The following is a 72,089-nucleotide window of genomic DNA, read 5'->3' on the forward strand; positions in this document are numbered from 1 at the left end:
GGTGGACTAGATAGTTGTTGCTTACAATTCTCTAATGCTTTTATTACGATTGCAAATCAACAACAGACTACATCAACTTGTATTTGAGTGTATTTATCAAACCACGGTAAAAAGCTTGCTATCGACTATAAGCCTTGTTTGTAGTTGTTTCTTTTTAAGAAGGACATGGTGTCATAATACGTGTAACGAAAACCGCAGTAAAGAAATGAAACATACAGTGAAGAGAATGCAACTTAAATCATGTAAATAACAATACAAAAGAAAATGTCAACAAGAAATACATCAGCGAGAGAAAAAAAAAGTCACTTAGTACAAAAAGCACAGAACAAAATCGCATGAAAATTCTAAACGTCATACGTGACCGTGCACCTCAAAACGAACAAAAAGTCGCACACACTGATTTTGCGTGAAATGGGTCAACCTAGCTGATCTTGACTTTTTCATATATTCTGAAAGAGCAAGTCTTCTTTTACATCATGCTGAAATTTGGGATCATAAAACGGGCGGGAAAGTGTGTTTTTTAGCAGTTTATCTCCAACATTTTTGGTAGAATAGTGTCATTAGTTGTGTCTCAATTTAGAGTCCCTTTTTCATTTCTGAAAAACCTTGTACAGACTCTTCACTTTCAACTCTAATAACGTTTGAAAGGATAGGGCTACTGCCTTGAAAGTTGGCATTAATTATGGACAGAATGTGTTAATGAGACATGCTTAATTTCAGCTTAATTTGACAATCCCTTCATTGTTGTTACTCAGGTAGTTTACTTCCTGTTTTTTGTCCCATTCATCGCACAGCTAGCACAGCTTGGTAAAGATTAAGCGCTTGAATGTACACTGTACTTCAGAGCCTCTTTTCTCAGTTCACACTTTTCCAGAGTGTGCGCTTTCTTTCCAGTATTTAGATAGGTTAGGAGAGTCCATTTAAATTGAGTTATACATCAACATTAAAGTTTAGAGTCTGCTCTTTCAGAATCTGCCCTTAACTAAAAATCAATGTCTGGCGACTTTTTGTTTGTTTTGAGGTGCAGGGTCACATATGACAAGTGAGAGACGGTTAACTACCGACATTGTGGAATAAGATAAATTAATATCATCGGTTGATATCAGATCGAATTATTTACAGAGAAAATGTACGAGAAATGGCTTTTGAAAATAAGCTAACTGCAGTTGTTGATCTTGTTTCTGTTGGTATACATCCTTATACATCCTTACATACATACGCCGTGCACCTCAAAACGAACATAAAGTCGCACACACTGATTTTGCGTGAGGACTGAAAATAAGTGAAATGGGTCAACCTAGCCGAATTTGACTTTATCATATTTTCTGAAAGAGCGGGTCTTCTTTTACATAATGCTAAAATTTGGTATAATAAAACGTGCAGGAAAGTGTGTTTTTTTAGCAGTTTATCTCGAACATTTTTGGTAGAATAGTGTGATTAGGTGTGTCTTTAGAATCCCTTTTTCAGTTCTGAAAAACCTTGTCCACACTCTTCACTTTCAACTCTAATAACTTTTGAAAAGATAGTGCTACTCCTTTGAAAGTTGGCATTAATTATGGAAAGAATATCTTAAAGAGGCATGCTTAATTTCAGTTTAATCTGATAATCCCTTCATTATTGTTGCTCTGGTGGTTTACTTCCTGTTTTTGTCCCATTCATCGCACAGCCAGCACGGTTTGGTAAAGATTAAGCGCTTGAATAGGCACTGTACTTCAGAGCCTCTTTTCTCAGTTCACACTTTTCCTGAGTTTGTGCTTTCTTTCCAATATTTAGATAGGTTAGGAGAGTCAATTTGATTTGAGTTATACATCATTTTAAAGGTTAAAGTCTGCTCTTTCAGAATATGGTCTTAACTAAAAATTCATTTCTGGGGACTTTTTGTTTGTTTTGAGGTGCAGAGTCACATATATAGATGAAATACATTTGATGCTGAATATAAAATGTTATTTTTAAGAAAGGTGCATTTGGGCCTAGGTAGATTAAAGACATTTTTAGAGATGAATTATATTATTTTTGATCTCGAGACGTTTACACAGACTTTTTGGCTCTATTGAAACACCAAGTGATTTTAGAAAAGAATTATGAAGAATTCTTTTGCAATAATATAGAATGCTTTTTTACAATCCGTAAAAAAAAAAATCAGAATCATCTTCCTCCCAAACAAGAGCCTAGAATCAGATTTTGGCAATCACAGTCCGGCAGAGCTTTCAATTGGGTAGCCAAGTTATACACAATATATTGTATGGTGTTAAACACAGGTATTGGGGTGGCTTAGAGTTACTGTACCCTTTTAGGAACTTCGTCCATTGGCAATGTTGATTGGGAGAGCATATTCGCATACGTTCATGAAAAAAAAAATGAAAGGGTACCGAGAGTTGCCTGTTTGATTAGAGTTTGAGCAACTACTATTGGATGAAACGTCTTTTAGAGGTTTAGATCTAATGATGAAACCATTTCAGAGTCTGAGCACTTCCCAACTCTGGAACAAGTATGTTATAGAAGCAGGTGTCGGAAAGCGGAATGACATACGCTCTTTTAGTTTGTGTCCCCCCCCCCCCCCTCCCCTTCGAAAATAAGCAACAGCACAAGAAGGAATCAGTCGCAGAGATGGATGATGCAGATAACAAACAATATTTGCTTCTATTTTCGGTTTCTATTAATAGGATTGAAAACACGAGATCCCTGCTCCACACTCCTATGTAGATAATACTCCATAATCATCCTATTGTACTGTGTCTGCCTGGCGCAGGTTGTCATCCTCCAGATGCACCTGTTGCCCAGGTAAGCATGTCATAGAGTGAGAGAGGACACTGGATAAGAAGAGAAAGGTGGGATGGCGGAGAGAACGCATTTCCATGGAAACACTGTCAAAAGTTCTCTCATCGAATGCGCAACTCCCCACATACACCATTTCGAAAATGGATAACAATATAGTTATTAATAATTGAATAAATTTGTGTAAATGGAAGTGAGTTTACGGTGTTTGTGCTGTAGAGCGTTTGTGTTTTCGTGGAGAGTAGGTACCTCAGGTCATGCATATCGTATGCCCTCAATGCCCCTTGTTTCCGAGTATTGTAAGAGAAGGAGAGGATGAGAGAGAAAGAGAAAGAGAAAAAGACAGCTAGAGACGGGAGGAGAGGGGCACTTGAAACACGTTGCCATGGAAACTCTGGTGCATGTTTCCGCTCTGGTTCTCTCATGGATTATACTCATAAACCCGAATGGCATACATTTGCATTGCGATTGGGATGGTTGCCAGGACATAGCAGACGAAACAGTGTTCGGATTCTGTTACACAAAGATTACCCTCCTGCCCGCCTATGTTGTCTTGAAATCTGACTGATTTTTTTTTTTCAATTATGTCGATTGTTTGCAGGCTGCTTGACAACCAATATCAAACAAAATTCTAACTTGTATTTCAGGTAATACATGTCATAAAAAAGCTAAGCCATCTTCAACAATGAAGGGATTCACTTTTGGTACAGGGTAAAAATCGTCTTCGAAAGATCCCTTTTAAAACGCACAACAAACACACACACATACACACAGACACACACACAAGCAAGGAAATGTTTATTTCTATGTGACTGGGTTTTCCTTAATACTTGTTAAGATAGCTTCCATAAACTTTTATCTATAGTGATGCTTTGCTCGTCTGCGACATTTTTTCTTTAATTCTTACTATCAATATATCTTATTTAACTCTTTTGAAAACCCAGATTGAAAAAAAAAAATAGAATGAAACTATGTGAAGGGAAGAGACGGAACATACAGAAAGTGACTGTAGGAGACATTAGAATTGCCCTTCAACTTTAGAATGGCCTTAACGCGTCTTTCAAACAAACATCGAATAAATTCGTACACATATTTTAAAGGTAAATTCCATGCTCTCGGAACGACATGAAGATTGGAATAAATTCAAGTCAAAAGCCAGTGGATTCTTCTCTTCATCATGCTTTTTCCCCCACATAATTTTAGATTTTTAACAAGGATCAGGCAACTATGTTGATGTCATTATTTGTTCCATCATGAGTGGGAAAACGGCTCCGTTATAATCAAGATATGTGAAACATAATGATTTATAGAAAAATGTCAAATTAATGCAATTATCGGTAAAGATACTTTCTTCTTTGGAAGTTATATTATATATCTATAGTAGTTGCGGCTAAGGAGATCTTTCCTGTTTAGCCTCTGCTTACTCCACACAAAAAAAAACAACAACAAAACTAACAGATCATCACATAAATGTTAAACGATGAATAATACTGGAATAATTAATTTGGCACTCTCTATTTCCATCTCCGATATCGGCTCCCGAAACTTAACGTTAACCTGCGATATATTATGACCAATACACTAAATTGACGTGCATTACTTTACTATCCTGTATTTGACAAGGAGCATCCATTATTTCACTTCCATGCCCACAAATCTCAATAACGCCACAATTTCCCACTATCTCCATTCGACGATATTTGCTGGGAATCGAAGACAGCCAATAAAGTGTTATCCGGGATCTGGGGGAAAATTCATGACTTGCCATTTCCGGTTTCGAGGTGCGCGCGGCTAACTGTCGATGACATGGATGATATTGATACGGGCTGGAGTCTTTGGAACCAGAGCCGTGTCCTCTTTTATAAAGTCATGCATTTGTCCAATCATACCCTGTTGTGAACGGTTGTATATCCCTCCCCCATAGGTATGGTGAGAGGATATATATATATATATATATATATATATATATATATATATATATATACATACATATATATATATATATATATATATATATATATATATATATACATGAAGGGTTTGTTTGCAAAAACCGATAAATCCATTTTTGAAGATTTTGAAGTACGATCTCTGTCATAAAGTACAAAATAATACCTTTTAAATGATATTTTGGTTACTACATATAAAGGTATATTTGACCTAGAACCTCGAGTATAATCACTGCTAAATAAAGCATCCATCAATCTGTTATTCATCATCTACCCATTTGAATAAATATATGGAATATATTTAGATGTAATTATACAGAGAGACAGGAGAGGGGGATGTGATGGGGATGATTAATGCAGATGACATTCTCATCTTGAATTAAAATCTAAGCCTGTCTAAGCCTGTTTAAACTATATAGACATTAGGAATATTATTTATAGTATAAGCATGATAGGGTGATCTGAACACATGCAAACCGCCTATAGTACTGTTTGGAAATCATCGTTGTTTATCGCTTCAGCATTCATTGACTACAATTATGTTGAGAGTGTTGATGGTATTCATAATTTCTAAATTTTCCGGGTTGTTCTACAATTGTTTGTCCATTCTTGTTTGTCGGGATTTTAAAAATGATTATTGTTTATGAGGTGTCTTCACTTCTACTAGAATCTCCTCTCATTTGTTTTACTAAAACTTGTTGATATGTTTGTGTGTGTTCTTCGCAACTGGAATCTTTTTTTTTTTTTTTGGTCTTAAAACGGCTTAAACTTTGAAATATGAATTAACAGCATAAAACTATAGCAAACTAAATTATCCTATATACCAACGTGAAATAATGTTTTGGCAAACACACGTCATAAGCCGTGAACCAATCAGAGCGCTGCATATGTGAACAAGATGGGGGCACCCACAGGTGCATACTAAGTTAGATGGCTATTCTACACAAAGCAGTTTCTCTATTAATGGAGCTGCTTTCATGTATATCATATTTAGAGAGTGCATGTGTGCAAGCGAGTGAGTTTGTTTGTTTGTTTTTTTGTTTGTTTGTATGTTTATTTCCATCTGAGAAGACGGCTGGATAGCCCATATTCAGCTTCACTATAAGCTGGTCTTCCATGGGGTCCAGTTGGATGTGAGGTGGGACCACTTCACCGGGTTAAACACCCTGCTCTTTGCGATGAATGAATGAAGCGGGATCTTTTATGCGCACTAGTTATGACTCTCTCATACACGAGACCTCCATTGTATGTCCTATCCGGGGGACAGAGTGTTCTGCCTCTTGCTAGTCTAGAGGGGACGGTATGATTACATACAACATTGCTCAGTCCAGACTTGGGTTCGAACTCGGGTCCCTAGGATCGTGAGGTAGACGCGCTACCAACTGAGCCAACTCACCGCCCTGAGTGTGCAATCACGTTGTGCAATTGTGAGGGTGCAAGGCCGTTCTTGCCGATTAAAAACAAAAATCTTATTTGTACGATATTATTTGTTTAAAAACAAGAAATGTGTGTTTTAACATCCATTGACAAAAACAGAGAGGTTTTAACCAATTAGTATGTATGGATACAGGGTACTTCAAGGACCTATCAGCTGCATTAACTTTGTACCTATAATTCACCGCTGTGACAATATCGGCTACATTATTATCTTTCTCTCTCTCTCTCTCTCTCTCTCTTTCCCTGAGATATTTTCTGCTGTCTCCTATTATCTTCTTCATCTCTTAAACTCCTCTCAATCTTCATTTTTTACTCCTGCTCTGTCCTACAAAGAAACCTTGTTTCACTGTATATATGACTCTTCTCTTTTGTTCCGACACCGTCCTCTCTCGCCACCTCCTACTATCCATTTCGGTCTCTTTGAATAATCACTCTTCATTAGAATACACTTAACACTCCCCACTTGAAGTGTTTCGCGACACATTACTGTCCGCCCACTCCAGTTCACGAGGACACAGAACTGTTTATCTGTATACGGCAATGAGAATGAATGCGTGAACACGCACATTGATAGAGGCAAAACACGATCTGCCTATACGAACATGACAAATCAAAAATATGCACGGGAGCGATAAAGTGATCAGGGAGATACAACGAGGGATTGTTAATCCAATCTTTTCCAAGAATCATTTATTCTGTTGACATGATAAATAATCACAGGATATTTGATACTAATCCTCCGATAATAATCCTTTGAATATTTAGATAAGAAATTGTGTGAAATTATAATAATTTTCAGCAGCCGTTATCATTGTGTACATCTTGCATGTCGTCATGTTCACCTCCAATACCAATGCATCCTGGAGATGTGTCCTGAAACCATAATACAGTTAGAGCCTAACACCATTGTGGTGACTACAAAGGCTTGCGCACACTTTTGACTCGTTCCAGCAGGGAGGTGAGAGGAAACTCACCTCCCTGGTTCCAGGTAGCACCAGTCCATCAAGGCTGCGACGATCTTAATGGCCGCATGAGGGCGCTATGACGCCATGACGGACGACGGACAGAGCCTTCTATATTGAGGCTCTGATGACGGACAATAACGGTCATGCTTGATCACTGGTGCACGTGTAGGTCTGGTGGAGGGAGAATCTCGGAAACGAGTTGCCGTGGTAGGTCATGCAAAATGTATTCCGGGAGAAAAGTCTCTTTTGTTGGTACTCCTAAAACGAATGTCCACGGAATGAAAGACTGTAAAGGGATCTCAAGTTAAAAGGAGACAATAGGTAAGAGGTATAACAGGAATCGCCTAAGAGGTTTCTTGGTATATATCTTGATTATGACGTCACTTTTGAAAAAAAAGGGTCACATCTAGACATTTTCCATACTGATGCTACTGCTGCAGGATTCTTTAAAAAAAAAAACCCCAAAGGCCAAATTTCCATTCTGAAGTATGAGATAAACAATAGATCGTAACATTTGGTTTTGTTCTAGTTCAAGACTTTTACTTGTGAAACAGAAATAATATTTGTTTGCAATTGAAAATCATTAATCATTTTAATGGATCCTTCCACTTTATAGTTATCGCAGATGCAATACAGAACGGAGAAATAGCAAACGTTCAAATGTTAAGATCAACACGTTTAGAGTCGAAAATGGTAATATATAATGTATAAATTATATTGTCATGTATATGCAATTTGTGCAAAGTGGGTGTGGCCTGTCCGGCACACGTTGGAAAAAGATGGATCGAGACTGGAACGATGCCGTGTGAGGCGAGGAAAGGGTAAGGTTTTTGTTACTTAAAGTTTGATATCATTGGTGGAGGTGATTTGTTTTGTTGTTGTTGGGCAACCAGTAGTTCCCTCCCTTCCATGATAATAACAACAATAATAATAATGATCATGACAATGATAATAATAATAATAATAATAATAGTAATAATAATAATAATAACAATAATAATGATAATACTACTACAACTACTGCTACTACAACTACTACTACTAATATATTATATATATATATATATATATATATATATATATATATATACACATAATAATACATAATAATAGGAAAAATCAAGTTTGAGGTGGACGTTGCTCTCTATACTTTTTCCCTTTAATCAAGCTTTCGGCTTGTCATGGCATTCTTCAATATCTACCTAAGACAAAGGGAACACAGTACAATGTTTTTTCTAGATGACATAATGTGCTATGATCAGGGAGGTGGCCCACCTCCCTACTATGATGCAGTAAGTACAATAATACACAGTGCAATAGCGTATGATTTAATACTAATATAAATCTTCTGAAATATAATTTTTGCACAGATCAATCAAGTGCCTCATCACAAAGATGCAATCTAACATTATCTCATCGACAGAAACGTGTTGTGTTTTATTTTTAAAGAATGGAACATCGGAACTCTATATAACCTTACATACTAACAAAGGGAGGATGCAGATCTCAAAGAGCCCCTTTGAACTCACGTTTGCAAACATGATTTAGTTTAGATTTGGGTGGTTTTTTTTAGCAGTCTCACAACAAACTTGAATCAACTTCTTCTGAAACACGTTTCATTAATTCCTGCGTCGAAACTTGGGGTGACTGTGTTTCTCTGATTGAGATTTGCCCCAATTCGTTTGAAAGTTATAAGATAAGTATTCGTGGTTTACTTTCCTAGAACACACATTAGGCGTATTATGAGATGAGATTTAGTTTCATTCGTTGTCTTCAAGTCGTAAATGGTGCGTTCGCATACGTAGGTATTCTGGTAAGTAAATCAAAAGATGCACGCCGAGCCGCCATGCTATGAACTTTGTGCCACGGCATACATACATAACATTAGTTAGCAGTTTGCGGGAGGATTGGTGCAGTGTATACGCATGTATCCTACATAATTAGGGAAGCATGTTTTCGAAACTTGATTGCATTCAAGTTATCTTGTTTCCTGATATTCATCCACTTCCTTCTGTTACTTGGCGTATGAAAAGTCGTTCGATGCATTTTTAACGCTGTCTTTCTCAGATGCCTTTGGCCACACATCTCCAGATTTTCAACGGCATCAGTCTCCATGGATCAAATTCCATTTGCCAACCTTGGGCGGCGGTTATTACTGCGACTCCATTGGTTTCCCATTTCAAATTCGCCCGCTTCTGATTATTACGCGATGAGATTACGATGAAGTCAAACCTTAATTGACAGATTCGTGACGGATGCTTCAATAATGCAGACTTTCGCACTGCATGTGTTTGATAAGGACGTCAATATTCGGTATAGCAACTCCCCCCCCCCCCTTCCACCTTCTCAATATAAGAACAGACGAAAAACACCTCCGAACAGAGCATAGGTCTAGTTCAAAACATTGCAAAGATTTGAACATTGATTTTTACCGATGGAAATCGATCTTAACTTTTAGGGACAATTTCTGGCGATGCAATCTATTGAAATATTAGGTGCGGAATTGATTGTTTGAAGTAATATTTACATTTCAATTATAATTCAAATCTAAATCTGAATTTTTCATTAAATCTGCTTCCTCATTTTGCTACAAAGAGTGTATACATTGTTATATTACTACTGACAATATCACTGTAGACGGTACATTCTATGCTTCAGATTTAAATTCAAATTCGAAATTATTATTTTTTTTAATTTTTTTTTTTTGGTTTTGGTGATCTTGATGAAGGCCCATACGACTAAAAGCTCGAACTAAATGAAAGAAAAAGAAAGCAGCTACTTCGGGATCCGTGGGATAAAAAAAAATATATATATATATGTCTATGCAATGTCTCCACTACCCCATAGTAGTTTAAATTTAGCAGAATATTATCTCGCATGTCTCTCTCTCTCTCCCTCGCTTTCTCTCTCTGTATGATTATATGATGTATATGTACATGTACATGTACAGTGAAACCCCGTTATAACGAGTTCGGTTATAACGAGGAACCGCTTTTAACGAGGTGATCGCGTCGGTCCCGTTTTCCTTTGCATGCAAACCTATGGCAGAACGAATCGGTTATAACGAGTTCGGTTATAACGAGATTCCGGTTATAACGAGGACAATTTTGGTGCATCATGATAAAGAAAAACATAAGCAATTTGATCGGATATAACGAGGTTCCATTTCTTGACTAAATTGTCGCTTTCAAACACGCGACAAACGAAACATTGAAAACCGAATTCACGCTATCCACGTCTCTTTCCCGTTTTGCAGAGAACCGTTCCTTCCATTTTTTTTTCTTCGAAACCACGCAATAAGACACAAGAATGCCTTCCGATGTTCCTACTGAATTATTAAACATAATCATTCGATTTTCTTTTTCGCGAGATACGCGTGCGTGACGAGGCGAAAGAAAAGATAACGCATTCAAAAACTTTTCATGTAGCGACACTTGTGGCAAAAAATGGACAATTAGAATGCGTGTGCAACTCATCATTATATCCTTTCCGTTTTTAGTTCCGAATTCCAGTTCTTTTGCTGGTTAGCAAATATGAGTGTGTATGATTAAAGCCGAAATAGTTAATGAAATCATCGCGATCCCGCCGAGTGACAGTAGCGTAAAATTACTAAAATTTTTTGAATAACGCATGTTAACCTACTTAATCGGTGTTCAGAAAAAGAAACAAACTCATTTATTTAGTATTTATCTGATAATTTAAATATGAGTGTGTATATGATTGAAGCCGAAATAACTGGTGAAATCATCGCAATCTCGCCGGGTGACCGTACCGTAAAAGATAGTTGAATAACTTAATCGGTGTTCGGAAATAGAAACAAACGCATTTAAGAGTTTACGAACGGAATCGATCGATGTCGATGTACAAATCGCGAAGAGATTTTCGGAAAAAAATAAAGAACGCATTTTTAATCCATTCGGGCGCAACGATCATACATTGTATAAAATTACAGCCGAAATGATTCATGAAATTATCGCATTCCCGCTGGGCACTAACAGCGTAAAATACCTCGGAAGTTAACGGTCAACAACGCATGTATGTTACCCTGAAATCATCGCGATCTCGCCAGGTGAAAGTAGCGTAAAAAGGTTGAATGACGCATGTTAACCTAAATCAGAAAAAGAAACCAACGCATTTATTAGTTTGAATAGATCTGGGTTTGTTCATTATTACAATTTTAACACTGCACTTCACAAAGAAGATTTTTCTTTCTTTCAGAAAGGTCTACCAGGTAAAGATTTGCGTAAAAAGGATCACAACCTTCCACATTCAATCCTGTCGCATATTTTTCAAGAACGGATGTACAAAACGCGAAGAGATTTTTGGGAAGAAAGTAAAGAACGCATTCTTAATCCCTTCGGGCGCAACGATCATTACGTTGTACAAGATAACAGCCGAAATGATTCATTAAATCATCGCATTCCCGCTGGGCACTATAAGCGTAAAAATACCTCGCAAGTTACGGTAAACAAGGCCTGTATGTTACTTTATCTGCGCTGGTGAAAAACTTCACAAACTAGAATTATTACAATAAAGATTTAACTCATTTCAGCCCCTACTTTTTCGTCTAATTCACTAATGATTTCCCTTTATTCTCTCAATAATAATGATCCATAATTGTGTAATAACAACGCAAAGGATGTCCTTAGGTTTCATTTATGGGTATATGATGTCGTGCTTATGTTTTTCTTTGTTTTTGATGCGTACGGATATAACGAGGTACCGGTTATAACGAGGTAATATCGCCGGTCCCACGGACCTCGTTATAACGGGGTTTCACTGTATATATATATATATATATATATATATATATATATATATTATATATATATATATTATATAATACAGTTATATAGACAATGCACACCAATGTATATAATGATAATAATAATAATGATAATAATAATAATAATAATAATAATAATAATAATAATAATAGTTGTCTTATTTATCCAGGGTATCCTCTTCAGTGTTGCCACTGCTCTACCAGAGGGCCCTGCCATTATTATTACCACAGAGTTGCCAGGTACCCATTTGTACACCTGGATGGAGAGGGACATAGTGGGTAAAACATCTTGTCCAAGGACATAAGCACTGGGCGGGAATCGAACTCGGGTCCTCCAATCGGGAGTCTGGAGTCTTATCCACTATCATTCCACAGCGCCCCCACCTATATGATATATATAATTATGTACAATTATATATATTGTATATATAGATAGGTATAGATACATAATGTGATACTGTGCATTATCTCATATTTTCTTCGACTCTTCTTGGAGGGAATGATCTCCTTCATTATATGAGCTAATGAATATAATGACAAGAAGTGTATTTTGAGTCTATGTTCCCTAAATATCAAAATTATTGCAGGTTTATTGGAAGCATTCAATAACACATCTACACTCCGATACTTCACTATTTATCTATTGATTCTCATGTATGCAAGTCTCTAAGATCACCGGCTGAGTAATTCATACGTTCATTTCTCTGCAAAACAGTACTGTGGTAAAGAAAGAAAAAAAATAGATTCTCTATCCCGAAGGAGGTTTTTTAGTGGTGTGGTGTGGTGTGGTACGACGTGGTGTATGCAAGCTTCCGACATATGGCCGGTATATAGGTGTCGTTGCTTCGCTAATCAGCCACCAGATTGTCAGCTGTATAGGACACAGTCTCGCGATGCTTCCTTGGTTATTGGACTGTGAAACTCTGCTCCTAACTTTTAACGTCAACGCCCTTTCCTCCTTTGTCTTTAGGCACCATGTCTTCGGCAGTTCAACGTCATCAGGCTCGCAGTATCGCATTTCATCCGTCGAGCTCGGAGGACGGTTATTACTCGGTATCCGGTGGTGTTGAATTACAGGTCGGAAAGTCTCTGATTATTTCGCGATGAAATCACTACAGGGCTTTTTACACTTGTAAAATTTTGCTTAGCCCCGGACCAACGGTGGGGCTAAGGGGGGGCCTTAGCCCCACCGTTGGTACGGGACTATCCTTAGCCCACTTTCTGTTTACACTCGTTTTTGCCAAAGTGGGCTAGCCCCACCGATAGTACGGTACTATCTGGCCCTGCAAAATAGCAGGGGTTAGCACCGCAATTGCGGTGCTAGCACCGCAATTGCGGTGCCAAGCAAGTAAGTGTAAACAGAACGGAAAAATAATCCTGGGCTAAGCGACGGAGACGAAGTCCGACCCTCACTGACCAATCAGAAACGAGGTAATCAAGTGCTGCCGGTGCGTGCGTGTACGTGTACAGTACACAGCGTAATTATGAATATTCATGTGGTTTGGAAAGTCCGGGGCTAAGAAATACGAGTGTAAAAAGGTCAGTTTTCTCCTTAGCCCCGGACAAGAGATAGTACGGGACTAACTGGCGAGTGTAAAAAGCTGAAAAAATTGGTACGGGACTAACGATAGTCCTGGGTCAGAGAAAGTCCGGGGTTAAGAAACACAAGTGTAAAAAGCCCTTACATGTAGAGCTTAATCATGATGGCCATATTGTTTTAATTACATGATTTGGCAAGGCGCGCCCCTCATAATGAGAAATATCGCTGTTCAGCATGATGAATATAGCACCGAGCAGTAACAGTGTTAAAAGTACTGTTCATACATAGACAAACATTCATATTTGTTATGTAGTATTTGATAGGAAAACAGAATAAGTTGGAAAATTCCCAAGGTTTTTTTAATGCATCTTCTTTTCATTTTCCGATTAACGAACGTAGCCTCGCCATGTATGTTCATATACATACACACACACACACACACACACACACACACACACACACACATGTATATATGCATATGTGACCCTGCACCACAAAACAAACAAAAAGTCGCCAGACGTGGATTTTTAGTTAAGAGCAGATTCTGAAAGAGCAGACTCTAAGCTTTAAAATGATGTATAACTCAAATCAAATGGACTCTCTTAACCTACCTAAATATTGGAAAGAAAGCACACTCACCAGAAAAGTGTGAACTGAGAAAAGAGGCTCTAAGGCACAGAGTGTATTCAAGCGTTTAACCTTCACTAAGCCGTGCTATCTGTGCAATGAATGGGATACAAAACAGGATAAAAAGCACTGGTTTAACCCCAATGAAGGGATTATCAGATTAAGCTGAAATTTAATATGTTCTTTAAACACATTCTGTTCATGATAAATGCCAACTTTCAAAGCAGTAGAATCATTCTGTCTAAAGTTATTAGAGTTGAAAGTGAAGAGTGTGTACAGGTTTTTTTTTTAAAGAAATGAAAGGGGGACTTTAAAGACACACCTAATCACACCATTCTAAAAAAAGTGTTCGAGATAAACTGCTAAAAAACACACTTTCCTGTTCATTTTATGACATCAAATTTTAGCATAATGTAGTTGAAGACTTGTTCTTTCAGAAAATATAAAAAAGTCAAGATTGACCTAATTGACCCTTTTCACTTATTTTCAGTCCTCACACAAAATCAGTGTGTGCGACTTTTTGTTTGTTTGTGATGCACGGTCATATATATATATATATATATATATATATATATATACACATATTATAAAATATGTCGCCATGTCGACTGAAATGCATCCGCCTTGTTGCATTGTTCTTCCATAGGTCTGTTGTTCATCTTGACAGTGTGAGACTACAGTTTTACATGAGTGGCAAAAAAATAAAAAAAATTAAATGGCATTTTTGAAATGTTGATTGCACAGCCCCAAATGTGTATAAAGGAGTTTTTGCCATTGGGAGCAGTGATTTAAGAAATGTTCTAGTTAACACATTTTGGATGCATATCTTTAGGTCAAGCATATCATAAAGCACGCTACAAACATTTTGCAATAAAGCATAAAATAAAAGGAAATATCACTACTTTACCCACTAAACCATAACTGTAGACGGTTTAGTTTAGAAACAATTTTATTATAACTATTGTTCACATTCTTGTATTTGTAACAATACTTAACAATGATTATACTGAATGAATTCTTTACACTGGTTGTTCCTATCCCTAACTCACTTTTTGTAATTATTTTGAAGCACCAAAGCTGGCGTTTTGTTTTCATCTGCAAATGGTAAACAATGCCTTTATTAGACGAACAAGAGGTATTGGGGGATTCCTCTTATCTTTCTCTTTATTCAGTCAGCACGGGGAGGATAAAACTTGACAATGGGAGAAAATAACGGGTACTTCCCCAATTCCCCTATTTGTTAGTCTGTGTGTTAATACATTCCTTGAACCAGGTTTCGTTTGGTTGACTAAATTGATTGATTGATTGATTGATTGATTGATTGATTGATTGATTGATTGATTGATTGATTGATTGATTAAAAGGTCTTTATTCAAATATAAATCTGAGTCGGCGACTACAAGTCGAAGTACACAGATATACAAAGATTATACGGCAAAATAGACAGGATAATAACATAATCATAACAAATACAAAGAATTACATTACATTCAAACATTCTGTTTACACAACTAATACGGTTTTATCGCTACAAATTGTCATATAAATAAAAAAATAAAAAATAAAAAATGGTAAAGAGAGGAAGTATTTGGGAATTTGAACATTTTTACTTGATATTTGATTCTTGCCCAATGACATCATGGTTCACATCTTTTGTAAATATTCAATATCTTTTTATGACAATCTTGAGCTTTTTTTTTCAAAATACGGGAAAATGCAACATTTTAACATTATCACCTAATCTCTGACCCTACGGACAATATCTTCCTCACAAAATCATAATAATTTATCATACTTATTTACATTAAGTGTGCGCGCTGAGTAATTTTGAAGTTATTGATAAAAGAGTGTATTTTCAGCATCAAATGAAGAGTTTGTTCGCAAAAAACCGATAAGGGCATTTTTGAAGACTTTGAAGTATGGTCTCTGTCATAAAGTACAAAATAATACCTGTAAATGATATATTGGTCTATAAATATAAAGGTACATTTTTGAAGTTATGGTCAAAAGAAGCAAAAAAAAAATCTTATTATTCTCTTTATTTTTCTCGACCTTTAATCGCAAATATCTCCATTTGGCAAATATGGAATTATCAGGGGTTTTTTTGCGAGCAAACTCTTCAAATGGTTCATTTTTAGATTTTCACCTGACCTTTGACTCTTGATCTTTGACCTCATGACAGAAAAATTCTCAAAAGACTCACTGTCAAGCAGTATATTATGCAAATGCACTGTATACTAACTTCATCCATATGGAGAAATGGAGGAAAGGAGTGAACTTCTGGTATTTTCACTTGACATTTCACCTTTGAACTTTGACCCCATTGCCAAAAACTTTCCCTAGAGAATCTCTATCTAGTAATTTGATTGTAAACTATGCTTCATGAAAATACCTTCAGGCATTGCGAATATATGGGACAAATTTTGAAATCATAAGAATATGACAACGACCTTTGACCTTTTTGTGCACTCAAAAGTTGATATGCACAACTTCGTCCACGTACACATACAATGTACTTACGTCAAGTTTCATTTGGATATCACTACCGTTCTTAAAGGGTGGGTCCAATTTCGGTTGAGATGGGGCGTGAGGTTTCCAACATTTTTTCATCAAGTTCTTTTTTCAGATAATGAGAAACTTGTTATGAAATATGAAAGAGCAAACTCTGGTAAGAGAACTTCAAAGTTTATCTTATGAAAATTAGTTTTGAAATGGCTGAGATATCCAAAACAAAAGGATCCTTATAAAAGGGTAACCCACCTTTTATTAAAAGACTTTAGTTTTGAATATCTCAGCCATTTAAAACCGATTTTCATCAAATAAAGTTGAATTTCTCTCAGAATTGGAGGTTTCTTAACATCCATAAAGTTTTTTTTTTGTTTGGTTTATTCCTTCCCATTTTCAAGTCACACATAACAAGAGAATATTTACACTAAGAAAATACACACGACGCATAAGCCTAGCAACTGTCTTACAAATTAATTCAAAGTACATGCATACATTATGAACATGACAACATTCGATGTATAAGACGTATAGCATAATATCATCAAATATAAATTTCAGAAAGAAATCATAAATATAACAATTGTTAATTCAACTAATTAGTGATGATTATTGATTCAAAATGTGTTATGTCTTTACGATAAACACAATTTATCCAAAAATGAAAAATAAAACGGGGGATTTTAAATGAATTGATTTTAAGATTGTGCATTTCGAGACATTGTAATGACAGAAAAGTAGGAGACCGCGATCATAAGCCGCTGCTTGACATGGATCGGGCCTTAGAGTAAAATTCGAACTTAAATTCACTTTACATAACTGTACAACGGACGTGTCTACAAAATAGAATCAATAATCAACTCCTGAATATCGTAGTAATTTGTATGGTAAAACAGGATAGAGGGGGAAACCCAATTTTTTTTTTCAAGAGGCATTTTTAACTTTACAAAGTGGATAAGGTGTCGTAGTCTTCCCATTTAGCATTAGCAATAGTTGAACCAAAGCTTTAAACATTCATAACTTTTGAACGATTTGTCCGATTTTTCTCAAGCTTCACTGATGTGTTGTGTAAAATTGCCTCAATGATGCACATTTGGTCTCTATGTACTGTTCTCCCCCTTATTGTAAATAATCAGTACATTGTACTCTGAAACGATTGCCCTCTTTTCAATTTGGAATCTCATTGGCACTATAAATTTACCAGTAATTGTGTTCACATTGTTCAACAATTGTTACCATCTTTCTGTCCCGACCTCCATGTATGCAGATCTACACTGCGAAAACATATGTGTTAGATTTAACACCATGGGTCTTAAATCTAACACCGATCAAATGTCAATAGAGGACCACACCCACAGGTGTAGAAAGTATGTTGTGACGGTGTGGAAAAGTGTTCACCTGGCACTTCGTGGTGTTAATTTGACACTGCAGCTGGTGATATTTTGACACTGCGCTGGTGTTAATTCAACAATGACACCGCATGGTGTTGATTTGATATTGCTGGTGTTAATGCAATGGTACAATACCCATCCAGCTTCAGTATGTGACCACACCATCTGGTGTTACTATGGTGTAAATGTGTTCCCACTTTTTTTTCAAAAGGAAGTACAGTACTTTACACTCTAAATCCATGGAGTAAAATTTTGCTAAAGTAAACTCAAGAGTGCTCAATATTGAGCAAGATTGAACATTTAACAGCGGTAAATTCGCCTTTATTGAGCAAACTCGTTCTTTTTACCCCTCTTTACTCAATATTTACATACTTTCATTTTGCTCTTCTTCGTGAGTAAGGTTTGCTCCATTATCTTACTCAACTCGGAGTAAACTGCATTTTACACTCTCGCTGTTTACACTGTACCAGGCGAGCCCAGTCGCGATATTGCTATGTTAGGTGTAAAAAGGACACACGCGGATGACTGGTGGGTCATTTTTACACTTGCGCGCGCACGTGCATGCATACCAACTACATAAAGTAGTAGTCTGTACTGTACTTCGACGCGACATCGACAGAGCACGAAGCATGGCGGACAGCGAAGTTGCTTTTTTGCTGCGTCAATGGGGTCTTGTTGACCAAATCCCCAACTTTAAAAGTAAGTATAAATTACCAGTATATTTGTTTCCAATAATGTAGATGCTTCAAGTTAGTTGATGGTACCGTTCGGAAGTGGTACCTACGACTAGTTGACCTTGCCTGCGCCGCACAGCAGCTGGCTTTGCACTTCAAGCGTATGTACTCGGCGGCCGGCGCCGGCCCTCGGCGGCTGGCTCTTCAAAGGCCGGCCGCTTGGCCCATGTTCGACCTAGTCACTGACACAGGTCCAATACTCGGCATAATCGTGATAAGCATGTGTGCAAGAACTTGGTACAGTACCGTACTTTAGATTAGGGTTTTTGATAGGCCTAACGTTTACTTGTTAAATGTTAGACAAGGCTGCACACTGGCACTGGTCCGACGGTCCCTGACCAGTAAAAATCACTGTCGGACCAGTAACTTTTTCAGGAATGGACCAGTAAAAAATGGAAAGACTGGGTACTTACTGGTCCGATGGACAGGCCGGACCAGTAGAAAAAATGGGTTAGTGTGCAGCCCTGTGTTAGATCTACTTTTGTCAGACTAAGCCTTCATAGGCTATAGTCAAGTATAGAGTAGGACAAGTTGATAGAAATCTATAGTCTATGCTATAGGCCTAGTCTAGATACTACTGTCTACTGACAGTATGGTATTTCTACTGTCTTCTGGTTTGCTTGAAGCCTTGGCTTGCCTTTGATTTGTGTGAGGTCTGGATGCACAGATTACAACATTTTGTAACACAATGTCAAAGAGGTGAAATAATGCAGTAGAGTCTAGGCCTACATCATTTTCATATTAGTTCAAAGGCTTCAAACTGTGTCTGTTCTGTGGAATTTGACATTTTGGGAATCTGTCTAGATTTACCTCAAGACACATTTCCAAAATGTCAAAAATCTGCCGAACAGACACAGTTTGAAACCTTCCAACTAAATACATGTAATGATGTAGACCAAGAATATAACTCTAACTTAGAGTTACAATTGTACTAGTAAGTTACATCCTGTAGACCCTATTGTCTAGCTGTCTGCTATCTTTTCCTTCAGACTCAGTAGACTATTGTGCAACAACTTAAGTCTTATCCAGCTTATAATTTTCAAAGATAATTACCTAATCAGCCTTTACAACAACAACAAAAAAAAATGGGTGGCTGTTCAACATGTATACATTCATTTACCACTCTCTTTTTGGAAGAAGTTACTGGAGTTACACTATGGTCATAAACCCTTATCGTTCTTCACTTTCCTCAAATAATATGTTAGTACATGATCTGAAATAGATATGAACACAGCAAGGTTGAACTTGACATCAACTATGCAGTTTCGTGACTTACATGATTGACATCCTCTTACATGTATTACGATCAGTGAGTTAATGAGCAGTTGATAGCTGTAGGGGTTTACCAACATGTAACTTGAATCCATCCATAAAAGTAAAGGGTATATTGTCAAATATTGCTATTATATATTACCCCTTTAATACACATGTTTGCTTTCTCTCTTTTTTGTTGTTGAGATTTTTAAGTTTTGAGAATCGTGATAGAGGGAGCTTTTCAAAGGATGTTATGTGCTATTAGGAGACAGGGTTAAAAAAAAAAATCTGGTACCAATTAATTTTTTTATGTTTTAAAGTTTAAAAAGTGTGTTTTCTTCAACCAAATATTCATATCTATCCTGAAATAAATCATGTGCTTGTATCCATGACATGTCCTTGACTGTACCATTGACGTGGGGGGGGGGGGGGAATTGGGCTTGCATGATACCCTGAATTCCACTAGAAATACAAACTACCCAGACTTTAAACACTTAAAAAATCCCTTTAAAGAAAATCTAATCGCACACAATTTGTTTTTCCTATCCAGATTAAAAGAGCTATAAAATGGCTATAAAGGAAGGGGAAAGCGGCTAGTTGCATATTGTATGTACTGTATATTGTCTTCATTGAAGTGTGTTTCTTTGTGTGTTTAGTGTGTACGGTATGTGTGCTTTTACAGTGCCTTGACATTTCAATTTTTTTATTCAAATCATGCATTACTCCAAAAAATGTACAAAATTGTAGGCCTACCTCGACAATTAAAAACAAAAATACATGATACATTTCATGAGGTTATATCAACCAAGAAAATTGTTGATGTAATATTTTGAGGGGGGCAGGGGGAGACCACAAATCAATTTTGAAAAAACAGCATCATAATTCATATGATTTTTGAAATGACAAGGATGTCAAAAAGGCAATTTTGAGTATTTTTAATGGTAACAAACTTGAACAGTAATGCTTTTTGCTGTTTATGATAATCTACAGTATGGATTGTATAAAAGCACGCAAATCAACTTATCATTCATTTCTCTTTTTTTTCCTAAATAGAATTTACCATATTTTTTCTTTTGTTTTAGATTGTGGCATTGACCTGTCAGCATTCAAGCTGCTGGATGCAAGTCTTGTGAAGGATGTGATCTCCCAATTGGGCCCAAGGCTTAAATTTGTTCACCATTTCGAAAAATGGAAGAAACAGGCAAGTGTGTGACCAAGGACATCTCAAAAATCATTCCTGCAAAAATGTTTGCATGTTGCAAATGTGTGAAATCCTTTGAAAGAAGTGTGGACCTGTGGAACCACCTAAAGATCCACAACATAAACTCAAAGACCAAAACAAAACTTGTGTGTCATGTGCAAGAATGTTTTAAAACATTCTATCATGGTTATAGCTACAAGCGGCACTTGGAACAAGATCATGATTCCATTGTAGAAAATGTCAGTGATGGAGATTCTGTTGGAAACACAGTTTTTAGTGATGAAAGTGCATCAGAGCAGTCAGAAGTGCTTCCAAATGAAAAACCCACAGAGGAAATTTCATCAGCAATCAAACAGTCTGTTTCTGAATATGTAGCAAAACTTAAAAGCTCATCCCTGCCATCCTCCACAGTGCAAAGTATAATTTGTGACACACAAGAGCTGCTCACTAATGTAATTGAAGCAGTTCAACAAGTGTCAGCCCCCATCATCGAGGACGTATCTCAGGATATCAAACCCTCAGTTGATAAAATTGACACTCTACAGTCAGTCCTTGACATGGTGAAAGATCCTTTTGAGCATTTCAGTTTATCTACTCAGCATAAACAAAACCAATTTGCCCGCAACTGTAATGTTCTTATTGAGCCAGAAGAAATTGTTTTTGGCAATGTATACAAAGAATGTCTGAATACACATACTGGAAGGACTGAGCAGAAACAAGTTGAAGAAACTTTTCAGTACGTGCCAGTCGGTGAAAATCTGAAAGTATTCTTGGAACAACCAGGCTATATGTCAGTCATCATTCAGGAAAAAGACACTGCTGGCGAAAAAGATGTGCTTCAGACTTACAGAGATGGATCATATTACAAAGCTTGTGAAGGAAACCAAGACTGTGTGGATATAGAATTGTTGCTGTATAATGATGACTTTGAGACAGCGAACCCCCTAGGTTCAAAGAAAGGGAAACACAAACTTCTTGGTATCTATGTTACTGTTGCTTCTTTGCCCAAGAAATACCAAGCTAAACTGGAAAATGTCCTTTTAGTTGCTCTAGCAAAATCTTCTTTGGTATCCAAATATGGTGTAAATGTTGTTCTTCAGCGTATTTCGGATGACCTTGAAGTTCTCTTCACAGAAGGTCTTCATATTAATAGTCCAGATGGATTCACTGGCCGTGTACGTCCCCGACTCTTCCAGGCAGTCGGTGATAACTTAGCTCTCAATACCATGCTCGGCTTTGCTGGAAGTTTTAGTGCCAACTATTTTTGCCGGTTCTGCAAAGCACTCAAGGCAATATGCAGAAAACAGGTAGCTGTTGATCAAAGGTTACTCCGTACTGAAGAAAACATTGATTATGATATCAGTGTAAATGATGTTTCTCAAACGGGACTTCGGAGGTCGTGTGCTCTCAATACACTGAGCTATTACCATGTGTCGCAAAACTATGCTCCTGACCTGATGCATGATTTCCTAGAAGGGTTACTTCCAATCGAGATGAAACTTGTACTTTCAGAACTCATAAATCAGGGCAGATTTAGCCTTGATGAACTGAACTGTCGTATTCAGTCATTCAGCTATGGTATAACAGAAAAAGCAAACAAGCCCAGCCCCATCCTTCAAAGTCACCTTAGCAATCCATTTGGACCAAGTGGTCAAAAGGCTTCACAGATGAGTTGTCTTGCTGAGTTCTTACCCCTGATTGTGGGAGATAAAGTTGAAGAAGGATGTGAGTACTGGAGGTTGTTCACAGTTCTTCTGAAGATATACCAACTGGTCTTAGCACCAAACATTAGTACTGCTGTCACCTACTACTTGCAGTCAAGGATTAATGAGCATCATCAGTTATATTTGCAACTGTTTCCTGATAAGCATCTCCTCCCCAAGCATCACAACCTCCTCCACTATCCCAAGGCAATCAGACAGCTGGGCCCTTTGTCACAGTATGCTTGTATGAGGCAAGAAGGAAAGCACAAGCCTTTGAAAAAGTGGGCGAAAACTTGTAATAATTACAAGAACATCGCCAAGACAGTTGCACGTAAACACCAGGAAGCACAGGCATTCAGAATGCTCAAGAAAGAACACATCAACAGCGAATGTGTATACATCCACACATCAGAATTTGTCAAAGTTTGTGATCTTGAGAGCGAGGTAGAAGTATGTCGGCTGTTGAGCTGTGAACCTGATACCTTACTAGAATTGTGTGATAAAGTAACATTCTATGGATACACATACAGACCCAATGTCATGTTACTGACTGACTGGTGTGGTGAACTACCATCTTTCTCAAGGATTGATTATATTATGAGAAAGCAAGATGGACTGTATCTAATGATCCAGCCATGGAAAACAAAGTACTTTCATGATCACTTTCAAGCCTTTGTTGCATCAGAAGAGGAGTTGGATTCTCTACAGTTGCTTAATCCTGAAGACCTGTTTGAACACAGACCTGTCCATGCAGTGAAGAGTCATGATAGTGCAGATCATCAGTGGTACATTCCTACCAGATACATGCTGTCATAACTGCAACAAAGATCACTAGACCAAAGTAATAAACTTCAAAAATAACTTACAGGTACATGCTCACTTCAGTTTCAATTTTTCAATTTAACCATTTCAAACTTCTGTGCTTTCTTTCTACACAAAGTTATACATGAATGTACTGGTATATCAAATGAAAGGAAAGTAAGTACCGTGGTACAATTTTTCATTTTTTTTTTTGTTTGTAAACTAATGACCATTATACAGGATAAACCTATTGAAATGGAACAGAAGATACATTCAGTTTTTATGATTTCTCACTGACTAGCATTTATTTTCATTAAGGGCAAGTCCAAGATAAGGTCCCCTCAGAAGGCAAAATTTCATCTTTGCTCAATATTGACATGTTTGGTATCATTTTGAAGCTTATGAGTTGAAGTTTTGATTTCCATGGACAAAAAAATTATATTACGTAAATTTATGCAAATTTCAAGGGCTTCATTTGCATAAATGTGAAACACAGCGTTACGTATGGGACATTTATAAAAATTCATATTAATTCAAAGGAAAGCAAATGATATTTGATTAATATGTGGACATAAGAAGTTCATCAAATAGTTTAACTTGGTATGAAAATTTAGGGATTATGCAAATGATTATGCAAATTAGCTCGTGTCCTATCATGAGATGTCCCATACGTAACAAATTGAGGTCATTTTTTTAGGTTTATTCTGAAATTGCTAAGGTTATATTAATGCCCTTTTGGAAAGTTCTAATTTATTGTTTAGAGAAATTAAATACCATAGAAAAAAGAAAAAACAGTAAAAGGAGTATTTTTTATCAGGCACTGAAATAATATTACGTATGGGACAAATGCGTTACGTATGGGACATCCTCATACATAATGCATGTGAATGCATGTAGCTAGCTGGGAAGGTCTCTCAGTACACAAATGGTCAATCATCCTGCAGAAAGCATCCCAACATTGTAGCTACTTTTTGAGTTATAGACACTTTAGACAATACATGTATTTGACTGAACAATTTTCAGAAAGGGGGAGGGGAAAATGGCAAAATACACAATGAAAAATCAGCATTAAAGGGATGGTATAGTTTTTTGTAGAAATGGGGATTCAGTTTTCAACATTTAATGAGATGATTGGAAACCAATTATATGAATTACTAAAGAGCATACAATCCTAAGACTAGAGGAATTCAAAGTTTAGTGATTGAGATCCAATTTGAAATGGTTGTGATATAAATATTAGAAAAAAATATAAAGTAAAATGATTTTTTTTTTAAATTGCAAGTGATACACAAATTGTCCTTATTCAGGTTTCAATAATAGCCACGACAAAATTCATGGGTATACATACTAAGGTGTGACTCGTATCAATGACCTGACTGCTAGACAGACATCATATATCTACTCGATCACTGGGGTTCCACGCAGCAGGTATTGCTTATTTATAAAAATTAATATTTCTTGTGTCAAGTTGTTTTTTATTGAAACAAAATGGCAAACTACCCTTCATCAATGGAAGTAAACACTTTAAACTATTCAATTTTTCAGTAGTAACTATCCTGATAAAAATATGGCATACATACTCAGGTTGGTCTTAAAAGTATAGAATATGATTAGATATGATTATGATGGTAAATATTTGGGGAATATTGTTCCCTTGTCTATCTGGATCAGTATTTGAGTAGTTTTAACTGATTCCATTTCAATAGAAAATATGCAAAAATTTGTTTATGGGTATTGTGCACAATTATTTTGCGAAATACCCATAAACATGTCTCTCCACACACTAAACGAATGGGGGACAAAGGGCATGCATACTCAGGTTGGTCATAAAAATATAAAAATATGATTGAATATGATTAGGATGGTGAATATTTGGGGAATATTGTTTCCTTGACAATCTGGATCAGTATTTGAGTAGTTTCAACTGATTTTACTTCAATAATTATGCAAAATACCCATAAACATGGTTCTTCACACACTAAATGAATGGGGGACAAACTGTCCCATACGTAACTGTCCCATACGTAACACGTCATGTCTGTCTTTAATTAGAACCTGTAATTAGAGCTTTTTACCTAATGACACGAAACTTACCTGTGATAATCTTGAGTGTTGTGACTTTCATCACAGTGAGTTACAAGTTGAAGAATGAAATACTCTCAGAGAGTTTTGAGGTTGAAAAAAATGTTCAAAAAAACAAAATTTTCTGGTCCCATACGTAACGGCACATATTTTCTCTTCTAGAATATAATTGTGAAGGTCATTTTTCTCCATTTTTTGCATGATTATACTTCTCCTAGATATCAATCACCATGATAAAGTTCAATATGATCAAAAGCCATTAACACTATTTTTCAGGTCATAAAAGTCTCTGAATGTCCCATACGTAACGCGCGTGTTATCTTGGACTTGCCCTTAAGCTGGCTGGAAAGAACATCTTTTTTCTTATTAAGAGGACACCAAGATCATAACATTTGGTTGTGAGCAGGGCTTGCACCCTTCTTCCAGGCATACAAGTTATGCACTTCAGTTTTGATTTCATGCTGTACATCTCTCTGTTTATTGCATTGTTTACATCAATTAAAATGTCAGTTCATTTCCCTTTTTAATGATACTGAAATCATGGAATGTGTACAACATTTTTGTGTGTGACCATGTACAAAATTTTTGCATAATGGATTGGCATTGTTATCAGATCAATGATCATGAGTATGGAGGGGAAACAGTTCTCTGTGAATCACTTTCCACAATGCACAAATCTGTAATTCAACCCAAAAATTACTGTCTTGATTTGATTTTGCACTATAACTCAAAAGTGTGTATGTATCAGTAAAAATAATGTGCATGAGGATACAGTGCTGGCAACTGTACACTCATTCCAATAATTTTAATGTCAAGTAAGATTTATTAAAAAGGAATGATTATAAGCTCATTGCTGTTGAATTGCTAAACCCTTTTTGAGTGGTGTATTTTCATCCTTATAGGACAAAGCAAATAATGCTGCAGAATCTGTACTCAAAGACATGCAGATGGGCTGGGAGTCATCTGAAGTTTCTGATGATCTGATGCTGTCAGATATGGAATCAGTTACTTTTGACCTTTCCCAGGCTTCAACTATCCCAGTAGATGTAGAAGAACCATCATGCTCATCAGCTGTAGTTCAGGATCTGAACAGCAGCAGTGACACACCGCCACCACTCAAACGTCAGAAAGCAGTAAGATACGTAAGTTCACATTTCATATGTAATTCATTCAGTCATATTGATATACATGTACTCATGTTATTACATACAGTGTATGTGCATGTATATAGTGTCTCATCTGTACTTTGTGAAAATAATTTTTTTTTTTTTTTGTCATCATGCACAGTATAGATATGAGCAAATTTTTCTAAGATTCAGCCTTTCTTATGTTGTGTGTAGAGGAGGAATATATAAGCATTGGAATTTCAAATCACACCAGAATTCAGAGGTGTCATGATATTGACTCTGTTTTTTTTTTTTTTATTGTCAAAGTCTCTTGAAAATAGTCCTTCACTGCTGGGAAGCCCATTCTTGGTGCTAATTACTTATTATTTTGAGCCCTGATCATGCTACTGATTATAGTACTTGTACGCAGAACCAATTGAAATTACATGTACTGTATAATTTTTAGATTCTCTTCTAGCTAATATTTCGAAAGAAGTTGAAATATGCCAGAAAAAATGAATTGCCTCCTGTATCATGATGTTTACACACACACACACACACACACCATTTTTTAAACTCATGCAATCTTGAATATTTTACAGGATGTGGGTGAAATTCTGAAGAAATCTTTGGAAGGGAGGAAAACGTTAGAGGAAGTAACTCGAATGAAAGTCTGCACGCCACACAACACTCGTGTCATCTGCAATATGTGTACAGAGCATCTAGTAGACTTGCATGGCCTCAGGTAATGACATTTTACCATTTGCAATGGCATCCTAATATTACCTTGCTTCTGTCTGTGTTGATTTTGCATTCCTATTCTTTTTGTTTCTCTTCTCATTTCTTCTAACAAATAATCACATTCACTTTACAAGACCTTTTTTTTTTTAACCTAAAGTTGTATCTTCACGTAGGTGAATTTCTCATGTCCAATTCATTTCCAAACCCTCTTCTCCCTCTTCAGGAATCTTATTATTTATAAACCCTAGACTGGGAAATGTGTAAGATCTTCCATATTTTGATAACCCTAAAAGTCATTTTATCCAAGGATAGTATCATTATGACTCATATTTTTTTTTTTTATTTAGGCCTATACCCATAATTGGATATGCAGGTTCTCCACTGTTCCTAGTGCTTGAATACAATCTGTTCTTCCATTTTCATGAACAGAGAATCATGTTTAATGTCTGGTTTTTAATACCCTTAAGTGGTAAATTTATTCAAGGATTACATAATCATTCATCTCAATTTGATACCCTTTCCCCCAGATTTTTCCTGTTTTTGATACCCTTGTAGGGATTCCCTGTAGGTTCCTGGTCTGGTGCTGAGAAAACTAGCCTCTTTTTGTTAATGCAGATGATGTACAAGCTTTATAGGATATACTTTATGGGGGAGGGGGGAATGCTCAACTACACCACAGTGCTTTGTGTGGGAATTGTATCACATGTGCATTTGCAATGATTTATGTACATTTCACTACAATTCTCATATTTTTTGTCATCAGACCTGGCCCTGACATGAAGGGGGCAATGGCCTCCTCCATCATTGCAGAGTTCCCCTTCCTTAAAGATCCAGCTGGCAATGGAGACGTGAGTAGACAGTTTAAAAATTACTGACTTAGCAGTCATTTGATTTTTCGTAAGACACAACCCAAGTTGACAGATAACTATTGACAAATGATATCTTTGGAATAAAATCAATGAATAACATGTAGAAATATGTATATAAATATATATATATATATATATAATTTAATGCTGATCTTACTACAGGCTTCAGAAATATAATGAAAATGTTTGTGGATGCCTAGCTGTACATGCATGTACAGTGCAGACATTTCATTCTTTGCTAGGAGCAATTTTAACAACATCTGTCCATAAGTGCATGTGTACAGGTACTACAGGATTATGATAAATTGCTAAAATTTACCATGTTTGTGGGCAAAGTATTAAGTGGCTTATTGGTTCAAGGTTCATGTTTCATCTAAAACAGGGTTTAGTTATTAAAAGATACTGGGTACAGGTGTTCCCTTGCACTATACTACAAGGAGAAAGAATCAATTGTACATCAGTTTACTTGTTTCTCTATGAAGAGCAATTAGTGAAAATAACCCAAATGGACTTAGTTGAGATATAAACAAAAATAGAAACAAAGAATGTCAAAAGAATTCTGAATTTAGAGATGTTATGATTAACGATCTCGCACCATTACCATAAATAGTTAGCTTCCTTCTGTCACTGATTCTGAAAAAGCTTTGTCAGCATTTGGGTTTTGATGATGCTATTCTTGTTACCATGCTTTACCATGAGATTTCTGTGTCAATGACCTTTTAACCTCACAACATAGCACTGTTGCATTTTTAGCTTTGTACACTCTTACCATGCTTACCCAGTACTTTTAAACCTGGTGTTGTGTCTTTTTAGTTGATAATACATACAGTATTGTGTTAGCATGTTTGAAGTCTCTGAAACACTACTAACCAATTTCCTATGTCAAGTTCGTGACCATTTCATCTTACAATGTTAATATGTGTATTACAACAATGATTGCCTTGGAGATTGAATTCTTGCAAATATTTACAAATGTATTTACCAATCTGAGTATCATTACACTCAAACAGCTGTAAATTTGAAACCCATGTGCATTCTCAAACAGCTCTGTAATGCATGCTGAACAATATATCATGCACATGTATCATGGTATTTTAGATAAATTTTATGATACATGAGTTACAAGTGTACTTCTTCATATTTTGCATACTCATATTTTTCAAGGTTTTGCTTGTAGTTCAAGCTCTGGAACAAAAAATCCATAACTTTGACATTTTTAGTTATAATTCAGTCTAAATATATATCAAAACACATTCAGAAATTTTGACCCTGTCAGAACAAAAAATTACTCCCTTTACTGTGAAAATAACCATATAAACTCTTTTAATTGTGACATTCTTCTTGCTCATTAATATTATTTCATTTCTTTTTTAAAGGAGGAGTGGTACTTGAAAGGGAGTACCAAACTTCCAGCAGGTGGTAGGCTGGAAAACCGGCTGAAGTACCTGAGAAGGAAAACAGCAGAGCAAGACAGGAAGCAAGACAAAGCCAAGGTTGGCAGTCCTAAGGATACCACTTCAAGTTCTTCCAATGAGGATTCAACCTCATCATTGCAGATGAATTATGGTATGTGCTTACAAATGTAGCCAATTATCTCCAAAGTAAAGTGAAGCAGGCTTGAGAAATACTTGCCCTGTATAAAAAATTTGTTTCTGTGCATCAAGCAGTAAACAATTGAGTTAAATGTAGATTTACCTACAACAATCTATTCATTTGCATAATTTTTCCACCTTGGGTCTGTTAGCAAGGCTTGAAAAAAGTGACTTCATTGCATTTTGGGGTTAAATATAAATTTGTATTGATTGAATGTTAGTACTAACTTTTTAAACCCATTTAAAGAGTAATTTTTGACTGGGTCTAAGGGGAAGTGCAAGTTATAGAAAAATCAGCGTGACTTGGGTAAAATGTGGCAATATTTCTATATGCACTATAATTATGATATGCTTTGTTCTTATACTTTGTTTACTTTTAGGAGAATTAGCAGCCCAAGCAATATTGTTAATGATGTCTGATAATGCATACAGCCTAACACAAAAATATTGGGCTATTTCAGAGGTTTATAGGTCAGAGATGGGTGGGATGGCTATATCCCCCCCCCCCCCCCTTTTCAGGGTTAAAGCTAGAAAATGCTAGGATGAACATTAAGGCTATGCATTTGTTCTCAGGCTTGATTCAATAATGATTGTTATTATGAGTTTCCATAATTTGTATCAGATTTGGCAGACATGAAAGCTACGACCGAATGGTTGAAGAGTCATGACACCCCTCACAAAGACGTTGTGGCCAAGATGGAGCAGACAGCAGCTTATAGAAGGGACTTTGTACATTCCAACCTGCCGAGAAGTTCAAAGAACAAGCCGTGTGTGACTGAAGTGCTGGCTGAGTTTCCACACCTTCTTTCTCCTGGAATGGTAGGTGCATGTTACGTCCCCATTGTGAATGGCAGGTGCATGTTATATCCTCATTGTAAGCTGTCACAGGGGTTTTATTATCATGTCCAATATCTACCAAAATCTAGATGAACAAAATTATTGCAGTCAGTGTTTGCCATATTTGCATGTACACACAAATGCCTGATTTTTGTTGTTAAATCACAGCGTGCAAAATTAAAAAAAATAAATAAATCTGTACATATTCTATAGATAACATTGTATGAAGTATGTTTTGCCTTCCTACCCATAGAATAGTATGAAATATATATATATATTTTTTAATGTAAGAAATCATCTAATATGAAATATACATGTATATTGATATCATCAATGCTTGTCTGAATATCCATTTCTGTTTCTCTTCAAAAGCAATTTATTTATTTATTTTTTTTGGGGGGGATGGGGTATAGATGAGGTTTCTTGTGCATCATCTTTATTATGCATGTAGCTTCTTACGGTAAGATTTGATGGGGGTTAAAGGTCTCTTGCTGATGTGTGAGTAAGGAGACAATTTGACTGCATGCTGTAGATAAAATTTTTTCCCCCATGTTAGGAGGGGGGGGGGGGGCTAATTAAGCTCCCCCTCCCCTCTGGAATACATAGGGTTAAGGCACAGTGTGTGTTGGGAACATACACAATGGACTAAGATGGTGAGAATTCAAGATCTAACAGGCAAATTAACAGACAAAAAACAAAATAACTGCAAAAACATGTTTTGTTGTTGTTGTTTCTTGTTTCTTTGCAGATTGAGCAGGATTACAACAAGCTATTTGATGGAAAGGGGGACCTTCTCTTCACAAAGTGGCCAGTAGTATCATCTTGCATTCTGGACTATGGGAATAGAATTTCTCCAGGGTGGAAGGTGAAATTCGGAGTACAAGAAAGACGTGATGAGGACTTCACTCAAGGTGTGTAATTATTGATAGATACTGTAGACTTAGGGGACATTTGACAGGCGGGTGACTTTGGACAGTTTAGACAATTTCACTTACATTATTTTGCTGCTTGCAATATACAAGAGAAGTGCAGTAATTCAAATATTCACATATCCCCCTTTCATAACCTACAAAAATATTTGCAGAAAAACCAACAGCAAAAAAAAAAATGTAAGTAAAACAATTCCTGTCCAAAGTCACCCAACTGTCCCGTCCCCTAGTTCATGGTAACACATTATATTTGATTTTAAAATGATGTGATATACACTTCATCATCCCTCATAATGTAGATGTAATAGGATTTATAGAAGTGTTTTACTCCATTGCATTCTTCCAAATGGTGTATTTAGTAAAAACAGCACCAAGGGTCGTTTGTGCCCTTTCCAACATCTGACACCGAGGCAAGTGCTGGAATCAAGCTACTTCCAACTACTGCTGCTCGTGGCTTCTATTGTTGCTCATCATATTAACCTTTTTGTAATCTTTGTTGTAGCCCCCACCTACATTTGGGCACCTTCCCCAAATACACAGCACACAGCACACCACCAATTCTTCCATAAAAGAGCAGTGTGCATGTCTGCAAATCTGCATAATAATCTTAAGTCATCACTGGCCGATCCAGGATTCTTAAAAGGGGATGGGGGGGGGGGGGGGGAGGCGGGCAAAAATTTTGCCGCATTTTCTTGTGATTACTACAAAAAATAGCAGCATAAAAAGGGTCGAGGGGCTGTGGTTGAATTTTTTTTTTTTGCGTGTGATGACTAAAAATGTGTTATCAACCAAATAAGGGGTGGCAGTGGCTTATTTGCCCCCAATCGCCCACTGGTTATAAAATAAGCCCTGAATTTGAAGAGATATAAAGCTGATATGTGAATTGAAAATATGCCAGGATTGATTTATGGTGTGAAGACATATGTAGCGTAAAATCTTTCATATTCTAATAAAGACTCTTTGTGTACTCCACTAACAGAGGAAAAGGCAAATCTGGCTTTTCTTATGCTGTCACATCTGTTCCCGGGCAAGAAGTCATCAAAAGGGGGAAGAGCCTCTTCCCAAGAGTCATTGGAGTGTTTCATCGACTGCCAAAAGGTATGTCAAATGTTTGTAGCAAAAGCAGTATTAGTGAAGAAAATTGAAAAATTTTGTGTTAGCATGGGTCACATCTCCGTACAGCAAGATCAACTCCACGTATCAAGTCAAGACATGAACACTTTGATGCTTCATCAAAAAGGAATGTGTATTGAATAAAAAGTTCCAGTAACTGTTATGTGCTACTAAAATGTTTACATCTGTTTGCCTGAGAGCTTAGTTGTCAAAGTTATATTTCACGTATTACTGATGTCAAGTTTTATGTAATAGGGTCCTGGCATGTGAACTTGAATCGCGCTTATGATGGTAAGAAATGTAACCATTTGAATTTTACACGTACCAGAACTCGCTGGCCCTAATTTTAAACTATATATAGGATTAACAGGGGAAGGAAAATGCATAGAGTATTAATCACAAAGATTTGTGTGATGTGTTGCAGAGTTTTAACCTAAAGCAATATTGACTGAAATCAGTCATTTAAAAATATCACCACGGGAATGAAATGTTTCATATCACTATTGATGGTAGTCGTTTCTTGCAGATTTTTATTCTTTGATTGAAACTATTTCTTTCCAGTATAGTGGAGGAAACAGCAAACTTCGTTTTCAGACTTTGTGAGCCATAAGATAAGATGTACTTTTTATGCCTCTGCCACGAAGTGGTGCTGGAGGCATTATGTTTTCGGGTTGTCCGTCCGTCCGTCCTTCCGTCCGTCCGTAATGAATTTTGTAGACAGCGTAACTTAAAAACCTCTTGAGGTATCCTAATCAAACTTGGCATGTATGTGTATTAGGGGGTGAAGTTGTGCCTATCAACTTTTGGGTGCACATGCTCCAGGTCAAAGGTCAAAAGGTCAAGGTCAAATATGTAAAATTTCTCTATTTCCACCATATCTATGCAATGCCTGAAGATATTTTCTTGAAACTTAGTGTATACATGTATTACCCAATTTAGATTCTCTAGTGAAAGTTTGGGGTCATGAGGTCAAAGGTCAAAAGGTCAAGTAAAAATATTAAAACTTCACTTTTTTCTCCGTACCTTGGAAATTGTTCAAGGTATCTTCATGGAACATAGTATATTTACATGTACTGACTGGCAGTGATTATCTAGAGAATTTAGGGTTCATGGGGTCAAAGGTCACGGGTCAAAGGTCAAAGGCAACACTTCAAAATTTTACTATTTCCCTCATATTTATGCAATGCCAGCAGGATTATTTTTTTTTTTAAACACTTGGTGTATGCAAATATAACCCAATAGAGATTCTCTGGAAAGTTTCTGTTTTTTTTGCTTTTTTTTTTTGCCTCAAAGGTCAAAGATCAAGTGAAAGTGCTGAATTAGCTTTTTCCTCCATATCTCGGAAGTGGCTCGAGTTATCTTGAAACTTACTACATATTTATGCATGTCCTGCCTGACAGTGATTATCGTATGAATCTTAGGGTCAAAGGCCAGATGAAAATGGTAACAATTTACTGTTCAATACAGAAATTGCACTTTTTCTCCCTACCTTGAAAATTACTTAATGCATAAACTTATGAATGGGTCAAAGTCAAGTTAAAGTCCTTAAATCCCCAAATACATGCTCTCCTATTCATCCAATCAAACCTAGGTTAAAGGAAGGTGAACATTCAACACATTTGTGACAAACGTCATTTTAATTTTTGCCAATTTTGTGAAAATGTAATCACACATTGTCCACATGTACTATAGACCTATTAGGAGAATCATGCATTATGGCGGAGGTATACTAGTCGCCATAGCGACATTTGTAGTTTAATATTTATCATTTGCAGGAAGGAACCAGTCTCGAGGCCTACCGAAAAGACCATGGGAGGAACCAGCCTTTCGTCCTGGCTGTAGGGAACAATGTCTGCCAGCCAATCCAGTGCTTCGTCATTCTGGAGAGCCAAGTGTTTGAGAGAAAGAGCCTCGTATCTGCTGTTGACCTGTGCTATAAGATATTTCAGATCTTTGATCTGGAGTATCCAGCACAGGCTCGAGCCATGTGGGTGATCTTGGACACTGTGGTGTATGGGGTGGAAGCAGGTGCCCAAGAAACGGGGGCAGTAAAGGCCTTCAGAGCCTACTACCATTTTAATAAGAAGTAGAGAAAATGTTCAGCTGAAGACTGGTATTAACTTCTTGGTTAGGGGAAGACATATCTGTAAGTTGAAAAAAAGATTATATTAATCATGTGTTAGTGGATTCCCATACCTTTCCTACCCACTGTATCATCTGGAGTTCAGTTAGCGTGAGCTGGATGGTGTTTCTGCTTGTAATTCTCTTGTGATAGATTCCCCCAGAATGGCAAAATGGTAAACACTCGATTACAAGCACATACATGTACTACTGTGGTGTCTTTGGAGAGCATGCTCTTACATAAAATATTTAAGCAGAGTAAAGATTGATTGAACTGTTGTGATAACAAAAAAGAAATATATCTTCTTAGTATGAATACATATCCATAATCCAAGAAATATAAAAGATGCAATTCTTAAAGTCAGTATGTGCTGCTAATCAAGAATTTACGGTACATCAATTTTGAAACAATCACTGTTTCGTCATTCTTGTGAAGCAAGCGTTTTAGCAGAAGAGTTTTGTATCTGCTGTTCACCTGTGATATAAAATCTCTTTTAGATTTTCAATTCATAGTATCCCACACAGGCATGAGCCCTGTGGGTCATTTTAAATCTTTTGGAAGCAAGTACGATGAAAAAGGGGCAGTAAAAGCCTTTAGAGCCTTCTACCAGTTTAATAAGAGGTAGAATGTTCACTTAAAGGTAAAAATTAACTTAATGATAAGGGGAAGACAAATAGCTGTATGTTGTTTTAAAAAAATTATTATTATTATTATTATTATGTTTTAAGTGGGTTCCATTTCAGGATCATATATGCTACATCATTTTTATACCAATTTATTTTACATGTTCATATTGTTTGTCCCCGCCGAACGAGTTCGAGCAGGGGACTATGAAACGGGCTCCGTACGTGTGTGTGTCCGTGTGTCCGTCCGTCCGTGTGTCCGTCCGTCCGTGTGTCCGTGTGTCCGTGTGTGCGTCCGTGTGTGATCAAAATCTTCAATTTGCTACTTCTCTGTCATTTATGAGCCAATTTTGATTCTGTTTGCTTTATATGATAGCACTACATGGGAGCTTTGAAACTTCTACACAGAATTTCAGTCGTGACCTTTGACCTTGACCTTTGACCTATATTGTACATTTTGCTACAAAATGCTACTCCTTCGCCATTTCTAACCCGATTTCGATTCCGTTTGCTTTATGTGATGGCACTAGGTGAGGGCTTCAAAACTTCTACACAGAATTTTGACCTTTGACTTCTTTGACCTTTGACCTTGATTTTTTGACCTATATTGTACATTTTGCTACAAAATGCTACTCCTTCGCCATTTCTAACCCGATTTCAATTCCGTTTGCTTTATGTGATGGCACTAGGTGAGGGCTTCAAAACTTCTACACAGAATTTTGACCTTTGACTTCTTTGACCTTTGACCTTGATTTTTTGACCTATATTGTACATTTTGCTACAAAATGCTACTCCTTCGCCATTTCTAACCCGATTTCGATTCCGTTTGCTTTATGTGATGGCACTAGGTGAGGGCTTCAAAACTTCTACACAGAATTTTGACCTTTGACTTCTTTGACCTTTGACCTTGATTTTTGACCTATATTGTACATTTTGCTACGAAATGCTACTCCTTCGCCATTTCTAACCCAATTTCGATTCCATTTGCTTTATGTGATGGCACTAGGTGAGGGCTTCAAAACTTCTACACAGAATTTTGACCTTTGACTTCTTTGACCTTTGACCTTGATTTTTTTACCTATATTGCACATTTTGTTACAAAATGCTACTTCCGGCGGGGACATATGTTACGCACCGCGTAATTTCTACTTTTCCTTGTTTTATTTGGAGTTTGCTTAATAGGGTGAGCTGCATTACATTTATGAGTTTGTTCTCGTTCTTGTGAAAGATTTCTCCAATATGGCAAATACCGTAAACTCTGAATTACAAGCACGTACATGATCTCTTTGAGTAGCATTGTTTTTGCATACAAATTTTAGCAGAGTAAAAATTGACCTGTCTTTAATAGTAACAGTGAAACACATATATCTTCTCAGAAATAATGAATACATATCAATAATCCTTCAAGGTGGTAAGCTTTATTTTTTAAGGGAAAGTTTATGATACATCAAATCTGAAACAGTAGTGAAATGCAAAATATGTAGCACCTATGTCTTTCTGGTTTTCTTTTGCTGGAGGATTTTTTTTTTCCAACTGCAGAAAAGGCACCGAATTATTTGGCTTGTAGCCCAGTGTTTCATTATTCTTGTAAAATGAAGTGTTTGAGCGGAAGCTCTTAGTCTCATACATGTATCTGATGTTGACTTGTGCTATAAGAAATTTCAGATCTTTGATCTGGAGTATCCAGCACAGGCTCGAGCCATGTGGGTGATCTTGGACACTGTGGTTTACGGGGTTGAAGCAGGTGCCCAAGAAACAGGGGCAGTAAAGGCCTTCAGAGCCTACTACCATTTTGATAAGAAGTAGACAAAATGTTCAGCTGAAGACTGGTATTAACTTCATGGTTAGGGGCAGACACCTCAGTATGTTGTAAAAGAAATCATAATCGTGTATTCGTGGAGTCCATTTCAGGTTCTTATATAGTATGTCAGCATTATACCTCTGTATTTACATGTGAATGTTGTGTTTTTTAAGTTGAGTTCAAGTTCAAGTTCAAGTTCGAGCTAGGATGAGCTGAATGCTATATCTAAGTGTAATATATTCTGGTGATGTACTTCCCCAAATGGCAAATTTACTTCAAATCTGAAACAGACAAAAATATATCTTTGAGGCCCTCTGCTGGAGGTGCTTATTCCACATTATAATTTTCGTTAATTTTCAGTGTTAAGGCTCATTTACATGGCATCACGGCACAGCATTTACAAGATATCTAGTCTGTGATTGGTCAGTGCGCGCAGAGTGTTAATCAATCACGGTTTAGATATCGCGTTAATGCTGCGCCATGATACCGTGCCAGATACGATATAAATGCACCTTTATACTTGTTATGCCTGTGCCCATTGAAGACATGTTTCTGGTTCCTTTATGTAAAGAATTAATCATCATGTACCAACTTATTGATTATTTTGTCCTTTGAGAAGGTCTACAGCTAGTTTACATTACTGGTTAAGAAAATTATGACTTGAAGTGTCATCATTCCACTGCATGCTTTATTTTCCTATCATGTAAAGTTTTACATGTGTACAAGCTCTGCATGCATAAAGACAGTCTATTTCAGTGTATAAAGGAAGTTTGAAGTAACAACTCAATTTCATGTGGTTTATTTCATATGGCCATATATTTTGCAAAGGGTGTTCTATAAAACCAAGGTTTACAATTTATGTGATGTAAGACTTTGCTGGAATATAAATGTAGAGCAACCAAAATATTGACCTTGCTATAATCTTGTTAAAATACTTGTGCCTTCACATGGGAAGGATATTGACCATATGTTAGGAAAGAAACACTTGCACTTTGTGCGGTATCCTTGTTTTGATTTTTGTGTTTAGAAATGTTTAGATTGGACCAACATCGAGAAATGAGTTTTAAATGTTGTGACTGAAGCTTTGAGAAGACCTAGAATCAGAGTGTCGTTCCATTTGGTTCCAAACTTTAATCCTATACCAGAGACTGGAAAGGAAGTGATGTATAGCACAAGATGCTTTTCATAAATCACAGTTTATTTTAGTTTTACATGGAAAAGAAAGGTTGTGACAAGTTGATTGCAAGCTTTATTTTTTCTACCATCAATGACCATGTAAAGTTCTGCATGCGTGTTACATGCTCTGCATGTAAGCACAGTCTAATCCAATGTTCCAGAAAAAGAGAAGTTGCAAGTTTATTCCAATGTTACAGAGAAAAAGAAGTTGTAAGTAACAACTCAATTCCCCGTTGTTTTCCTTATTTCATGTAGTTTAAAGTATAACATACTACCAGCTTTTCGTGTATGTTTGTTATGTTTTATTTCTGAGAAGATGAATAGTTCAGCTCAAAAAAAAAAATTGTTTACCTTCACAATAAAGGTAATAACGATATATATTTTTTGTCATGTGTTACTTATTTGGGTTTTATGTCGCAAACTATTTTGGTCTGTAGCATGCACTTGCTAGCTTGCCTTGTCAACTTCAAATGTACCATGAGAATGTGCAAGTCACATTTCACGTGTTTGTTATGTCATGTATATCATACTGTACTTTTAAAATGAATTGTACATTGCAAATACGTAAGCAGGCCGACCAAAATTGTTTTGCCACAAAAGTAAAAACGAATTTACACTTTCCTCGTGTTCTCCAGAATGGTCAATTGGGAGTAAAATTGAACTTACACATAACCCCGATCAAAATGGACACATGGCCAAAGATGGTTAAAAATCAGAATAGTCATCTGGGATTAAAATCAAATTTACACATAACCCCGATCAAAATGGACACATGGTCAAAAATGAGTAAAAATAAAATTACTCAATAATAAAGCAAAACAAATTTTACTCTTCATTGGGTAAAAGAGGAGCTCAAATATGATCAAACCTTTACTCAACTAGGAGTGGTTAAAACTTTACTCAATTCTGACCATGTGGCCGTTTTACTCAATTTTTAGTGAAATTTTTCTTAGAGTGTATTGGACAAATCTTCATCGTCTTGTTGAAGTTCAAAATCAACAAGAAGAATAGTAACTAAGAAACTATTCAAAAAACAATTTTATATTTTTGTGTTCAAATAGTCTAACACCATAAATGACCGCAAGAAATTTAACACCAGCTTGATGTTTCATAACACCGGTTTTTGTTTGTTTGTTTGTTTGTTTTTTTGCAGCGTAACATCGCAGTCTATACTGCTTGGTATTTTAATCCATACTGCGCGCACTTATTTTTTCTGAGTGGTACAATGAGATGCGCACCCTTCTTGTTCATCAATTATTGTATTGACAACAATGAAGGACGCAAGCGGGTAACAATTATCGGCATTCTGTAAGAAAATGCATTAACATAAATTTGGTTTGGGTTAGTATTCCTCAAGTTGAAGTTCATATAAAAGGTAATTTCATCGTGTTTTCCACGTTTTCTCGTCTCTTCGTAAATTCTCGTGTTGATCGATCCGTGCTGTGGAATGCCTATTTTGCATTGTGTGCACACAAACCGTACCGTTCGGTAGGGCGGCATGGTGCTTTAAAATTTGTACCAGTCCTGCTGTACGTGTGTTTACAGATGAAAGGTCGGCAGGTGGGGGGGGGGGGGGGGGGGGGGGGGGAGGGGGGAGGGGTGTACCGAGCCTGCTCAGTTTAGCGTCTGTGAGTTGAAGTAATTGAAGCTAGCTTCAGTTCATTAAGTCGGTGGTTAAGCGTCTAAACTACAGACTTGATGAACTGAAGCTAGCAAAAAGAAAGAAAGAAAATTATGGATTATCATGGATTATCTAGTCCGTCGTTCCTGAAATGCTCAGTGGTTTATATTTAGACTAGTCCATGTTCAATACTCCACAGACTAAATCTAAGCGACGTTTGGGGATTCGGGCCACATAGTGTTTGACATGTTGGGAAAACCCGCTTCTAAAGATATAACGACCGGGGTGAAATGTCATGAAATGCAAACACTCCTGTGAAAGCTGGTTGCATCTCCATGTTGTGCCTGCAACGGAATATATATATCTGTCCTCATTGAAACTAAGTCTTAAGTATTTTGCTGAGGTCTTCAAAGTAAGACCACATGCAATCTAGTATGTGTTCACTCCTTCCTACAGGCTGAAAAGACAACCGATTGTGATCTCGTGACTAATGTTCTTCGGAGCCAGACAGAAATCAGCAATACTGAACCCGGAAGTGCAGCCCACTTGGTAAGCATACAAAACGATATCTACACACTTCGCGAGTGTTACTGAATATTGTGCCTGTCACGTATTTTTACAATTAATAATATTCTGATCGGAACTTATTACTGCTTGTTTGTTTGTTTGTTTGTTAACATTTCTGCTCTGAGTTCGCTGGTTTTGTCTTAACATGTTGAACCCCACAACTTATGTTTTTATTTGTCGTGTTTGTAATATAGAGTATAGTTAATAGTATGCCAAGCGGAAAAGCTGGCATAGCCCGTCACGATAACAGCTGTTTGCATAGATGTATCAATCATTGTTTCCCCTGGAAATGATTCCATGTCTAATGATTTTATCATAAATTGGGGCAAAGAGAAAGGAGTTTAGGGGATCTGGATACATGAGGAGAACTTGACACTGGTCAGACCTCTTCACGACTTCCTGTTTTTACTGTATTTGCAATTATGTTGTTTTCATAATCTAATAGGGTTTTTTGTGGTAGATAAATGCATGTTTGACGCAATAAAGCTACGTTTGTCAACATGACATCTAAATAATCACAAATAATCAAGACTGGTAACACTTTGTGCACTGCTTAGTCACAGCTATATAGATAGCGTGTAGATACGGTTGTAAACATCTTGATTGAATTACAACACCTTACAATGTTTACATGCGTAAATAGTTATGATGATGTCCATCTCCTCTTCCATGTCTTTATGATTCCATGTCTTTTAGGACAATTTCCTTCGGGACATTATGTACTTTTCTCTTGGTATAAAGAATTTAGTTGTTTAAGTTCTCAAAGAAGCAGTGGTGGAGATTTAATGACCTGAAGGGCGTTCGCTTTTGAAAGAAGATTAAGGAGTGATGTTGGAAGATAGCACCTTCTGTCTTTTTCCCCTTTATTTGTTTTATTTTTGTTTATTTAACATTTTGTCGTGTTTCTTTTTGTTTTCTTTTATTTGTTTTTTTGGGGGGGGGGGGTGTCATCCAAAATTGAGGTGAGTATTCTATTCAACAATGAAAGAGTGCTATCAAGATGATATACATAATACTGAAAACAGTTCACCAAATTTCTCACAAGATGGCACTGAATGCTCAAATAAAGATGAGGTTATTTACACACAAATGCAGACCTGTTAAGGTGTGTGAAGAAAGCCAGTAATGACAGTCAATTTATTCCCGCAGTCTTCAGAAATATTTCTCTGGACGCCGATATCATTGCATGTGATCGAACCAAGAAATGATATCATGTCCGTAGTGACTGTAGATCACGACTGTCTGACTTCAGTCACACATGGGCTGAAGAATCCTTCTTCAATTTAGGGTACTTCCATTACACCATTTACATTAAAAAAAAGTCTTCAACATCGAAGTCTGTTACAGTTTCCTAGAATATTGCTCCCGGCTATGTTTTTCCATGAAGGTTGGCATAGCACATTATAACTCCGGGAAGAAGCATTATCTTTGCGCCTAACTCTGCTATTGACGTAAAGTGAATAAACACAGTTCCCACATGTCCACCAAGACAAAGGGAGGCAGTATCTTCATGCAAATAAAAGTACAATAAGGGAATTTATATTTTGTATTACCTGTAAGGACTCCTTGTTACAAGGCATACCAAGGAGGTTTTACACATGGAGTTCCAGCTGGCTGTATTATTGAAACAGTTGTCAGATTTCTATTGATGTACAAAAGAATTCCACAAGTGCACTTGTGCCTTTGATGATCGATGTTCTAAGCCGCCGTCTTGCTAAGCAATCTGAAGATTCATTTTGAACGTTATCATAATGTATGCCATATTTTGCTTATTTATTTATTAAATGAAATGAAATTTCAATTAATGATAAAGCATGTAAAACAAAAGTTAATTCCGTCCAGAAATTTGGGCTAAAATGTAAATGAGAGATGTATCATGTGAAAGTGTTTAAAACTGTACCATCCTAGAAAGCTAGTTTTATCACTTTCCGCTTAATTTCCACAAGTGAAAATAACATAGAATAATTAATAAGTATAACTCTTTATTGATATATATATCAGATTAGTGCCCGGGTATGCCCAGTCGAGTAATTTTCATCTTTATTTCAACATGATTTGCTCGATTTCTATTCGCGCGTCCTCGTGTCTGTACCACCTACCATATATCTTCCTTTGAAAGTGGCTGGTGATTATACAAGAGACACGAGTCAATTGTCTTCGTATCTGCGCGGCAGATCCTGTTTGACACATGCTTCAAATATTTTTGAGTGGCGGCTTCGAGCATGGGATCAAAGCGAATAAGACGGTTGTGACTCCATTCTCCAGAACCTCCTTGGGCATACGGACAAACAGACGTAGGCCTAAGTTACAAGATAATGATTTCTGTCATTTCTCTCACATTTTCATTGATATTCTCTTTTCACATTACAACTTTTGTATACGATGTCACTTGTGGATATTCTCGCTACCGTAAATATACACGGTCATGATTTAAAGCGTCATCCCTCCTTTACAGCTGCTCGCATCACCTCAGTATATTCTGAAAAGTGTGTGTGTGTGTGTGTGTGTGTATGTGTGTGTGTTTGTGTGTGTGTGTTGTGCTATGAACAAGAATCTAATTCTATTCTAAGTCGACCCATCCCATGAAATTCTCACCAGACATCTAGTTAGTCTGATCTCCTCCAATCAAATATCATCATAAATCCCGGATAAAACCCGGATATAAAAGATATTCACACACGTCTTTTACATTGTGCTTCATTTATTACTTCGTTCTATCTTAAGAATGCATTAATTTTAACACCATGCCTCGACTAAATATTCCCTTTTCTATGCCTTTAGTAAATGCTTTAGGGAATGTTTCATATTTCTGCTAGTATTCGTCGATGTGTTTACCGCTATGGGATTCTTTTGCTATTACAGGACAGATAGACACCATGGCAACGTTTCATCAAATCAGCAGCCAGAATCTGGAGTGTCCTATCTGCCTGACACTTTTCAACCAACCTAAATCACTGACGTGTTCTCACATCTTCTGCAAAGACTGTCTGCAACAAATCTTCCAAACTCAGCCCAGCAAACAATTATCCATAACATGCCCCGTATGCAGAAAAGAAACGCCCCTTAACAGTGGAGATGTTAGTAAGTTACAAACAATCGTACCACTGAGTTCTCTCGTGGACGAAGTGAAAACCAAGAATCCAACATGCACAGTTTGTGAGATGGACGAAAATCCGCCAGCTGTGTCCTACTGTCTGGACTGTGGGAAATATATGTGTGGTTCGTGTGAAAAAGGCCACTCTAACTGGAAACTGGTCTCCAACCACGAAGTGGTGGCCATGAGTGAGGTGCTCTCTGGAAAAGTTCCTCTTGAGAGGCGACGGAAGTGTAAGAAACATCCTAACGATGATGAGGAGTATTTCTGTACCGTATGTCGGGAGTACAGTTGCAGCAAGTGCGGGATGGTAAGGCACTTACAAGCAGGGCATCGTATCGAAGAGGCGACTATCCATGAGGAAAAATTGAAGGAAAATATCAAGGAGTTACAGAAAGGGGCACAATTAAAGAAAACAGCACTTGAAAATCATATCGCTTTTATAAAGACACAGCGCAGTGAAATAACAAACTTAATGAAAAAACTCAATAATAACATCGACAAGACATACGAGGAATACATGCAGCGATTGTCAGCCAAAAGAGAGGCCCTGAAAGGTCAAGTGAAACGATGTTCTGACAAATTCGAGAAGGAATTACAAGTCATGGAAGAAGAGAGTCGACGAACACTCGGTCACATGACCGCCTTGGAAGAGCTGGTAACTAACGGCGTGAAGGTTCCGCTAGAGAAAGATGCCTTGTTTGCACACGACACGCTGTGCCAAGATTTGAAGAGCTTTCTTGAACGAGATGATCCTGACGACCAATCACCGAGATTTGTAGCAGAACGAGCTAAAAAGATTTCATTCTGTAAAGAAGCGAAGGTCAATGAACTTTGTCTTGGAGCTCTGGAAGGATACACGTGGGATGTCAAAGCTGAGGTAGAGCTCCCAGGCAAAGACAACATGACCTGTATCACTCTCGCACCAGATGGCAAGATGGCAGTGGGTTCGTGGAAAGGAGGGATTTATCTCTACTCCGCTGATGGCGACTTAAAGCAGATTGTGCTAAAGGATGTCAGCGTCTGTAATATCGGATACCTGTCTGATGGTCTGAGTGTTGTACGAGACGGAGAAAACAAGCTGTCACTCTACACTAAACAATGGGAGAAGCTCGACGTCACGTTCGAGGCTATAAGCTTTGATAAAGGAGGGTTTGGTGGTCTCACTGTGGATAAAGATGATAGTATTTATGTGGGTTATAGGAAATCCAAGATGATTCAGGTATTTACCCCAAGGGGCGGTTTTAAGGCAGTCAGGGAAATCATGTGTAGTGGATATATTATGCCTTGTCAATTATTTTATTGTCACACCACGAGGAACCTGATACTGACAGATACAGCAGCTGTCGTGTGCCTTGATGGTGTGGGGAAGAATGAGAATGTCATGCTTAAGGAGGGTATGTATGCCTGGCCAGCTGTTTGTCGAGATGATTCGGTCATTGTAGCCTGGGTGATACACGAAGACGGTCTCGTCAGTATCGATCGATATACGAAAGATTTGGAGCACGTCTGCAATATCGTCACTAATGTCAAAATACAAAAATCAGGAAGAGGTTGGTATTATCTACAAGAGTTTGAGAGTGGTGAGATAGCTTTCTGCACTACAGATAGACTCTACATATTTGAAGAGCTCAGCTGCAAAAGGTGCTACTTTCACTTTTCATCAGGATTAACTTTTTTATCTAAATTGACTCATTGTTAGGACCTCTTAAAGCTGAATTTCCACCAGAAAGTGTTTAGAATTACATTGAAAATTCTGTTCGGTTTCAAAATGTACCACATCCATTTTTGTTCGGTTTCAAAAAGTACTACATCCATTCCAATGACATCATGTGGAAATTGACCAATCAAAGAGCAGTACTGACTTGACCCCTCTACCATTGTCTAATGGCCTAATCTGTAAACAATAAAAGTTGGTGTTTGGCTTCCTATTAAAATCACCACGTAGATCTGACAAATATCTTGTAAAACATAATTATTGAAAACTTTTGCCCTACTTCACGCAGAACATCCGAACGGATGCTCTAGAAAGTGAATGCATGTGGGACGCTTGGCAAGTCGACACGTTGCCATGGGGTTGGCAACGCGATACGTGGATGGACAGAGTGTTACCATAATTTCCCACCTAGTGTGATGTGTGTGTAGGCAACGTAATCGGGTTAAATCTGCACTTGTGATGTAGTCTAGGATCCTATCATTACTTTACAACATTGTTTTATCACTATCAATCATTTGATTACTTGTGTATAACACGTGTGTACAAGCGCGCGACTGCAGACAGCAGGTGGCAAGCGCCCGTTGCAACCATTTTTATCATTACCACGTACGAAGGAAATGCGGCAGTCCGGCTACAGCCATCATCGAAAAATGAGACGGAAAGAGGAATATATCTGGTTGTTTTTGCTCCTGAACATAACAATTGTGTTGTTCATGAGGCTGCTATGTATCCAAATGATGTCTCACATACATAAGTATCTGGATATTAGCTTGAATATAATATTGGGTGAGAAACAAAAGCTTGAAATTAAGAACATTACACACTCTTGACCACAGTAAACCATGAAAATTAACGACTCAAATTTTCGGGGTCATCCCAGTAAACCGATACCCACGAGTCATACAGCCCACGAGTTCGACATTGAAAAACAGGTCCATGAGTCATACACCTCACGAGGCATACAGCCCATGAGTTCGACACTAGGCAAATAAAGCCCATGAGACCGACACTTAATGAAAACAATCCACGAGTTCGACAGATACAACACGGCGCGTAATGTGTCGGTCTCGTGGGCCTTGTTGGCTTAGTGTCGAACTGATGGGCTGTATGACCCCTGAGCTGTATAACTCATGGGCTGTATGACTTGTGGGCTGTATGACTCTTGGGCTGTTGTATGACTCGTAGGTGTCGGTCTCCTGACGTGCACCCAAATTTTCGTGGGTACTCTCGCCACGTGATAGTTCTGTATACAGGTTGTACACTTTGCCTAGCCAGTAATTTTGATCGGATAGTCTTACTTTATTGCAAAAGTGCGTCAGGACTGTAAAACCATTTAGACTGATTCTTATACAATTGTATCACAAAAATGGGCAGAATCTCTGCTTTCTAAAACCGTACATCCCAAGGATCCCGAGATATCCCGTGTGAAAGAATTGCAAGACATCAAAATATGCTCAAAGTGGCCAAATTTGGACTGCTCGCTGCAGACAAATCGACTCATAGGTGCGTTTTTGATCAAAAGTGCGTCTCTGCTACTAATCTTACAATAATGACATAAATACACACGAAAAATCCATGAAGTGTACAGTTTCAGAGTCCGGCACCCAAACTTTGCCACTTTCATTATCTAAACGTTGTGGCAGATTTTGTGGAAAGATTTTTTTCCTGTTTTAAGAGTTGACTCATCATATTTTGATCAAGCAATGGAGAAAAATGAAGAAAAAAAAATCAGTTACATAATAAATCATCCCAAGGAAATTGGGTGAAAAGGACTGGGTAAGAGAAAATGAGAAACGGCGGCGAAACTGAAGAAATAAGTGACTTGTGTGTAGTTCCATGCACTGCGCTTACTGTTAGTTACTTTGCTTTATAGGGTGTTGAGTTTGATACATTGATCGAGTTTGATCCATAAATTGTCCCCAAAGTTATGTAAGTACAAACACTTTGTAGGTATGGACTATGTCTTGTATGGCTTCACAGGTAATAATTGTGTGACAACTAATCTGAAGTCAAAACTACTTTGTGAATGTAAATTCTATGTCATGTAATTCACGGCACCTCGTCATACTCGGTCATGCTCAAAGAGCGTAGAAACCTACTACGCTCTTTGGTCATGCTTCTGTACGTATGACTGGACTGTCTGTGTATTGACACTTACAGTGCCTTACCTAGGATTATACTGTGCTATTCTATACGTGCATAATGTAATCACCAGGGCAGGAAAGAGGTGGTATGAAGCTTTGAACGCTAGATTCATATTCATTATTTTAATTTCACATTATTCTACAAGGTCACAAAGAAAGGTTCCTATTGCCAAACAAAATTTATAGTATAGCTGGTCCTATTACTCATCAACCGTTTTGATTTTATTAGCCTGATAAGAAAATCCCAGAACTTGAAATTCATGTAAAGAAATTGATAACATCGTTGAGAAAATACAGCACATTCAGATACTGCTTCCCTCTCTCCCTTTTCCTTTCGAAGGTCCACTGAAGAAAATTAAGAAAAGGATACAGGTAATGAGTAGCAGAGTATTCTACGGACACGTGAGGGGAGAATTCACAGAAAGCAAAAAAAGCAAAAATGAATACAAAAGAGGAAACGCCATGAGAAAAAGCCCGTGAGAGAAAACAAAAGGGAAAAGCAAAATCACATAGTGAGAATGAAAATAACATTAAATGGAAGAAAAAGAATGGGTGGTGTAGAAATAAGAGGAGAAATAAATCCTGTGGGAAAGAAAAAAAAGCTGGGGAAACATGGGTATCGTATGTTCAACTGTCCCTACATAATCCTGTAGGGGGTGCTGCCCCTTTGTGACCTCTCCCCTGTCAGTAACTTTAATGCATGATGGCCGCACTTCCTCCACGCTCGATGGATCCAGGATCTTAAAGCAGGTGAAAGTTTTTTTTGTAAGCTTTTTACCAATGACAGCAATCATTCATTCAAAATATTGGTCAGCAAGGGGGAAGGGGTTTAGATGTGAACATCGGTTTGTTGTTCTGGCTGCTAAATGGGGCAGGGCATTGTCGATTACCCCAGCTCCATTTGACCTCGTATCCCATCCCCATCAACCCCATGGCTAGAAAAAAATGAATAGAAAATCCACGAAATATCTCATGACATCAAAATGACTCTATCCCTGATATGTGAAATGCCGTTTTCAATATTTACTACATCTACTTTCTGCTTCAAAAGGTACTGCATCCAAAAAAAAAAAAATATGAAAATGATTAATCCATTAAAAATAAATGTATGAACATAGATTTTCTTTTTTAAGAGTGGTTATATTGTTGTATCATAGCAGTAATATGGAGGAAATATCATTTCAATCTGAGCTTACTATTTCTAATATGATAATGAACATTCTGAACCTGAAATTGTTGATGTAGTACCTTCAAACCGAACTCTTCATTTGATGCGATGTCATTTGAAATGTGATTGCATCTGTAGACGCATGTTGGAGAAATTGCTTCTTTGGCGGGATATTTTTAGTGAACACAGACTAAATACGCCTGTTTTGTTTTTTTTCGTGTTATTTACTTGAAGAGTTTTATCGCAAAATGTGCTAACTCAGTTCTTGCTAAAGTTGAGATATTTGCGATTGAAGTTGCTAAAAATCAAAGGAATCAATAGAAATATAAGGCATAGTTTCAAATCATAACTCAAGAACAGTTCCTTTCGTGTTACACATCAGGTATCACTGGAAAAGGTTTTATTTTGCTGTATCTGATGATGATGAGCTAACTTTATTTTTTTTTTTAACAATGACGATGTAATCGCTCGTCGTCACTGACGAAAGAACTGTTTCCCCTCATTTCGGTTTTATTTGGCTGAGGTGCCTTTTGAGACATAACTGCCTTTAGAAAACCGACAATGATGGGGAGCAGCAAACCTCAAATCATGACAAATTTCGTGTCACAAAATTAGTAATTACTGAAGTGGATGCTTGTGGACGGACATGTTACGTTACCATGGTTACGTTGCTTAATGGTAAGACATATATGTTGCCTGCCATTACTGTTCATGTTTACTCTGAAACAATGTGCAAAAAGTGGAAAAAATAGATTACAAATCACAACCAACCTGCCGAGATACTTGCTTTCTCTCGTAAAGTACGTGCATTCCGCCAATGAAATTAACTGGGCGATGATAAATTCCCAAAATATACTACACCTGCACATTCATTTTTCTTGATTTGAGAGAGTTAATATCTTTTGCGCGTGTAATTTTTAGATAACTTCAAGCGCCGTCTTGTTTTTACTACAGACCTGCTGTCGGTGATGCACGATGAGATCAAAGTAGGAAAGCATCTTTAGAATGTTATTCTGACGCTTTTTACAAAAACAGGTGTTTGGATCAATTGTAAACGAGCGACGAATGTCCATATGTGACCCTGCATCGCAAAATAAACAAAAAGTCGCCAGACATGAAATTTTAGTGAAGACCATATTCTGAGAGAGCAGACTTTAAGTTTTAGAATGATGTATAACTCAAATCAAATGGACTCTCCTAACCTATCTAAATTTTGGAAAGAAAGCACACACTCAGGAAAAGTGTGAACTGAGAAAAGAGGCTCTGAAATACAGTGTCTACTCAAGCGCTTAATCTTTACCAAGCCGTGCTGGCTGTGCGATGAATGGGACAAGAAACAGGATGTTAACCACTGGAATAACAACAATGAAAGGATTATCAAATTAAACTGAAATTAAGCATGCCTTATTAACACATTCTGTCCACACTTAATGCCAACTTTCAAAGCAGTACCATCACCCTGTCAAAAGTTATGAGAGTTGGAAGTGAAGATTGTGTGCAAGGTCTTTAAGAAATGAAAAGAGGACTCTAAAGACATACCTAATCACACTATTCTACCCAAAAAAAAAAAAAAAAATCGAGAGAAACTGCTAAAAAACACACTTTCCTGCACGTTCTATGATCCCAAATTTTAGCATAATGTAGAAGAAGATTTGCCCTTTCAGAAAATATGAAAAAGTCAAGATCGGCTAGGTTGACCCATTTCACCTATTTTCAGTCCTCACACGAAATCAGTGTGTGCGACTTTTTGTTCGTTTTGTCATGCACGGTCACAAATTGAACTGAAATTGAACATGCCTTATCAACACACTATGTCCATAATCAATGCCAACTTTCAAAGCAGTAGTGTCATCCTTTCAAAAGTTATTAGAGTTGAAAGTGAAAGTGTGTGCAAGGTTTCTCAGAAATGATAATTGGACACATCCAATCACAGTATTCTACCAAAACTGTTCGAGATAAACTGCTAAAAAGCACACTTTCCTGCCCGTTTTATGATCCCAAATTTTTGCATAATGTAGAAGAAGACTTGCTCTTTCAGAAAATATGAAAAAGTCAAGATCGGCTGGGTTAACCCATTTCACCTATTTGCAGTCCTCACGCAAAATCAGTGTGTGCGACTTTTTGTTCGTTTTGTGGCGCACGGTCACATTTGATAATCCCTTCATTGTTACTCCGGTGGTTTACTTCCTTTTTTTTTGTCGCATTCATCGCACAGCCAGCGCGGCTCGGTCAAGATTAACGGTTGAATACACACTGTACTTCAGAGCCTCTTTTCTCAGTTCACACTTTTCCTGAGTGTGCGCTTTCTTTCCAATATTTATACCGGGTGTCCCAAAAAAAAAGCGGAACGGTGGATTTTCAGTACTTTGCGTTCTGAAAGTGATATATTTTTTGACATCATTAGAAAGAGCATCTTCCGCAAAAGACAATGATACCAAAATCATTAAATTTGGTTCAGTACTTTTTATTCTACGCCAATTTCTGAAAATGCAGTCATTTTCAAATGTCGCCGGATTTTTGCGACTTATGAGATAATAATTTGAGTGCAACACGCGATCCATACGGTGACATTGTGTAAGCTTGGTGATCCATGTCAACAAAAGACACAGCTTTCACATTGGGCACGGGCCAGGAAAAAACAAGTGTGTGTATGTGTGTGTGTGTGTGTGCGCGCGCGCCCAATATCAAAGCGTTATCTTTTATCGACATTGATCAACGAGCTCACACAATTCACCGTATGGAACGCGTGTCGCGCTCAAATTATTATCTCATAAGTCGCCAAAAATTGAAAATGACTGCATATACAGAAATTGGCGTAGAATGAAAAGTACTGAACCAAATTTAATGATTTTGGTATCATTGTCTTCTGTGGAAGATGCTCTTTCTAATGATGTCATATCATTATATCAATATATCACTTTCAGAACGCAAGGTACTAAAAATCCACCGTTTCGCTTTTTTGGGACACCCGGTATAGGTTAAAAGAATCCATTTGAATTGAGTTATACATCATTTTAAAGCTTAGAGTCTGTTCCTTCAGAATCTGCCCTTAACTAAAAATCCATCTCTAGCGACTTTTTGTGTGTTTTGTGGTGCAACTGAATGATTATGTACATATGTACAATACTTATCATTGCATTCAGTTAGTAGTTCATTCAGCCATCAATACATTCATTCATTCCTTCTTTCATTCGTTTATTCATTCAATCTATCAATCAATTAATCGTTTTGAACTTTCAACTTTATTTTCATTTCCATTGAATAAACAGGGGAAATTATATACAATGCATTAGAACCCATTTGTGGTGATTTCAAAGAAAACGTACATCACGAGTAATAATATAAATTCATTTCCTAAGGTATATATATATATATATATATATATATATATAAAGTTTTCGCTATATATATATATATATATATATATATATATATAATATCGTTTAAGATATTATGCATAATCGTTTAATTCTTGTGATCGTTGCAAGTGCTTTATGTCAAGAAAATACTTTGGAGTTGCCAGCTTCAGAACGTCAATCTTTGCTGGATTTAAATGGTGCGATCGCACTCGGTTTACTCTGCCAGCTTGCTTGCCTAGCGCATTAACCCCCCGCGGCATATGAACCTTCATGCTATTAATTTCTTTGTTAAAGAAGATTCAAGCAATAACATGAAAAGGTCAATGTATGCATGGAGACGAATATATATTGATATGCTTTTTGTCAGGGAGAGCACGGTTTTTAGTCAATGAGGGGCAAAGATCGAGAAATCACATGTAAATCACATGCATAATCATATTAATATGAGTTTGTTTGTTTTTTCAGATCACGCGATTATCATTTTCTCTATAGTAAGGAAATGAATAAATGTACTTGTTTTTCAACAACAATTCTGTGATTGTCTGCTGGCTTTTGACCAATTTTTCTGTCTTTCTATAACACTATGTGGGTTTGGGTTTACCAACGCTTGTCGTATTGTTTTAATAAATTGTGTATGTATTTCTATAACAGTGAATGTGGGTTTGTGTTTACCCTCGCTTATTGTACTGTTTCAATAAGTTGCAAATTCATGTAATGCATAAGTGTGGACAATGGCAACAGAAGATCCAAGAAAGTGATACGTTAAAAAAAAGATAAAATGACCGTTTGAAGCTAGATCTTGATTTATTAACTAGTAGCTGGACCACAGATATAAGTCATTTAGAGCGATTTTAAGAACAATTTCTCAGTGATGCACTTGTTAATCAACAGTAAATTTTCCCTTTGGCAGCTGCTTACAAAAGAGGCAATTATTGTATGGTTTTATGGCAAAATACTTTAAGGAACAAAACTATGCATCAAACTTGCTTCAGAGGACATATACTGTGCGGCTCCATGCAACATCAATCAATGCTTTCTCGAAGCACTCCACGCCCGCTTCATCCAGAAAGGCGTGGAATATAATATGATATAATATAATACGATATAATACAATATATATATATATATATATATATATATATATATATATAATATATAATATATATATAATCATACATATTGACGTATGGATATGGGCATATACATTGATATAATTATAAAACATAATAAACATGTATGTGTGTATAATAATGGCAAAATCCAAAGGTATACTTAGGCCTATAATGTATTAGCATTATACCATTTCATATAATCATGGTTACGTATATGTAGGGACTACATTACAAGAAGTCACCTTGTATTATTGGACCTAGGTAAAGGGATTAATGCCCTTTTGCAAGACAAACCTTCAAAAGATGTATATATTGATGTGCAAATTTTTAAACATAATCATGTTTGTGTGGGTGTACATAGATTAAAAAAAAAAAAATCATCTAAGTTACCATTGGTTCTACGTTATAATTTCTAGGTTATGACGAGCGAAATATAATTATCTACAGTTATCCGAAAGTCTGGTTGTAGTAAAGACTTTTCTTTCTCCCTTTAGAAAACATGTAACTGCTCAGTTCCCCACAAATCTAAGCTACAACAGTGTATACCACCAAGTATTACCATTTGAGTATTCCTGTGTTGTTATTCAGTATCTCATATTGAATGATACATATTTCTTTGCTTATATACAAGTGAGTATAGACTTTGATTCAGTACACTGAGGGAACATTACAACTAGCACTTGAGGTTATTCTTGACTGTGAAAACAATTTATTCAATCGTAATTTATCAACACAGAAAATGAAGTGAATGTAGGCATCTCTGCTTGTGATTACACATGTCATTTCACTGTAAAGGACGGTATGATTAAAAACGTGTCTTACGCCCTCTATCAGCAGGATTTCCTTGTTCTGGTTGGTTTTGTCTTGGGGTTTTTCTCCATTGAGATCGTATCCTTCAAAGCACAGTTAAAAGCATTATTAACCATTTGAAGATACAAAAACCCCCAACTTTAGTGCTTCAAAATACTTCTGGAGTAAGAATTAGTAATAGAAACAACTAATGTAAAAAAAAATAATCATTACAGTCAATAAGTACTTTTATTTGGTATACAAAATGTGAACAATGATTATAATACAGTTGTTTCAAGACTAAACCGTCTGCAGTTATGGTTTATTGAGAAAAAGTAGTGATATCTTCTTATATTTTGGGGCTTATTGCAAAATATTCATATGGAAAAGCGTTTCTTGATACAACTGACCCCATATAAGCATCAAATGTAATAACTCGAATATTTCTTTAATCACTGCTCCCAATGGTAAACTTTACCTTTAAATTTGTAAGGAGGAAATAGTGACTCACTATCTTCATGCTCAGATAGGTTTTAAATCATTTCCAACAACAAAAATACAACAACAAAAAGACATTTACATACACGTATTGACACAAATCAGTACAATGTTGTCAGAAAAAAGAGAAACACTGTAAAATGACAATTTAGGTCCTGTGGGCTTGCTGATTAAAGCAAAGCAAAACTGAAACAAAGTTGTTGGAATTGGAAGGGAATGTTGAAAAGCAAGGCTTGTATTTTGCAGCTTAATTGTATTCTAAAGCATGACGAATCCTTGTAATCAGTACTCAACAGCAGAAACCATCATAGGACAAAAGGTTGCGAGTAAAATTTCGTCGGTCAGGTGAAATGATTCAGCTCTATCATCCTCTAGTACATTCTATTCATACTTGGTCCTACGCTGAGACTGATGAGCTCTTTCCATGCAGTCATTTACCTCTGTTTCTCTCAGAGGTGTACTTATGTTTTCCATGTTGCGAGCCCTTGCATTTATTGATTTTTTAAGTATTAATCATATTAAAAAGTGACAAATTTTCGGCAGTAACAAGGTATTACGTAATTGAATTATTACTAGGATTCGTTATATTGTCAGAATCATTATGTTGTCAATAAGCAATACCACTGACCACAAGTCTTAAAATCTCCCGAATATAAAAAGTTCAAGTTTATAGGAGATTTAGGAAAATATCATACATAGTCCAGGATATAACACGAACGGTCGAGAATTATGGGCACACGCGCTACACATGAATGGTCCCCATGTCGCCGAATTTTAATAATCTAGAGGAGTAGCCAGTGTCCTCAGGTTAGCACTCTTCAATGTTATCGCCCACACTCAGTTAGATATGAATTCACCACCGAAGCCTTTGCAAAAACTTCATGGTCACATCATTTTGACGCTTTGTAGAATAACATTTTCAGTATATCATATTCTTCAAAATGTCTGTTTACAGTTTTAACAAAGCGCTTTAAAGCTTTAAAATAATACGCCAGACATAGTCAGATGTTTTGCCGACAAGATAATTCGACTTTCTATGAAAGGCCTGAGCTCTTTCTGTTATGTTAAGTGGCCACAACGAATAATTCCCACCAAGCAGCCTTGTGAGCTTTTGACTCATTTGCAAAGCGCTTTTGTTAGAGAAGGATTGTCAGTAAACATCAGACTCTACGTAATCAAAGTTTCCTCACGGTTCACCTGGCTGAGTTTTTACATTTAGTATATTCCCGGCAACGCGGAACAACTGTAATCCCAACTGAACTTGTCACTATGAATACTGCTCCAGCCACAGTCAGGAGATTTAGCGCCGCATGCAAAACGATGACATCGAGGATGAAGGTAAGGAGAACGTCGATTGTACGTAGGACCGTTACAAGCGCTGCATTTTCCGTCTGTAAGGCAAGAGTAAAGCATGCAATCTCGAAGTACCCGAGATACCCTATCGTTATGAGGAAAAAGCGATCCCCAATACAGCTGATGTTTTGCCATTCCCCCAGAATAGTCGTCATGATGGCACCCACGATAGCGATCATCGAACCATTGACCAAGAGAACGAGTTGAGCGTTCACCTTGACTTGTCCCAATTTCCGTAGCAAGACCACGGAGATGGCGTACAGTACCGCGCCTCCGATAGCTGCGAGGACGCCGGGCACGAACGTGGTCGCCTCTCTCCTCATTGAAGAACCACCAAATATCGCTGAGGGTTGAACAACCAGGAAAGTTCCAAGGACACCTAGGCAGGAGAAGGTTGTTTTCGCAACGGTGCAACTTTCCTTGAGGCAAACCCGAGCAAACACAGTCGCAAACAAGGGCATGAGGTTCGTTAGACACTTAGCAGTGGAAATGTCCAGTAATTGTATAGAGTAGAAAAAGCAGGTCATGGATGCAGCTCCAGACAACGAACGTAGAAGTAGGAATGTCCAGACTTTCTTGCTCAGATTAAACAGAGACACCTTTTTCCAAACTAAAATCGGTCCTGAGCACATCACCAGAAACACGCCATGGCAAAAATTGATAAGATTCGCTGACACGCTGTCAGAAAGGAGTTTGACGACGAGTGTCAGCGAAGAGAGCAGTACAGCGGATCCAAGAGTATATATCAGCCCCCTGCGTCGAATGAAGATATTTACAGCAGATTCCTCCTTCGGATCTGTACCGTTTCCGTGTTTCAAGATGCGGGAAACGTTTGCACGAGGCTCAGTTGTTGCCGAGTTTGCCCGTCGTTGTTTGGTAGGTCCCCTTTCTGAAGCATGCGTGAACGGCGTTTCTTGCTTGTCGGGATCAACACCAGGATTCCAGTACGTTTCGGAGGGGTGATTCGCCATTTTGATGGAACCAGACACTATGACGAAATAAGAAAAAAAAAAATCTTAAACTTTGCAAGGATATTACATGCAGATAATCGAATCTTACGTTATTTGTCGAACAATCAATTGATTTGAATGTAGTGACGTCGTAATTCTTTATGGACTGATAGTTTAATCACCCTGACAGAGAGAAACAAATGCTGGTCGATTTAACAGGTCCGACATTTTGTCTACAAAAGTTACTGTTGTCCAACAGGATTGCACACAAGCAAACACCCTTCAGAAACTAAGGAGTAATGTAGGTTTATTGCCACTTGGTCAGCTATCAGATAGTCTACTTCCCAGTTCGTCCAACACCACTACGGCTAAACTCATTTAGTATACTATCGTCTAATGCCCAGTTTGGCTAATTATGGTTTCGTCTGATGACCAGATGGTCTAATTGCAATTTTGTCTCTTTGGATTTTTTCACACTTTCTCTAATAAATTGTGGGTATGAAATGGGCATAGTCCATCTGGATGTACACCAACTAGTAATGAGGCTAAGTGGCATTTGGACCAAATGGACATTAAACGAACTGCTTTATCATCGTGAGGACCATAAATATACATATGAAAAAGCACAGTGTGCCTCCAAAACGGTACAACTTGTATACAATCAAACCTGCCTTAGCGGTCACCTGTCTATAGCGGTCACTGAAAAATCCCTTACAGAGAAAAGCCCTCTTAAAGACCCTGTGTATAGCGTCCACCTGTCTAACGCGGCGAGAGGCCACAAATTTATTTCCCACAGTAGATTTTAACCTGTCTATAGCGGCAACAGACCCGATAGAGCCTTAACCGAGCCAATAATTCAGCGTGTTTTTTCTGCTTTGTAGCCGTGCCAGTCTTTCATTGGCAACGTTCAGTGATCGCCACCGCTGTATTCAATCACTAATTCAGCAAGGATATGCACTAGCGTCAAGCTTTCTTCACGAATGTCAACATGCTACTGTTCAACAATAATACTTCATAAACACCGGCATTGTTCAATGCATTAAACACACGTGTGCATACGTATTACACATGCATGCACATTGAAGTACATACAAATGTACTTAAGCTATAGATGTATACAACAATAATACATGCACATGTAGGCAATGCAAAAGAAAGTTGGATGACCTCTCTATAGCGCCCACCTGTCTATAACTGCCACACAGATAACCCTCACAGATAGGCGATGGTAGACACAAAGCAATCACTCAACTTTCGCAAATGGGCGCTATAGGCAAGAAACTCAAGATGGCTCGTCCTTCAATTAATATAACGTCGTCGTAATTTACCTGCAGGTTGAGAACAAAGAAGACGAGATATATTATATTCTTCCCCCTAGCGATTGCTCTACCTAACGCGAGTAGATCTACAGATTTTACACATCCCAGTAGTGACGCTCTGTCAAAATGGGTTATAAGTCGCGTCTGAAGTTTCCCTATATGACGGGCCAATAATGGTTAGGAAGCACTTTCCGGGTCAAGTTTTGTTAATGACGGATTCTGATTCCTCGATGTCTTATCTAAAATGTCAATGTGGAAAAAAAAATGAGTTAAGGTACAAGTAACGGATCCTTGAACAACTTATAGGCTTCCTGCTATCAAGGGCCGACACTCAAGCAATCGTCATTCTAGCTTCGCCACTGAGAGCAGGAGTCAGTGAATTATAGTCGGTGACGCAATGAATCGATATTGTTGGAGAATCGGCATTTATTGATGTCTGCTACTTTGCAAACGTATTGTGCAGTTCCCTTTTTGGAAGAAACAGACAATCAGTGACGCTAACTACATTTTATCTCTTGCACTACAGCGTTACTAAGTTAAAATTTAAACTTCATGAAAGGATGTGAACCAAAGTTCATCTAGCTCTAGGCTACCGACCTATACTCGGTCATTAATTAAAGAATAGTTCCTTATCACAACGTACGGAGTATGTATGTTCCACATGTGTTACATGTGGCGATGTAGGTGTTTGCTGTTGTTGTTGATGTTGTAAGTAGGCCCTATATAGCTTTTCCTAATGAGTACCTTCACTGAAAAACCCCTTCCAGTTTTAGCATCTACAGCCAAAGAAGCTGACTAGGGTTAAGGAAACTAATTAACTATTATAACAACAGTTCATTCGTTTTGGAATCCATTGACATTGATGTCTAAAAATTCCAAGTACGGCATACGATGCTATACCGGTACATTCATGCAATATACGTGTGTATGTGTGTGTTTGTTTGTTTGTGTGTGTGTGTGTGTGTGTGTGCGTGCGTGTGTGCGTGCGTTCCTGAGTATGTGTAAACACTCGGTTAGTATTATTATATCCATTGACAACACTGACTTTCTTTCCACTTGAAACCTCATCTACCAGTTACACTGGAAATATGATTGAAGTTGACGAATCTTCTTTTGTATTGGTTTCTGTATCGATCATGAATATTCATGGGAGAGCATCTAACATGCGGAAAGTAGTGGAAATAGAGAAAAGACATAAGAACTGATATAAGCTGGATTTATACATACAATTCTACCTTGCGTTATGGAGATTCATATTTTGATAGGACTAATAGATGTGCGAGTTGTAGTTAGACCATGTATACGAAAAACTGATACGGTAATCCAGCATCTATAGATTATGATTTATACTAGTACGGGTATTATAGATAATATGCAGATAGATCTATTTTAGGATGCAGGACCCGTATATTAGGGTAAAAGTAGTTATACATCATACTAACATATGTAGATAACATACCGCAATGATACCATGATCCATGGTACATGGTAATTTCGACTCATACCATGGCATTGTACCATGGTACATGGTAAGGCGTCGTAAAACCATGGTAATGTACCATGGTTTCACATGTATGGGCGAAATTACCAGGTTCCATTGTTCATTACTATACCATGATATCACCATGCTTTTTTTTTTGTAAGGGTAATTATATTCCCGGTATATCGTGACAGCACTACACCCTATAGGCTACGACCCATCTTAACAAGAGTGAAATCATACTTACGTTTTCGACGGACAGATTTGAGCTTCACTACAGTCTGGCCAAATGAATCGGGGTTCACTTTCCTTCATGTCATCTTTATTGAGACCATTAACTATAGTGCGTCCTGTGGAATGATCTATTGTTTTTTCAGCTGCTATAGAGAGATATCGGCTATTTCCGCTGTCCTGGCGTGGACACTACTAGATATTTTGCTCGTTGTAGAAGATTACCATTTCTAACAGAAGTATCTGGGGTTTAGCCATGAATGCATGAACAGGTAAGCTTTAAAGGAAACCAACACCCAAAAGAGAAATGTGGGGGGGGGGGGGGGGGGGGGGCTCGGGCCCCCACACTTTTTGTGCACCATACAAAGCAATACATAAGGTGTAATCACTTTGGGTCCCCACACTTTTTTTCACCCGGAAGTAGTAAGTGGCACTAAAATAGAAATAGATTGAGATCTTGAAGTATGGCGGCAGTAAGGTTATGTTTCTTCTCTGAAGACGGAAATGACAGGGGAGAAAATTGAGATGAGGTTCTTTTTTTTATTTTCTTTTTATTTTCTTTCTTTTTTTTTTTTTTGCTTGTTAGCTCATGAAACCCGGAAGTGGGTCCCCACACTTTTGAAAACGCTGCGCCGGCCCTGTACACTGTGAAAGTTTGAGGAAAATCGGACAATTGATCCAAAAGTTATGATTTTTTTTTTTTTTAGTTTTTGGTGTTGGAATTGCTGGAATAGGGGACTAACAGAGGTTTTGATGTCATGTGCGGACATCAATGTAATATACATGGATAGATAATTATGTAGATAGATAAAGGAAATTCCAAAAAGAATCACTTTTTTTTTTGCATAATGAAAGAGCACTTGACTAAAAGCTTGCAGAAAGCATGGGAAATACAGATTGCTACCCTTAACATATTTATGTCAGTATCAGGTTGGTGGAATGTGTAATTTTCATGAAAAGTGAATTTTTGTGGAATTCCCTTTATATTTTCTATATATTGTTGTCCACACATGACGCCATAATCTCTAGTAGTCTCATCATCTACAGTGTCCAACATCAAAACTTTAACGATTCATAACTTTTGCATCGATTGTCCGATTTTCCTCAAACTTTCACTGATATGTTCTACTAATGTTGCTCCCTTCACTCAATCCACATTTCTTTTCAGGTTTTGGTTTCCTTTAAGCAACGCTGGTTCAGCTCTGCTCTCTATTTTGCTAGCAGCGGCGACGCAGTGTATGTGACAAGCCGTGAGACGGCGTGGCACCCGAAGAACTGCGGCGCTGCTTCCAGCGATACGCGATAAAAGGATTGGGCGCTCTTACGATTATCGCAATCAGAAAATTTGCGCCCTCTCTTGGTTTGTCGCAAAATATCACACCAAGGAAAAGGAGACGGAGCGCAGACTTACACCACTTCGTGATTGGTGTGGTGACTATGGTGGCTTCTAAGGGCCAAAGTAAAACGACTGTGTGCTGAAAGTTCACCAAAAATTCACAAATATTTCACAATATGTTCACAAACAATTCACAATTATTTCACAAAATTCCTCTTTGCACAAGATTCACAAATATTTCACAATTCTTTCGCAATAAATTCGCAAAATATTCACAAATATTTCACAATTTTTTCACAAATACTTCACAACTTATTGCGAAATCCTCCCATATTTATCGCGAATTTCTTTTTACTGTCCTGAGGGGTATGGTATTCACGTCGAATGTACGTAACTAGACGAATCTGTTCGACAGTCGACGGAAGGACGCAACAACACTCGACGGAAGGAGGAATTCATATTAGCTGCTAATTCATCAACTGTACGTGTCGTTATGTTGACGAAAAACGTGAGAAAGGAGTATTTCACAGGTATGAATCCGCTTTCACTGCACACCGATATTATGGTGGATGAATGTTGTTACGTGTAGACTGTAATGTTATTACCAATCATAGCTTTTCGTGTACTGTTGCCGAGTGTTGGTGCATGGTGTAGGCCGATAACGATCTGGCTAGCCAGAATCCCCCAACTTTACTTGTCTTGTCAAAGTCAAGGAACAGGGAATTGAAGCCCCATAATACTCGATTGGTATAAGCTAATTAGCTTAGATCTAATATACAAACTTTCAAAATATAACAGTAAAATAATAGTTGTCAGTACTGGTATTCAGCTATAAATTTTTAGTAAACATTAAAATTTAGATCTGGCGTTAATTGCAATCGTCCCAGTTTGCAGACTCTTCAGGCATAATACTAACGTTACGTCTAGTTTATTTAATTTGTACGTATCACTGTCTTACATTAGTAGAATACATGTAGAACCACTCTCTACATAAATAGTGAATGGTCATGAGTGCGAGACAAGATTTCGCACGAGGTGAAAGACAGAGGCGCTCTATTTGACGAGGCGAAGCCAAGTTGCAATGGGTGCGCGCCTCATCTTTCAGTTTCACTGAGTGCAAATTCTTGTTCCATTGCATGAGTAAAGATCATACAAGAGGGATAGATCTTTTTGTTTAACGTACAACACATCAAACGTCAACAGATGTGGTCCACACGTAGATTCTTGAATTTACACAGAAATGGCAACCATTTTCCATGAAAGATGAGCAGCTGCACAGCTGCAGTCACCGTGTACTGTATCTTTGTACACGAAGCTGATCGGTTGAAGTCGTGTAAAAAAATGAGGGACAAAAGATCTACGAGCTAGTGCTTGTTTATGAGCGCGCTTGTACGTAATTACACACGGGAAATGCTTGTTTATAACTTAATTGTGACATCAGAGCTGTGCAATGGAGCAAAAACTTCAAGTCAATTGTGAGTTTAACACAGAAGTCAATGGAAAATGGTGACATCAGCCATCAGTGGGCCATCCATTTTTGCTCAAACAAAGATGCACGGCTGATAGCCAGAGCGAGCGATAGAACTTTTTAAAGTTTTACTGTTACTAAATGTCATGTGATGGGCAATCGACTAATCGTATTCAAAAGCTACATTCTAGTACCGTGTTGTATACGGGTGATACGTTACTAAAGCTTACTCTTACAGTGTAGTGTCTATGCACAGCCCTGACACTGTACACACAAGTGTAGCTGCTGGCGCACGGCTTCTGATCGGGCTACTGTCTAGTGACGTCTCATTCTTAAAGATACTAAACATTACCATGGATACAATCATTAGTCTACATTTGTAGTAGTCAGTACTGGTGTGTGTCCTATAATTTAATTAAAAAAATCTGCACGTGACTAGGCCCCCTACAGTATATTATAATGCCAGCAAATGTGCATACATTGTAAGTAGGTTCTGCTTTAATAGTACTTGATTAATTGCGACCAGCCTGAACATGAAGCATATATATGTCTGTGTACAAGGAGTGCCCCGTGGTTAAGACGATGATATTCCGTGGCAGCTTCAGATCAGTAACAGGAACAGATCCGTTTATATCAAAGTGAGGAAAATGGGGGGAAAATAGAATCTAGGAATTTCCATGATCTCGCAAGTACGCAACAGCGAAAAAAATTCACCCACGACAAATTTTGCCAAACTGCTCTTCACTACTATGCCATACCCTTGTTAGCTTATCGTTTTACACACAGAGGCATACAGGTAGTATAATGCACACAGTCATGTTTACAATAGTAAGTGCACTGGTGCTGAAAGCCTGCATCTGTACATTAATAGCTACGAGGTTAGAGAACTGTATAGAGTGGTATTGGTGTGACAAAAATTAAAATGTGTGGGTTTTTTTATTAGGGGGAGGGCCGATATTATTATACAGTGTATGTTCTGAGGAACTTTTGCCATGAACAGTCCGTGAATTTAACAAAATTAATGTCCATGCTATAGCTAACTAGGGTAGGGGGCAGGAGTTTAAAGTAGTACCAGTATGACAAAATGTGTAGGGGTAGGCTACCTGTATAACTCTAAGGAATTTTTGACATAATGGTCATGTGGTTGAATGTTTGTGGTTTCGTTTTTAGGTCAAAATGACATAAAATGACATAACACAACATAACATGACATAACATAACATTACATAACATAACATATTCATTTGAACAGTGGTCACCACTAAATGAGCTGAAGTAATAATCTTTAAAAATGAAAAAATACTTTGCCAACCCTTGGGTCAGAGCATTTTTCGACATCATTCAAGCAATGAATTTCTGTGTCTTAGATATCATTACGAAGATGAGATGGATGCATGTACCTACATTGTGGACTTTTGGTTATATACAAATGTGTTAATGGGACTGTACAGTATTGGTTGAGGTAGGGATTCATGTTTTGAACATTCCTAAGTGAGATAATGAGAAACCTCTTTTGAAATATGAAAGAGCATGTAATTTTAAGAAGGATTCAATGCTTATTTGATGAAAATTGGTGTTCAAATGGCTGAGATATTCAAGAAAGCACTAATAATAAAAGGTGACAGTCCATGCCTTTTATTAGGATCTCTTTGTTTCACCTTGTTTTTGGATATCTCAGCCATTTCAAAACCGATTTTCGTCAAATAAACTTTTGATACCCCTTAGAATCGCATGCTCTTTGACATCTCATAGAGTGGTTTCTGAATATCTCGCAAAACGTTGAAAACTAAATCCTCACCTCAACCAGAACTGTACACACCCTTTAAAGCCTGAAGTTGAGATGTGGAGAAGTAGAAGACACCCACCTACACTGTATATTGTGCAACTTTATTCAAACATGCTTTTCTTTTTCTGTGGGCATCACAAATTGTCAGTCAGTTTTCTTTTATAGCATGTGATGCGAAATTTCATTCTATCAAATGCCTCCTATCATCAATCATTAGTGTGTGATGACAGTTATTGAATCCCTGAACTATGTGTGTTAGTTAAATTGAACTATTTAACTAACACACATATCATCTATTCATTCATAAATTGTGCCAGTAATTACTTTCCTGGAGGTGGAAAATGTAAAGAAAAACTGAAAATAGCTAGCAATGTGAGTGAGGACTTGGCACATGATGGAGAGGTCTACATTGTGTCATCAAAAGCCTGCATATTGAATACATAACAAGCTGTGCTGAAGTTTCTTGCGAGGCAGTGCCCAAGGAGATGCTGACAGGTTTTCCTTTGAGAATTGGAGGCAGAAAACAAATATATGTTTGCAAAAGAGAACTAATGGAAGTAAGCTATAGCAATAACAGCTATTCCAGGTAAGCTTGTTACTATATGGGCAAAGAAATACCCTGGTAGTGATCTTGTCCCTCTTTATCTCTGATGTAATTGTACGTCCACCCACACAATGTGTGTATAGGGGTATATATCCCTAGGAATCACTCTGAGGTCAGGTGGTCGGGCAGTCAGTTATGCGGTCAGTGTCAGACGGTCGGTTGAAATTTTGGATATATGATCAATGTAATGTGTAGTTGTGCTGGAGACTCTTGTTTGTTTGTGAATAAATCTGTTGCCATGGCAACAGCAGTTTTTTATACCAATCATAAAAAAAATTGTGGGTTGATCGACCTATAACTCCCTGAGTTTTTGAGCAATTGACTTGAATTTTGGCACATGTGACCACTACAGTATGCAGATGTGCAGAACACATCTTCTGCTGATGTTGAACAATGCATTTCCGTGGTAGCAGCATTTTTCACTAAAAAGAATACGAAAATATTATGGATTCTGCTAACTCCCTCGGTCTTTGAGCATATGACTTGAAATTTGACACATGTGACTGCTGTGGTATGTAAATGTGCAAACGTAATCTTTCGTCATTGTTGAACCATGCGTTGCCATGATAACAGCGTATTTTGAATGAAAAATCATACAAAAATAATGTGGATCAGATGTCTCCTTAGGTCTTTGAGCACTTAGCTTGAAATTTGGTACTCCAGTACTTGTGATCGCTACGGTACATAGATGTGCAAACTTAATCTTTCGTCATTGTTGGGTAATGTGTTGCCATGGTACGTGTACCAGCATATTCTTAATGAAAATCATACAAAAATAATGCGGATTCAGCTGACTCCCTCAGTCTTTTAGCATTTAGCTTGAAATTTGTCACATTTGACCGCTATAGTACAAAGGTGTGCAAACTCAATCTTTCATCATTGTTAAACAATGCATTGCCATGGTAACGGTATTTTTTCACTAAAAAGCACACTAAAATATTGTAGATTCAGCTAACTACCTTTGTCTTTGAGTATTGATATATACACACACGTAGCTTGAAATTTGGCACATGTGACAGCTTTTGTACGTAGATGTACAAACTTAATATTTCATCATTGTTGAATAATGTGTTGCCATGGTAGCAGCATATTTTGAATGAAAATCATGGGATAAAATTATTTCAGGTTACTCAATCAGCTTTTGAGCATTTGACTTGAAATTTGGCACATCTGACGGCTATGGTATATAATATAGTTGTGCGAACTTCAATTTTTGTTAATGTCGAACATTATGTTGCCATGTTAGCAGTGTTTTTGTTTAATGAAAATCACAGAAACTGCCAATTTACTTGTCTTGCTTCCCCAGGTTTTGAGCACTTGACTATGATGCATGTGATACATGTGGCCATAGTTGAACAATTCAGTATTGAACAATACATTGCTATGGTAACTTTTTTTTCTTTAATAAAAAGCATACAAAGTTGAGCAAACTTCCTCAGTGTTAGGTGGGGTATTAATCACATTGAGTGATAGTTCTAGTTCTACATGTGACCGTGTCTGTAAGGCGTTGCTAGGGTGACACCATGTTTGGGAGGGGGGGATATGCTGGAATGCACTTTTCCTTTGATGGAGAATTATAGCTTGCATATTTCTGTGGTATGTGTAGTTACACATTGTATTATAAGCAACAAGAAAACATTGCAGGGAAGCATGCAGGCTGTGCTCAGTTTCGGGGAGGGTGCATTTCAGGTGTCTTTCCTTTACAATGTATGTTTGGTACTTTGCTGATTATTGACAGGTGTGGTCGAAAGCGGACTATTTTGTTTGGAGGGTCTTTCTGTGGGCATGCCAAAGAATCTGCATGGGGAAAGATAGTATGGGGACTAATTGTGAGGTGTATGGCGTATTAGGATTTTTGTTTAGCTGCACGGGTGATGATAATATTGAGGGTCAACGAAGGTTGACATGCATTTACACTGCATAGGCTGTTTTTGTTATTCTTTGAATTAAAATAAATTTTATAGTACCAGTAAGTTATCGAAAGTATTTATCTATTCGATGTGAAATTAGATAACGTTTGATCTCCTTAATGATTTTAGTATGCAGTTAGGCTTGTGAATTTTATGAGCAATTAGGGCTTATATGTTTATCGTGTAATTTGACAGATTAAGCATGGATAGCGATACAACATTTGACTGCGACAGTTACTGCAGTTTGTTTTTTCTCCAAGGAGTTAGGGTTAGGGATAATTGTGATAGGAATTTAGGTTTAATTAGTTTGATTTGACGATTAGGATTAAGGTTAGGGTTAATAATATTTGGCTTCATGTGCAGACATTTCATGAGAGCAATTATTGCAGAAGCAAATGTCATGAAACCGTGCGTGGATACAGTGTATGTAGCTAATTGTTAAAATAATAAGGTGAGAGTAAATGGTGTTTGAGTGTGAATAGTATTTACTGCACATATTGACTGAAAAAATCAATTTGATTGTTTCAAATTATTAAGGGGATGGAATGAAATATGTATTATTTTTGTGCAATACATGTTAAACATCAGTTTTTATGTTTTTTCAGCTTTTAAGTGTAGGGCCTACAGTACTAGACACCATGAAAGAATGGAATCATATGACAATAATGAATTTGAAGTGGGCATTCCATTCATTTTTTAATAATCTTGATTCATGTATGATTTATGTAATGTTCTAGCAGTGTGTTTCTTATCGATTTGAAATGGGGAATAAAAATGCTATCAAACAAACTCCAACAAGTGATCTCATTGCAATCAGAAAGCTACAGCATTAAAAAAAAAATACACTTTCATTGATACCATCAAGTGTGACTGTGGCCAGTGTTACTATGTCTCTGTTTTGTTTTGTTTTACCTGTTATATCAAATTATATTATTCTTGATCAACAGTGGAATTCTTGTATACCTTTTTTGTGTATTGTTCATAGAATGCTGAGCTGTTATATTAAATGCAAGATGCCAAAATAATTTTTATTTTTCCAGAGTGATATCTATATGATGTGATTTTCATGCAGTGTCGAATTCTAAGGGATTGACTGATTTGTTGTATGTCTTTGTGACAGGACTCATTGTACATACAAGTGTAAATGCTGTGTTTGCAGGCACACTGATTTTTGTTTTGTATTTGAGGTGGTTTATTTTTGCATGTGTGTGTGTGTGTGTGTGTGTGTGCGTTTACTTATGTCTGTGTATTTGTCTTTGTATATGATACAGACTAGACTATACATAATGGTGTCATTGTAGAGTAGACTGGAATAAAAGAAATTACACTGACTTCATGAGAAAAATAGAATTCTAGACATCTCACAGTTCCTTGCTTGTAAAGTATAGAATGAAACTATGGTTGGGCTAGAAACTGTATCTCTCGATACATTCTGAGATTCGTCTGTAGTCCGGTAGGGACATTTCTAACCACTTCTTCCGTTTTTTTTTTTTTTCATTTATATTTCATTTCCAACAAAAACATATAGATATATTACAAAAATTGAATACAGTGCATACATTTCATTATACAAAGTAAAGGATAAATTTACAGAAAACTTGTAGGTATATAGAAACATGTTGGAAATGGGGAGGAATGCTAAAGAGCTGAGCTTGTAGGGGGCATTCCCCCGCACGTAATACAAGAAATTTATATGATCGATTGACTGATAAACATTGAAAATGGATGAAACAAAGAAACTAAGACAAAAAGACCTATAACCTAACTTATCCGAAACAAAAACCCTGAACAAATCCCTACACTAAGTCGCTGTCATGCCGGAAGAGAGAGTAGAGAAACAAAGAAGTATATGTGTGTGTGTGTGTGTGTGTGAGAGTGTATGAGAGAGAGAGAGGGAGAGAGAGAGAGAGAGAGAGACTACCGACTAATGTGTTTCTGTTAGAAGCATATACAGGTGTAATGTACCAGCAAAGATCAGAAACATGGACCGAACCACCGAATGCCTAAGCTGTTGGAAAAAAAATTCGCGACGAAATTCGCGACGAAGTGCGCTATAAATTGTGAATATATTCACAAATATTTGTGAAATAGTTGTGCAATTTTTTCCGATGTATTTCTGAATTTATTCACAAATAATTGTGAAAAAAATTCACAATTTTTTGTGAAATACTTGTATATTATTTGTGAAATCTAAGACAAATTCACAAATATTTCACAATTATTTGTGAATTATTTGTGAATTCCGACTTAAATTGCGGGATGTTTGCGACGTCCCTTACAGACTTCCATAGGTGACAGTGTCCGTAAGGCTGCGTTCACATAGAAGTATACTATTCGGGTATTCGGGGCTCGTTTTCGAGGGCACGCGAATAGCTTGAATCGAACGATAGGATTTCCTAACACCGGTTCACATAAGAGGGCACTATTCGAAAGTACCGAATAGCATAGAATAGTACAGCACAGTGTGAATCGAGCTTGTTCGATTTTCTTGCAGCGTATACCGTCTCTCGTTAATGAAATAACGACAATTTCGGTCTGGATTTGCCCTTCAGCAGAAATAAGCAAGTAGACTGACATTCTGATGCAGTTTAGATATTGTTAATAAGATTTGCTGGGATGTAGGAGGAAGAAATCCTCACTGCATGGGATGGTGAGTTGACGGTGCGGGTGATGGTGTACTGGGTGCCCGAATAGCCAATAGCGAATACCAAATACCGAATACCGTATTCAACATCTATGTGAACGCAGCCTAAAGTACGCCACCACTCAGCGTCTGAGAAGATTCCAACAAGAAACGATAATCATGTACGCCGATGAAGGAAGGAGTATCGTCGTTTTGTAACAATATATAGATTTTTTTTTTTCTTCATGCAACAGGTAAAGCATCATGACGCCCCTCATTAACACATCCAGTTGATTCAAGTGTCTATACTACCGATGTATGTCCACGTGAGATATCATCTGTGAGATTCCACATAGACTAGTCACCTATTAGTGTTTATTAGATATTAATTACATTTGCTTATCTTTAAGTTTTCTTTCATTTTGGAGATGACTCAATTGTTTCCTCTTTCTTTCAGCAAATTTTGTTCATCTGCACGTACTAGAAGTTGCACAAATTTATCCAGTGATTAAAGCAATTAATACTTTGTCCTTAAATCTATTTAAAAAAACACGAATTATCAGTGTGTTGTGGTTTTTTTTTTTTGCAATCCAATGTACGCTTTTCCAACAGATGTGTATTTGATTCAAGATTCGAACATTCTAATTTATCTTCATCTCTGTCAAATGAACAGAAAAATTATATATAATGTAAAAACTGAGCATAATTATTTGTAATAAATGCAAACACGTAAATTAAAGAAAAAACATGTAAATATGAGTAACGAATGAAGACAACATAATTGTATTTTTATATGATTATACATATGCATAGTATAAGTTGATTAGTGATTAATTAAGGATGGGAATGGAAATGGAGAGTCCCACAACAACAACAACAACAACAACAACAACAACAACAAAAACCTTGTACAAAATGGGACCCTCAGGAAATACATAAGACGGCGAATAATACAAGGTACAACCCGATATAAAACAATATCAAACGAACCAATTCCAACTGACATGAAATCAAGTTTGGAAGAGAAAAAAGGAGAAAAAAAAAGAAAAAAAATGAAAAATCGGGACTACAGAACATGAAATCGAGGGCACAAATAAACTGGTTTACATGATATGAGAGTAATGATGAAATATAACTTGAATTGAATATATTGCAAAGAAATGTGTGTACACAGTTTTACCGGTAAGAATGCAGTAGAGCAGACATAAAAGGAGAGAATAGACACAATGATAAATACGGTGCAATGACAGGATAATCTGAGGAGGACTTATGTCTCACAGATCATTTTCCACTGATGAAAAAAAAAAGATACACAATTGTTTAATGTATAAAGAAACGATGACTTCCCTGAAATGATGAAACGGACCTTATTCAGTTGTATGTTATAGGATTTCAATAGCAACAATTCTAATTTGTTCTTGAAAAAGTTCAAAGTTTTAGTATAGATTGAAAAAATGCGTCTAAAATTTATTTTCTTGATGTCATGTCATTACCGGCATTAGCTTGTCTTTGAGACCACATTATAGGTATTATTTGAAAACCAATTTCAAGTAACACTGGAAAGCCATATCATTAACATACTCATATGCGCATTTTAAAGGCATAATTTATCGTTTACAAAAGAAAAAAGCCCAGCATTAGTGGTTAAAAATAGTTCTAAAATGTGAGCTAGGGATAGAAACAACCAATGTAAAAATTTGCACCAGTATAATCGATGTTATACAAAATGTGAACAGTGCTTTCTATAACAAAACATTGCCTAGACTATACCGTCTACAGTAAAGGTTTATTGGGGAAAATAGTAATATCTCCTGATATTTTAGGCTTTTATAGTAGGATGCATTTTGATACAACTGACCCTCACGTAAACATCAAATGTGACATATTGAAAATTTTTAAATCACTGCTTCTAAAGGTAAACGGGACCTTTAAGTTAGCTCTTCCGGGGCTAAATTTGCATTGAGTTTTTTTCCACATCATAAAATATTAATAATATGTGAGCTGTTACCATGGCAACATACTTTTTGTCACTGTCAAGAAATGTGTCATGCTGACCTATATCCTAAGACAAACATTCAATATGAATTCCATGAGAATTGGAAGAACACTGATGAAGCAGTTTTGCCATGAAGCATTTTGCCCTATATTTTACCAATAACATGCCGTTACCATGGCAACGCACTTTTTGCCACTGCGGAAATATGTGTCTTGCACATTAACATATTCAGATGAACATCTGTACCTAATTTCATAAAAATTGATCAAAAACTGTGGGAGGAGTTCGCGACGCAAGATTTGTAC

General features: G+C 37.2%; 2 protein-coding genes across 2 annotated transcripts; both read left to right on the plus strand.

Annotated features, from left to right (window-relative positions):
• Positions 1–18,224: 18,224 nt before the first annotated feature.
• On the plus strand, positions 18,225–35,754 carry LOC139718794 (uncharacterized). Its single transcript, XM_071630262.1, has 10 exons — positions 18,225–18,674; positions 21,046–21,164; positions 26,653–26,892; positions 27,459–27,601; positions 28,361–28,445; positions 29,843–30,032; positions 30,681–30,877; positions 31,644–31,806; positions 32,804–32,922; positions 34,713–35,754. Exons 1-10 carry the CDS (start codon positions 18,497–18,499, stop codon positions 35,025–35,027), a joined length of 1,749 nt encoding a protein of 582 aa, XP_071486363.1. The 5' UTR covers positions 18,225–18,496; the 3' UTR covers positions 35,028–35,754.
• A 4,863-nt stretch (positions 35,755–40,617) lies between these two features.
• LOC139717713 (E3 ubiquitin-protein ligase TRIM71-like) lies at positions 40,618–46,580 on the plus strand. The gene is made up of 2 exons (XM_071629217.1): positions 40,618–40,829; positions 43,710–46,580. The coding sequence occupies exon 2, from the start codon at positions 43,724–43,726 to the stop codon at positions 45,641–45,643; it is 1,920 nt and encodes a 639-aa protein (XP_071485318.1). The 5' UTR covers positions 40,618–40,829; positions 43,710–43,723; the 3' UTR covers positions 45,644–46,580.
• Positions 46,581–72,089: the final 25,509 nt, after the last annotated feature.

The sequence above is a fragment of the Diadema antillarum genome, unplaced genomic scaffold, assembly GCF_040938485.1.
Source record: "Diadema antillarum isolate AM-2024a unplaced genomic scaffold, OU_Dant_1.0 scf00000008, whole genome shotgun sequence".
Classification (NCBI taxonomy): Eukaryota; Metazoa; Echinodermata; class Echinoidea; order Diadematoida; family Diadematidae; genus Diadema; species Diadema antillarum.

Bases quoted from the DNA above. Each gene is read 5' to 3' on its own strand.
- LOC139718794 (XM_071630262.1), top strand. From the start codon at position 18,497: ATGACTGGTGGGTCATTTTTACACTTGCGCGCGCACGTGCATGCATAC. The intron at 26,893-27,458 runs GTAAGTTCACAT...AATATTTTACAG, and splicing joins GTCAGAAAGCAGTAAGATAC to GATGTGGGTGAAATTCTGAA. The intron at 32,923-34,712 runs GTATGTCAAATG...TATCATTTGCAG, and splicing joins GTTTCATCGACTGCCAAAAG to GAAGGAACCAGTCTCGAGGC.
- LOC139717713 (XM_071629217.1), top strand. From the start codon at position 43,724: ATGGCAACGTTTCATCAAATCAGCAGCCAGAATCTGGAGTGTCCTATC.